The sequence below is a fragment of the Calypte anna genome, chromosome 1 (assembly GCF_003957555.1).
Source record: "Calypte anna isolate BGI_N300 chromosome 1, bCalAnn1_v1.p, whole genome shotgun sequence".
NCBI classification, from domain to species: domain Eukaryota; kingdom Metazoa; phylum Chordata; class Aves; order Apodiformes; family Trochilidae; genus Calypte; species Calypte anna.
This window is the reverse complement of record NC_044244.1, coordinates 99,435,412-99,506,877: the sequence shown is the minus strand read 5'-3', so window position 1 is coordinate 99,506,877 and position 71,466 is coordinate 99,435,412. Positions and strand designations below refer to the sequence as shown.

The window sequence follows — 71,466 nt, the reverse complement described above, 5'->3', positions numbered from 1 at the left end:
GAGTATTTGGAGATAACAAACTGTTGTGAGAGTTCAAAGCACTGCACTAAAGATACTCCTTGTCTCACAATTATATCCCCAGCAGCACAGGAGTGTAAAGCATCTACTCTATGGTTTCATATTCTGATGAAAAAATCTACAGAAAATAATTATGAAAGAGGCTATTTCTACAGTGTTGGTTTCCACAACTGTATTAATATGCTCTAGAAATTTAGCAAGCACTGTTAAACGCTCTCTCACCTGACATTTTGGGGGAGGAGTGAGGGAACAGACATTTAAAGCCTGTTTCAAAGCCTGCTTTAGTCTGGGAGAAGCAAGGCATCAGTTACAGCTGCATCAATTAAAATGCAGGAGAAATTAGACAGAACAGATCCATTTAATTTCAGGTCCCGCCAGGACACCGAGAGGTTTATATCCCTTCTTCTGCAAACACGCCCTGGGATTTTTCATCCTCCCAGCAAGACATCAGAGTTGCCTTTAGATGCTAGGCAAAAACCCACCACCCCCAGCTGCCCAGTGCCTGCTGCGCGGGTGCGGGGAGAAAGCCGGGCTGCCTGGGGACAGAGTGCCACCTACCGCAGCACCCAGCCCCGTCCTCCCCTCGGGGGCTCTGCAGAGCCTGGAACCGAATTACTCTGAAAACAAGGGTAAAAATCCCTCGGCTTTGACGGATTTTGGCTCAAGCCCGAAGGGCTGCATCACCCCATTCCCACTTGGCCAGCCGGAACTGCCGGGACTGCAGCAGGAGGTGGGAGAGCACATGGCTGGGGACCTGATGATCCCAAACCCACAGGGCTGGCACTGGAGGAGATTTAACTGCATGGACTAACCCAGCAACCTGTTTCTCCTAGTAGGATAGGTATTACTTCCTGCTCCTCGGGTAACCCACATATTGTACCAACATGAAATCTGCTCCTGGGCTGCTCTCTGCCATTATAATTTCAGATAGTGTAAAACACTTCTTTATTATATCAATTTAATATCTGATAGAGCCTCTGTCATGGTATTATCATGCATTTCCAGGATGATGGACTTCAGTCTAATATGGATTTTCCTTCTCTAACTACTGCAGTCCTCCATCCATTTTGCTATTCAGATGGAACAGAGTCTGCACTGGAAGAAAAGCAGAACTTTATACTCATGCAGAATACCTTAAATGTAATGGCAGACAGGACATGTATTCTGTATTTAAAAAATAAGAGCTGGAAAACAGATGTGGAAAGGTGCAACAGGGATGAGAGCAGGCTGAACCAGCCAGTTTGGCAGGTTAAAGCACTGTCCAATAAATGCAGCCTTTTTCTTTCACAATGAAAAGTTTTCTCCTTGATCCTGGCTTTCTCTATTTTGTTTAGCTCTCATTGATGGGTTTGCAATGGACTTTTTGGTTAACTGCTGAAAATGAACCATGAAGCCTGTGCTCCCAAATGGCACTATTGGACTGTGCACTCCTCCCAGAGGGGCAGCCCTGGGATTCACCATGTATCCCATGTAGGGCTCCCCCAGTGCTCCATGAGCACACAGTGTGGGTACAAGGGAGGTTACAAAGCACCCATTGGATTGAAGATAGGCAGCAGGAAGAGCAGAGAGGTGGATCAGGAGAAAAGAAATGGTTTGGGTTTTTTTGGGGTTTTTTTTGTTTGTTTGTTTGTTTGTTTGTTTTTTTGTGCTGTCCTTCAGTACAGGATAGACGAAGCTTTGTGTTTCTGTCAAAAGAGGAGGGAAAAAAAGATAGATAATATATGTTGTTTAAAAATGGCATAGAGGTGGTAAGCTGATTTTCCTGACAGGCCCTCATGAATTTTCTCATTAAGATTATCGCAGGCTGCAAACTAAACCACATTTTTCTTAGGAGTGCCTTTTACAGGAAGAGCTCTGCTCTTAGGTGTTTATCACACATTTGAACCAAAATCTGTCAATCTGCACTAAACAAAACAAAATAAACAAAAAAAATCAGAGAGGTTCTGAGAACCAGGGAAATGTTTAATCGAATCTTCTTGGGTAATGAACTTACCAAAAAAAAAAAAAATACACTTCACACTTGACCTGATCAGATTTTAGGGCCACACAATTCAAAAGTAAAATGTATAAACCAGTCACACAGAAAGAGGCTTATCCATAGCATCTTTACCCACACGCAGAAATCACAATGAAGAAACAGACTGGCAGTGAATTACTAGCCTTCTGTGGCTGCAGGTAACAGTCAACTCAATGTTATTTTATGGGAGATCTGCTATATGAAATCAAATTACCAAAGGGGCTTAATGATTTGGCTCCCAATCATACTCCCTTTGGAACTCTCCAGACATGCCATATTTTCCCTTTATTCAACCAGAATGTGTAATCCATCTTCAGAAAGTTGTGTATTAGTAACTCTATCCATACACAGCATGATATACGACTATTGTTTTGGTTTAAATGAATGTAATAGCAACAAGGATGCAGACACAGATATTTCAATTTCGATTATTTATTACCACTTAAATTGCAAAACCTGTCTTTACCATTTGTTTTTGTCTTATTTTGCTGATAAAGAGATTTTTTATTTTAGACATGTAGCAGCTGCCTAACTGTATTATTTTTAATAGCACATAATTATATTTCCATATCCATCCTACAGATCTTGTCCTACTTAACTGCTTCTGAAATGAAAGCACAGTAGATGGTTACTGCAGCATACAGCAGACAGAGGACAGACAGCATGTTGTACTGTTCCTTGGATCCTTTTCAGCAAAGTGAGAGAGAAGTATTGATGTTGCATGATACAAACTGAATCTACATCTCCCTTTGAGAGAAAGAACAGATACAGTGGGACTACATCGGTGAGGAAAAAATGAGGAATTAAGTTTGTTGTTCCTTCAGCTGAAGCTGTCAAGGTCCTCAGGAAAGGGAAAATCTGAAAGAATTGACATCTGTCAGCTCTGCTCAGTTTGGGATGACTGACAGCAAGGAAAGAGCTATTATGGGAAACATTTCCGTTCTCTAGAACACATGAAGAGATGTATTCTCTGTCTCAACGATTCAGCAGAAATTAATGTTCTTATATCATTCTGAGAATGCAAAATCCTTTCCTCACAGTGCTGCTTAATTGGAATTACTGGTACTGTGGGAGCCCCTCAGCACGTTGACATCCCCACCACCCTTCTTTGTGCTATGTGCTAAGAACAGGAAAAAAAAGGAAAAAAAAAAAGCAGTTGCTGCCCAATGAGATTGTTTGCACATAGTCAGAAATGTGTCTTAGAACCACGATGCAAACATACTGGTGCATTTTTATCAGTATGTTGTATTAGGTAGAAATATTCTGAAGCTTAAGGGCTCAGTGCCCAAAAATATGCTGGCACACAGATTTCACATTTCTTGTAAAGTCTACTACTGTGCTGGCATGTGCATATGCAGGAGCTGATTTTTCAAACAGGCAAAAGCATGCACTTGCATATCTGAGCAGCAGGACTGAGCCAAAAGCACGGCAGTGAATTATAGGCTGCAAGAAGGCACTGATGCAGTCCAGCAGACCAATACTGTCGTTCAAGAAAGAGAGAGAGAGCTGGCATGGGGCTTTTATTTTATTGTGATTGCACAGAAAGACTCATTCTGCTTCTGAGGATCGATCTTTTTCCGTATCAGTGCACACTTCTACAATGGCTCTAACTTTACAGTATCTGCTTCCAATAAACTTCTCTCCAGGCTACATAGACACTTGCTACTCACATGACAGTGAATGGGGGAGTGATGCTGAGAAAAGAAGACACACTGTGGCTGACATCTTTGCTTGTCTTGTTAGAGTAATCTGACTAATGTCAGAATGATTCCATCAGTACTGTCAGGAATAGACCTAAGAGCCCTCCAGGTACATTGCAAGCCTTGGCACAGTCAACAACTAATGTGAAGTGGATGCCAATTGACCAGAGGTCTGGGAAGGTATGAAGCAGTACTAAGGACCTTGACTTAGGCTGATGAGCCTGAGTTTTCTTCCTCAGTGTTCTCCACATTCCTTTCCCTATTTCAGACAGGCATTAGTATAGAAGAGGCATTGTGGGATATGCTGTCAAGTGCTATGGGCTTCACTTATCACACTCAGAATAAAAACCAAACTGAGTTTGTATAATGCTAGATGAGCTTGCTCACATCTTAGTGGTATTCAAACTATGTATCCTTTAAACTGAAGTATGATGGATATTCATAAAATAATGGCAACTGTGGCTCCTGCAGGACACATATGTGTTATTAAGATCACTAGGAAATGGCACCACCACTTTGCCAAACAGCAATTTTAAGGACACTTGTCTCCCATCAGACCTCTTTGCTGACCCTCCTCAATACAGATTTCTTTCCTTAAAAGAACGGAAGAAGGCTGGCATTGTTGTGAGCTCTCTGGAATGGTGTTTGTGACATCTTGCTTCAAACTGCATTTGGCCTCCAGGCTTCTTGTTTGTTCTTGAGATGTTGAGGTTCTGTGTCCCTCTGCCTCAGACAGAGTAAAGAGGATGTCACACCCCACAAGGTGGGTGCAACACCGGCACGTCTCACAAAGTGAGTACAGCTTACTACAGGTGGGGGCCCACCAAATATCACGTCCCGCAGAGTGGGTACAGTGTTATGTCCCACAGAGTGGGCATGGGTAGAATTCCCCAGCTGTAGGGGTCAACCCAGGGAGATTTGGACTGGATCCCTTGCTTTCTAAACTCCTTCAGAGTAGAGCCTCGGTGTGGCAGGGCCCAATCCTCCTCTATTAATTAATCTCTTTAACAGCCAATTCGGCAAGTGATGTTTGGGAATTCTCTACATGGTACTCACAGAGTAGGATTATTATCCCGGAGACTTGTACAAAACATAACTTCACTTAAAAAGTGAGAATATAAAGCATGTCAGATTGCAACTAGAAGAATTAGAAATGGTGGTATGTTCAAAACAATGGCTTACAAATACCAGAATTTAGCAAAACGGTGCTGTCAAGGCAATGGATTTCAACTCAGCAAAACTTAAGGAAAGCCTCAAAGCAACAGGTTAGAACTAACAAAACAAAGCAAGGGGCTGTAAAACTTAAGTTAGAAACTATGTTACCCTTATGTGCCAAGATAAGGTTAGAAACAGAAAAAGAGAGAGAGATAAACTAAAAAAAGGGAGATATGAAAGGTACCAGAATCCTTGCACCCACTGATGGACTTGGTAGACAGTTGTGGTCCTTGGATGGTGGGCGCACACCCAACGTTTTGAGCCTGCTTTTTATGCTACCTGGCCCAACCTTTTCAGGGAGGGCTTGGCATATATCCACAGCCAGATGTTCACTTGTGCCAAGATGGGATGACACAGCAATAACCCTTATTTCTGCACATGCTTCAGTGGCTTTACCTGGGGAATACACAAGACTCCCTCTGCAGGGTACAGGTTGCCTGCCTCTGTCCCTTACTGAATGAAGACAGTGTCCTGCCTGTTAGGGTGGCCAGAAAAGAGGGCTCCCCTTGCAAGGACAGTGTTCAGCTTATCAGGATGACCACTGAAGGAAGGGCTGCCCTTGAGAGACCAGGGCCCAGTTTATCAGGGTGGTTCCCCAAATGAGGGTCTCTCCATGCAATGGCTTATCATATGAGACCCTCACCTGAGCAGTGTTCATTTTGTCAGTGCAGCTGTTTTGAGACAATAATTCATTTTGCAATTCTACAGAGGAATAACACATTATCTTACCTATTATTTCTCCTGTATGCTTGGATTAGAAGTAATTTGGGTCAGGGACTAGCTCTTCTATGAAAATGGACATGGCATAGTTTCTCCTAGAGTAACATAACATTATTTATAAGGGATAATTGAAAGAGATTCTGTGTCAGTGGAACGGTTCACTGTAAAGGCCTGAAAGTTCTTACTCAGTGTACAAACCCACTGAGGTAGTCCAGGTGATACCCTCAGGAAAATAACTGTAAAATAGATATTCTCAGACTTAGCCTTAGTATCCTGAAAAAAAGAAAAATAGAATTTCTCTATTCACACATATTGCAAAGCCCCTTTTCCTTTGCCTGGGGAGCACACTGTTAAGGCAGTTTTATATAATTGCATTCCTCATTTATCCTTTTGTTGTCATTCCTAATAGATAAAATTGACAAGCCTGACTGACATCTGTATGGATTTCATATATAGAGCGACAATAGGAATGAGAAAATGGTCTCCTGGGAGACCGCTGGGACTCTTGTTCATTATCATTATCACTATCATGATTCATGCAGATGATGAGACTCCCAACCATATCCTCCTCCTTGGGCTCCAGGTTGCACTTTGCAGCACCCTGTTGTCACCAAATGGTTATAAAAGCAATCAGTCTCCCTGTCACTCTTGGAGTTTCTGCTACATTGTTCTCCCTGCTTCCACACAGGAGACCCAAGTTGAGCAGAAGGTGGATGATGTGCTTCAGACATCACCACGAAGTCAATACAATACACAATTCAGCCCCTCTGAGCCAGGCTGCTCGTGGCTGAGGAGAATTCAGCCAATCTCACAGCTGCCAGTCAGCTGTTGGCCTTGCAACACCTACCCAAAATGATACTTTGGTGAAGCAGGAAGAGAATCTATCTCTCAATTACCAGACCAGTAAGTGTCAGATCTGTTTTGTCTCTTCAATATAAGGTCTCAGCTTTCTTTCCTTTTTTTGCTTTTTTCTTTTTTCTTCTTTTTTCTTTTTTTCTTCTTTTTTTTTTTCTTTTTTTTACAACACAACAAACTGTATCACCATGTAGATCAACTTAAATTCAAGCTGAAAAGTAGAAAAGAGATGTGTGAAAACCTCATTTCTCTTCCAGACTGTTTTTCCTGGACATTTACTAGGTTACGTTACACTGTTATCACTGCACTTGTATTAATGAAAGGGGAAATAGTAATTTCATTGCTAACCTCAAAAGGGTTCAATGAAACTGCTATGTTAAAGCAATTAAACAAACTAATGAAAAATGAGACACCATTTTCATGACTTATGCCTTTACAAGAATTTGGATAATGACTGCAAAAGGGTAATACACTTTATATGAATCTGCAGGTATCTGTCAAACACTGAATGCTGTCCAAGGAAGCCACACTTGATGGCAGAGACATCTGCTGGAAGCTTCTCCTGTTTGTCTCCTGCTTCATGGTCCAGCTCTCGGGGGCCAGAAATCCTCTGACCAGCCCCAGGCTGCTCCTGTTGCCCCTGGCTGGGGAACATGGTTCTGGCTAATAAAGAATTCAGTGCATGCCTGGCAGTGGACAGTCAGCCACTCAGTGGGAGCCAGAAATCTTTAAGCTATATGCTGGAATTTAAATGAAAACTTTTGCAACTAAATTGAAGGTTATACTTCTCTTCCAGCTGTCTGACATTGGACTGCCTGTCAGAGGAAGACTGGGCACTGGTGAAGTCCTTGCCTTTCCCAACCATATACAGCAGAAGATCAATGTTTTAATTATGGAAAGGAACTGTCAGTGAAGTTCTCTGCATTGCCATAATTTTGACACTGGGGTTGCACTAAGGCTAAGAACCTACTTTTATGTATGGTAAAAACTGAAAATGGGGTTACAGAATTTAGCAGCTAGATAAATTGCCTTTCTTCTCACAGAGATAGAAAACATAATTTCCACTTAAAAAGTACATCCAAATACTTTTCTCCCTTCCTCCTTCACAGAAAGAAACATGGTTTGACCATACTGGGTTGCTGGGATTAAACTGAATTGACCATGTCCCAGCCAGTGTGAAAAGTACTCCATGAAAAGGATTTGTTTGATCTGTTTTGTGTGATGGCAGAAAAGAGGATGCCTCACGAACTCAATTCCCTTTTCTCCAAGTGCAGGGATACAGCTGACACAAAACATCCTACAAAAGAAAATGAGTTGCATTTGATTGCACACACACTGAATGCTTGAACTGTGTTTAGCACATCACAGCCCTATGGTATGAGCTCCCCAGTGTAGCAGGTTTTCTTCCTGCAGACACCAGTTCACATCTGATGTGAGATGGTTTTAAAACCAGCCTCTGCGCTTACATTGTAAGAACAACTCTCTCCCTCAAGCTACTTGCAGACAAAAACATGTTTACCTCCACCTCTCAAAGCAGCAGGGGAAAACAACAGCCCCTTGAAGGAAATTAATCTCCAAACACCTTTTGAAATTATATAAACAGCTTACTATAAGAGTGAATAGATGTACTAATAAGGATAAACAAGCACTTGGCCCAGACCCTCAGAAGCATGTTGTTTCAGGAAAAAAAAAAAGCCTGTCTTCCAAGTGTCAGGCCCTAATCATGTTTATATATCCCTCACAACGTAGTGGATGGGGCAGATAAGGACTATCCATAGCTTTCCCCTCTCAGTCAAACAAGCTTCTCTTTCTATTGACCAAGGAATATTTTATTATTCTTCACAAAATCAATACATTTTCTCCAGAAACACTGAATCTTCACTTCTGCTCCTGAACCTGCTCCTAGCTGTAGCACTCCCTCGGAAAAAGGAAGAAAATGGAAATGGGCCTCACCCTTCTGGACAAGAGCTCTGCAAGTCAACATAAAAGAAACTGATAGAGAACACACCCTGGTAATACAACAAGAAACAAAGGCAAGCTCACTAGTTCTGACCGTTCTGCAGATGCAAGAGGTGTCAGGCATCTCTGTGCAGAGTTCAGAAGTATCCATAAGATATGGATATCCTAAGCAGGTCCTCACAGGTCATGGAGAAGACATGGGGAAAAAATTAGGCCACTCCTGGACTTCACCTGAGCATGGGTGCTGAAGATCAAAAGTTGCTTTCAAGGGACTCAGGAATATGTAGGATAGATCCAGCCTTCAAACTACACAAAGGCCAAAAAGAGCTACAAGGAGGAGGGTGGCTTCTGAAATTTTTTGGCATGATACAAATTTGCTGCAGGACAGGAAGCCTGCTAAGATGCTCTCTTTGATTTGATTCCCAGGCAGGTGTTCTGTGCTGTGTAATTCTGCAGGGAACAGCCAGGCCTCCAGGGAGTCAGAGGCAGGAGGGGATGTCTTGACAGATACTCTGAATTCATTAAGCAACTTCGTTTTGAAGAAACAGAATGGAAGCTATAAAGGAAAGGACATCTGAATTCTGTCCTTCAGCAGGTACCTTACCAAGTGAACCAAGTATCTTCCAGAGTTTTAACCTCAAGGACAAAAAAACAGCCTAGCCTATGCTTTGGAAAGGGAAGGAACATCTGAAATGAGGTTTTGTATCGGTATTTTTAAAAGATCCCTATACATCTGCAAATTGTCTGACATTGGTCCCTATGTATTAATGCACCAGGTTACTACTGAACATAAAAATTATAGGCAAAATCCATTGATATGGATTGTTTGTATGTCCTGTTTACCCTACTTTTTTTTTTTCTGCTCAGCATCCATTGACAGTTGCATAAAATACAAAGTGCCTGCACTTGAGTTATACAAGTGAAGAAATACTGTAAACAATTACTACAAAATTTCCTTCACTTTAATAACTTCAGAACGAGCACAATTACATTGGTCCCACTTCAAGAAACATGATTAAAGTATCCAACTCTTAGGCATGGAAAAGAAATTAGTTAGATATATAGTTAGAAAACAATCAGATCATAAGTCATTAAGAAAGCTGAATGGCTTAACCTTCTCTTCCCTGACCAAGGAGTTTCCATCTTCTCATGCAGAGAATGAACTAAGTTAACCATAAAAGGAGGGAACACACATTTTTTAATATTAAATGCTGCTTTTTTGCCTATAGAAGAAGCTTGTAAGAAGTAAGCTCCTGGGAATTACATTTGCATTATGTGTCTATCACAGAGAAACAGAGATGCTATACATGTTAAATGCAATAGAACTTAGCCTGTCTGGTCTTCCATTGTGCTATTTGTTACCAGCTACGAGCTATGAGCTTCTGAATGTTTTCTATTTAAAAACATCTAATTGTATGCCATTAAGGAAACACCAGATTCCCACAATTATTGTCTGCCTGGAACAGAAACCCCATCTGTAAGAACATGCAAACTGATTACTCTTTAAGAGGGCAGAGATTAGCAAAGGGACAGCTGACAAGAAGCAAACCCACACTGTACTTCATGTTGTATTCCTTGGATTAATTTCTACTTTTTAGATAGGAGGAAAGGAGACTGAGGGGAGACCTTATCTTTCACTACAGCTACCTAGAAGGAGGTTGTAGTGAGGTAGGTAGGTGTTGGTCTCTTCTCCCAAGCAACAAGCGATAGATCAAGAGGAAATGGCCCCATTTCCCAGGGGAGGTTTAGATTGGGTATCATGAAAAATTTCTTCATTGAAAGGTTTATTAGGTACTGGAACAGACTGCCCAGGGAAATTAGGTAGAGTCCCCATCCCTGGAGGTGTTTAGAATATGTGTAGATGTGGTGCTTAGAGACATGAGCTTGGCACAGCTACATTAACAGCTGCACTCCATTATCTTAGAATTTTTTACAACCTAAATTACTATGAGTTTGAGGGGCAGGTTTCATCCATAGGGATGATTTTTTTACTTGCCTAAATGTCAGGTGGGCAAGATGTAAACCTCCACTGACACAAAGAGTCAAAAGCTTCAATGCTTGTACCACTGTTGAACCACTACCTTCCAAGAACACTGTTAGGTTCCCAAAAAGCCTGTGAGAAGTTCAGGGAGACAAGAGAACATCTTTTCAAAAGGAAAAGTGTAACCTCTGCACCGGAGATCCCGGTGTTGGCTTTCAGTGATCACACGAACAAGAAACAGAATACCACAAATACCCTGAACTCGATTAAGTTATTGGACCAAAACCCCTTCCCAGGTCCTGGGTGGTCTTTATCTGCCGCCACAATAGGCACCAGTACCAGGTCCCTTAGGAGGGGGTTCCCCCATCCATGGTCTGGGCCATTCCCGCACAGCACCCGCCGCCTTGGCAAGAAGTATCCCAGCCGTGGCTAGCTGGGCCCACCACTTAGTGGCCAGCATCCACGCCAGGGCTGAGGGCAGCTGCCCACCCCGCCTTCGCCAAAGGCTCTGAAACGCGAACGCCAGGAATAACAATAAAACCAGAAATAATAATAGTTATAATTAAGTTTAAAGGCCTAGGAGTTTTAACGCGCGCTGATGCGGCACTGCCGAACCTGCGGTCTCTAACGCCTCACGGCGGCAGCAGTGAGCTCACACAACAGCGACGCCAGCACTGCCTGCCCGGGCCGGGCCCCACGCTACGTTCCTGCCCGGCACCGCACCGTGCTTCCCGCCGGTGCCACAGGGCATGAGGGCGTTGGTGGCGGGCGGGAAGCTGAGCATCGCAGCGGCCCCAGGCTCCGAGCCGCTGCCACGGCGCCACCGAACCCCACACAGAGATAGCCGCCGCGCCGCCACAAACCGAACTACCACTCCCAGCATGCACCGCGACATATCCAGTGCCGCTCTGCGTATGAGCCAGGGTGCGCATCATCTCTCCTGAATGACACTTCTCTCAGCCCATTCGTTGGCTCCCGCCGGAAACAGCCTCGCCCCCGTGCCTCCTGGGAGTTGTAGTTTTATTGCTCCCGCTGTACACAAACGTCAGTAAGGGGGGGTGGGAGGCTCGTACTCCCAGTCCCAGCGTGCCCCGCGGCGCTGCCCGGAAAGAGCCGTCAGCAGTGGACGTTGGCGGGCGGTGCTGGAGCCGGCGGCAGCGATGAGCGGGCAGATGGCGGTGCTGGGTGAGCGCTGGTGGGGGCCCGGGGGCCCAGTCCACCCCGCGGAATGATGAAGGGACGGTGTCTGGGTGGGGGAGAGCGGCGGTGGGGCCGGTGGAGTGCTGGGGTGCCCTCTCCCCGCCTATGGTGGCCTCTGCCTGGCAGGGCCCAGGCGGGGCTCGTCAGCTGCCTCAGGCGGTGGTCGCTGCCCTCGAGTGCCGCCTCTGATGGGGCTCTCGCAGTCTTCCTGACGGTGTTGTCGCCCCGGTTTGGCTTTTCGGCGTGGCACGGTTACCTGTGGCGTGTTCGGTGTGTTTCTCTGTTTGGAAAGGGGAAGTGCGCACTGAGGTATTGCTGAGAATTGCCGTGGAAGATTCACGGCCTGTTTCAAGCACAGCCATGGTGCCTCACGAGCATAAGACCTTAGCCACTTTTTGAAATTTAAGTTATTTATATTTCTTGTGATTTTCTTTGTGGCCGGTGCGCTCCTCTGAGGCGTTGTTTTTTATTAGATATCTTGATTTCTTGATGAAAAAACCAAGCCATCCTACTCTGCACTTGAGCTAGACTAGAAAAGATTCAGAGATGTGGTGAAATGCTTTTTGGGAGCTATGACTGAAATAGGAGGAGTTAGCTTGGTTTTGCATCTCCTTAGTTTTAGACTTCCAGTGAAGCTGGAGGAAATGCTGGAATTGGGAGTTTGACATCTCACTGTGATTTTGTGCAGTCTCATTAACTAGATGCCCCTTAGGGGTCATTCACAGGCAGTTCTCCCTGGAGTGTTAATTAACCTATATTTTTGAAGTGCCTTGCAGAGAAAATTTATTACAGGCTTGTCATATTTCTAGCTTTGCTGTGCTTTTTTGCCTTTTTTTACCAGTTTAGTATTTCATGCCTAAGATTTTTGACTCTTCTAACCACTTTTTGTTGATTTAAGGACCTGAACTTGCTGGTCACCTTTGTAGAAATTGAAAACTAATTAGGTAGCTGAGAGCTAAGCTGAGAGAGAGCTGAACTCTAAGCTGTGGCCTCAGGGCATAAAATAATATTTTATGAGGTGAAATGAAAAATGCTGCATATTTTGCATTGACTTCTAAGCTTACAGCAGTAGGTTCTCTAACCCTGTTTTTAAAAAAATCTGTTTCAGGTTCAGCCATTCTGGCTCTCTTGTTAGCTGGCTATCTAGCACAGCAATATTTACCAATGCCTACACCAAAAGTGATTGGAATTGACCTTGGCACAACTTACTGCTCTGTTGGTGTCTTTCTGCCTGGAACAGGGCAGGTGAAAGTTATTGCAGATGAAAATGGGCACAACAGCATACCAAGTATAGTCTCCTTCACAGACAAAGATGTGTATGTAGGATATGATGGCCTAGAACTGGCCGACTCAAATCCTCAGAACACCATCTATGATGCAAAAAGATTCATTGGGAAAATCTTCACTTCAGAGGAACTGAAAAGTGAAAGTAGCAGGTATCCCTTTAAGGTAAGGAGCCACCTTCTTCAGGTCTCTACAAGCAGTTATTTATAGGAAGTTTGAAAGGTGTAGTACATGACCAAACTTTCTGACCTTGAGTCATCTGGATATATCTGAAATGCCTGCAAACCAGAAGAGGTTATCCAGGGAGGGGGGGGGGGGAAACAGAAGTTGTGTACCTCTACATGAGAGCTAATAATGATTTTCCAGAAGACCAGGTCCTCTACTGTGAAATATGTTTCTGGGTAACCTTACAGCCCCTTCCCTTAAAGAATAAACTTTGCTTTGCTGGAACGTTTTCCCAGACGTTATAGAAAAAAGACAAGTGTATAAATTGCATCTTCTCTGTCCTGGAATAGTTTTTCCCTAGCACATCTCTAGTGCTTGACCAGGAGCAGATCTTGAAAGCTGCTTTTTTAAAGAAAGTATTGCATTTATTTAATATGGTGCATTATTTGCCATAAAGAGACAACTTTTCAGGTACTTCAGTCTTTGGATCCTTTACTTGTTAAGAGAAGCTGTGCCAGTACCAGCCTATTTACTTCCTTTCAGAAACTGAAGCTTTATCAGTAGGGTAAACCCAGGGATTAAAACCCTTTACTTTTATCTTTGAATGTGGTGTTGAAGTTGATTACACAGTTGCTGTTGCAACTTCTGGTTGCAGTGGGTGTTACTACTTTGGATATACTTGTATGTTTTGCATAATGCTTGTAGTTAGGGCATAAAAGTGATTCAAGCAGTGGCAAAAGCATATTCATATTTTTCCAGAATAAACTGACTATACACAAGAGAATGACAAGGCACAAGCATGAGTGGGAGAGCATAACATAAAGACTTCTCACCTGTTGGTTGTGTTCTTTCTCCTCCCAGATTTTCAATAACAATGGATCAGCTGAGTTTTCTTTGACAACTAATGAAACCTTTCACATAACTCCAGAGCATATTGGCTCTCAGCTCTTGTTGAAATTGAAGAGAATGGCTGAAAACTCTCTTGGCATGCCCATTTCCAAGGCAGTCATCTCTGTGCCAGCTGAGTTTGATGAAAGGCAACGGAATTCTACCATTAAGGCAGCCAACCTTGCAGGTGATGTCTCTTTACCCCAATGTTTCTTTGTGAAACCTTTAGATCTGTTTCACTAACAGTAAAGTCTTTGAGGAGGATATAGAAACAGTGAATCAGCAATAGAAAACTTCAGAATGTTGTGGGGTTTTTTTCTTCTTTTTTCACTGACCACTAACAGTTTTGAGGAACAACAGCAAGTTCTTGGATACTGACAGGTGCAGCTGACTAATGCAGACATGCTTAGCTAGTATTAGTAACTATTATTTCAGAGAAAATGGTCCTTTTGGTAATCTTTTTATAGAGAGCACCCTTGGACAATAATTTGAACAGAACTAGAACATGTGAAATACGTCTTCTTAGCAAGGTTTCTTTGGAAGAAATGTGTTTCAGAAAATCATAGTTCTTGATTTCACCCTGGTGCTGAAGTAGTACTTCTCAGTCTAAAATAATAGACTTCATTGGGTATTACTTCTTAGAAAAATACTTACTTTAGATTTGACTTTTTACTTAAGGTAAACTTGGTTAAAAAACAAAATCACAAAAAATAATGGTAAATGTCATTACAATGTGAGAACAGCTGTTTTCTCAAGTGTACCTAACTGTTGCTTTGCTCTTTGTAGGGCTAGAAATTTTACGAGTAATCAATGAGCCCACAGCTGCAGCTATGGCTTATGGACTTCACAAAGCTGATGTGTTTAATGTTCTGGTGGTGGATTTGGGTGGAGGAACTTTGGATGTGTCTCTGCTGAACAAGCAGGGAGGGATGTTCCTCACACGAGCCATGGCAGGTGAGAAAAGTACTTCACTTTCCCAAGGGATGAGGGAGAGAAAGGAAAGGTGCAACTAAAGTCATTGTTAAAGGAGCTTTTAAAAACATGAATTCTTGTTTTCAGTCAAAACAAAACAGTGGAAACTTGTAGAGAATTTTTCAACACAGATGAAAATTTGCAGGCTTTTTTTCTTAACTCAGTTTAACAGAAAGCATAACAGTTGTTTGAGAGGTCGTGGTACGAGAATAATCTTTCAGTAGAAATTGTTTATATAATTTTTTGCCTCTCTCTCAAGGGTAATATAAGATATATGCATTAATAAAGCTTGAAATTTACTGCTTGCATTTTCTCACTTGCTTCCCCTTCCAGCAGGGTATATACATACACTAAAGCAGCATGTAGTTTTTTGTGTAAGTGCATGAAGACACTGAATAACTTGAAACTGTTAAAGCAGTGATCCCTATAAAGCTGTGCTGTGAAAGCACTTAGAGAAAAAAACCCTCTGGGCAGAAGTAGAAATTTGAAACTGGGAATTTTAGCTGGAAAAACAATTTGCTGTGAGACATTGCCTCGGGTTACAGAGTTCCAGCTAGAAATCTGTTATATATTTTCATATTTTCTTCAACGGAGAATATCTCTGAGTTAACAACCAATGTTTTTTTTTGTTTTTTTTTTAATTACAGTGAAACAGCAGTTCTAGGGTAAAAACACTAAAGGGGATAAATCTAAAATAGTTACTAAATAGGTATCTGGAAATTGTTATTCCTGGATTTGTCATTGGACAATTATAGGATGTCAGGTTGGAGGGAACCTCAAAGATCATCTGGTTCAACCCTTCAAGTATTATTGTTTGTATGATGTGTCTCAGCTCCCTGTTGAGTTGAGACTTGAAACTTTCCAAAGTTTTTGAACTTGATGATCTCAGAGGGCCTTTCCAACCCGGATGATTCTGTGATTCTGTTGGGATAGCTCTGTGAGCTCCTGTGTTATGCTAATGGTCCTAGTATCACCTCTTCTGGCCCTTGTACACCATCTCTATAAAAGAGAAGATGTGTGCTGCTTTCTGAAGTTTTGAAGGTGCTGTGTCTGATGTCTGTCTTTCTTTTGGATGTTTCAGGGAACAACAAACTTGGAGGCCAGGATTTTAATCAGAGGTTGATGCTGTATTTATATGATCAGCTCCATCAAACGTATGGTTCTCTGCCAACAAGAAAAGAAGAAATACATCGCCTCAGACAGGCTGTGGAAGCAGTTAAATTAAATTTGACTGTTAATGAGACAGCTATGCTGAGGGTATTGTTGACTATGCCAGAAAGGAAACTTACAAAAGAACTTCCAGAAAGTGAAGTAAAAACAAACACTCTGCTAAAAGGCAAGCCTTCAGAAACAGTGAAATATCTGCAAAATCTTGCAGACACTTCAGAAGTAGAGAATAATTCTGGCAGTGTGGTGTTTGAAACAGAAATCTCCAGGAAGCTGTTTGAGATGTTAAATGAGGACCTTTTTGAGAAGATTCTTGTGCCCATTGAACAGGTGTTGAAGGAAGGCCACCTACACAAAGCAGAAGTGGATGAAATTGTGTTAGTTGGAGGCTCCACCCGGATTCCTCAAATACGCAAAGTTATTCAGGATTTCTTTGGAAAGGAACCTAACACCTCTGTAGATCCTGATCTGGCTGTTGTAATGGGCGTAGCTATCCAAGCAGGAATTGTTGGTGGGTCCTGGCCTCTCCAAGTCAGCGCTGTAGAGATTCCTAATAAGCATTTACGGAAGACTAATTTTAACTGATCATAAACTCCTTCCCATTGCATTCCATCTCTCCAAAAGCATACTATGATGGTGCAGAATTGCCTGACTGGCAGGGGAGCCTAATCTTAGCCATATTATATTAATTCTTATCTATTCCAGTTCAGTGTCACTGGACCCCTAACTGTGTTGAATCTAGATGTTACTATAAAGGTACAAGTCATTTTTGGAAGTTCTGAAGTATCCTGTGTTTGCTGGTGGACTGGATATTGGATGAAAATGCCAGTGATGACTCGCTCACGTTTTCTTGCTAAATTTTATTAGCAAATCCAGAAGAGGTGTATGTTTAAAATGTAAAGGGAGTGTAACCAAAGTTTAGAGGTAATGTGCTATGGCACTGTAGTTGTTCCTGGGGCCATCATATTTACTTGGAAAGAATATGAAGCAGTGTCAATGCACATAGCCCTAGCAGTGTTGAGCTTAGATTTATTTATTAAATTGAGTCATTTGGGCATTTAAGCACATTTCTAAAGGGTATGTTGTAGCTTGAATGAGACTTATGCATTCACTTGATTCTGCTATTCATAACAGCACAACAGTATTGGTGAGGTTATGTGACAAACTGTTTCATGTTTCAGCCAAATGGTATTAAGAGACATGGCTCTTGCTAATGTGGAGTACCACAGTGCCTCCTAGGGCTGCTTTCCTGAGCTGGTTGTGGTGGTTGACATACAGGTGTTCTGATATACATACCACTGATCTTCTCCACAGTAAACAAGGGCATTGGCCAGCTAGTTATACCCCCCCATCATTTTGAAAACAGTAATTTTGTGTATCCTAAAGTCACACCTGTGTGTCTTCCTTTGAATTTGACCAATATTAATTTAATTGTTGTGTATCTACAACTTTGTGACATTTTTCTCCTGGAGTACCCCAAGCTGCACTGTTTTCGGGGAGAAATTGTGGGACAGAAGGATCCTAGATGACATCTAGTTCCTGTAGTCCTAGTAAAAGAAAATTCACCCAAGTGTTGCATACTTTTTATGTTGTATCTCTGGTTTAAGTTGTTTCGTATCCTCACTCTAAGCTCAACATAGATCAGAGATTGTAGATGTTCTTTTGGGAGAGGAAGCAGTGTGTGTGTAACTCAAGTGGAGGTCACACTTTGTAAAACTTTAGTTTAGACAAATAATATTCTGCCCAGCTATCTAACAAATGAACAGGAAGAAAAAAAGTTAGAAGATCTGAAAAAAAAAAAAACCCCAAACCAAAAACCAGTGACAGTTCTGCCTTCTTTAGATGGTTAAATCAGTAATTAAAGGCCAGATGAGTTCTTATGTCTGTGTAGAATTTTACACAATGAAAGCACTTCATTCAGCTCAGACTGGCTTCGACATGTATCAACCCAATCTTACTACTGTAACTTCCAGTATCAGGTGGTTCTAAGCATTTGCTTATATTCTCCAGAATAATTTTGCTGCTTTTGCAAGCTTTTGTATTAAGCTTGCAAAAAAAAAAAAAGTGTGTGGGACTTAGATTTATTGTTTAACTTATGACCATATTAAAATAGGCTTCTTATTCTCCTGGCAGTAGGCCTGATTTATGGCACTGCTTTAAATCAGTTGTGCTGATTCAGCTGTTTGCATAACTATTGTCTAAACATTTCTTTGGAGCAATCTAATTAAAATCCTCTTAAATGGAATCATAGTTGCACACAAGCATTCCATCAGCATTGCTTAACTTCAAAGAAGTTTCACAAAGTATTACTAACATCTGTTTTAATTTCCCCAAGTTGAAAGAGTGGTGTTTTTGGGTTTTTTTAATTTGAGGATTTTTTTCTTTTATAGCTCTTTTTTGCTAATTCTGTATGGAACTTGTAGTAACACATGATGATGTGCTCAAAAGGTGTTGCACAGTTACAGGCAGTGAATGGTAAGGCCCAAAAAAACTGCAACCCCTGAGTTGATAGAAGTGCCTCTCCAGTGGAATAATGGGTGAATGCCAATACACAGCACAGTTCCTATATGCAGTTGCTATTTGGGACCTTGCCTTCCAGATACATGTGGATGTATTTAACTCAACATGGATTCCAATGTGTTCGGAGTCATTGTGGCCTTTTCTTCTGTCCTGCTGTAAATTCATCTCAAAGTCTACTGGAATTGCAGTAGGTTTTTAGTCCTCATTTTACTCATGCACTGTGTAAAATGAGGAGGCCTGTAGAAAACCAGAACTGCATCGCAGTGAAGTTAATCTTTTGAAAGCTTTTTGCAATTCTGGGACAAGCTAGCTGGGAGTGTGGGAGTAATTCAACTGTTAAACTCTCAATGCAAATAAGTGAAGTACTTTGTTCTTTTTCTTGCACATACTCCTTCACTCTGGAGGAGTTAAATCTCCTTCAGTGTTCATCTAGGAATTGTAAGGGATGGGTAGGTTGTTTACATGTGAAAATAATTTGCAAAGGGTATTTATTCAGATTTCTATCAGATATTTTCTGTTAGTAGAAAAGATACTGTACATTGGGTATCTCACAACATGTCCTTATTTATTAAATAACGGATTTCTGCAGTCAAGTTACTTATTTTGTGTCGTGATTTTTAGTACTGTATTTTGGCACAAACCATTGAATTTTAAAGATGCATCCTCTCTCTTTTAATTGTACGTTTTGGGATATGCACATGTACTGTTTACAAAAAGTCTCTCTTTAAATAAATAGATATTTTAAAGATAAAATCTGAGAAAGGCTGCCTGTGGTGTTTGCTGTGTAACAAACTTATATAGCTAAAACTTGTTCTGCGAGTTGAAATTCTGAAAGTATTAAGATGCCTCACCAAATCTATGTTGCTGAATTCAGTGCCATTGACATGCATTTTATAAATAACCCTTCAGAATGGTTTTAATAAAAGCAAATTCTGCCCCTTGGGCATGCCTTGTTTCAGCTTCTCTGGGAAGTACTGCTACAGCTCTGTGTGCCTGTATCTTCCTTGAATTCCTTTGGAGGTTTGCAGGTGATGTTGTAATCCCTTAACTTACTGAGGAGTTGCTACACCTGAGCAACAGATCTTCTCTGGAAAGTGGTACAGGAGGAGCATTAGGAACTGTGGTGTCAGGGGGAAAAACCCCTTCTTAAGCTGCAGCTTCGTTTCCCCACACTTGCCTTTCTGTGGCCTGTTTTTTGCATTTTTATTGAAGAACTTCAAGAACCGTAACAAAAAATGGAAATCAGCGTTTCTGTGGCCTATAGAAGAACTTGCACGCCCTGCAATGAGTGCTGAGGTTTGCATTAAAATCTGCTATCAAAGAGAGTTGCATCTGACTCCGTTTTTTCTGGGATACTTTCACAATGTGATTTTGTCATGCTCATCTAGATCTATAAGAAGTGGTTTTCAGTTATTTGAAATCCTTTCTCAATTACTCAAATTGCAAGATCAAAAGGAAAATTACATGAATGGGTCAAGTTTATTGCCTCAAAAATTACCTAAGTATACATGCAGATACATAATTCCTAAAATATAGCACCAAATTACATCTGCCTGTATGCTCACAAAAATAAGGGGGTTTTTTTATGAATCTGTAGTCATAATAAGAATGTATTAACTAAATGGGCATGTCAGGGCACTTAATATAAGTGCTATTTTGTTTTGGAACCTGAGATTTTCACTACTTTCTGAAATCTTAGGAAGGCTCTTTGGGAGTGACTGAACAAAATCTTTTAAGTCACACAGATCCAACACCTCCCACAGTTCAAGAGAAGAATGTTTTCCAAGTGGATCTAAATTTGCCTGCAGTGTCCCAGAAAACAAGATGTGGTTCTAAATTACAGAATGTGAGTGCACAAGTCCAATACAACACAAAAATTACGAGGCTACAATTATGTCAAATATTCTTAATTTCCTACAGAAAAGGTGATATATTTAACAATTATTGCAAAAACAAGCATCCCTAGCTTCTGTGCACTGGATACAGAAGGGAATGTCTGGAAAAAGTACATGTAGACTAGTATATGACAAGGTGCATATGTGTGACATCCAGCACTTACAACTATAGAAGCAAGTGTTCAATAGTTAAGCCTAAACCCTTTTTAAGATGCTCAAAAAAGCCTTTTCTTAAAAAGGCAAATTTAAGAAGTCAGTACTTGAATACTTGCAGGTTTAGAAACAAAACTGATGTTTTTAGAGGCAGTGAACAGACATCTTGGCCTAGTGCAGTCACAGTGGTTGTGACCCAATAGATAGATTGTGAAAGTTACATGCAAGGAGAACAGTGACCATTTTGAGGGAGGCAGGTGACCAAAAAGGTTTGTTCAAATGGTATAATGTGTATTCTTCAATTTAATTTCAAGTTACTTGCTCTAGAACCTCATTGAATTTGCAAATCTGTACTTGCATGATTGTTAAAACTGTATGAGATATATTTGGCTGATCTGAAAAAGTATGTGCACACTGAAAGCTTTATTATCTTGCCATGCCTTTTTCTATCCCCAGACTTTTATCTTCATCCAGTTCCTCCTCTTCATCTTATCTTCTTCACCTATGCACTTCAACTCTCCAGACTCTACCTCTTCTCCACAATATCCAGTCTCCACTTTTCCACCCCTCCAATTCTAGTTTGCTTGTCTGATCCCAACTTTTTCGTTCACTGAACTTTCCTGTACCTCCCTCAATCAGTTGTCTTGATGTGGATCCAATATACTCCAGCATATTGGAAAGCAGTAAATCAGACCTGCAAGTGCCATTTAAGAAAATACCATGTAATTTACAGCTGTCAGACAATTTCCAGATCTGTGGAGTATTAGCTGCTTAAAACAAGAAAAATATTACAGCTGACCATGTATGAATTGCTGTGTTTTGAGGTCTGGCAGGAAAATCGAATTTGGGTTAGTGTTTGTTATTCTTGATGCAAAAATTCTACCAGAAACTGTAAATTTACCGATCCCCTGGGCCAATATATTTCTCAAAAAAATAGCAGCCAAGGATTTGAAGGAACGTATATATGTTTTGGTTTTTTTTTTTCCTATTTAGGTCATTCTTGGAAAGGCCCAGGCTATTTTGGTTTAAATATTAGCCTCATCTCTATGCACAGTCTGCAGTAGAGACACACAGGAAATATTACCAGGGGTAAAGCTCTAGAAAAACTAGGAAAAAGAATAGACCTTCCTTTGGTAAATGCCAGATAAATCTGTTCAAACTGGTGTTAACATCACCCATGCATAAAAATAGTTTTATGAATGGCACTCAAGGAACATGCAAAAAGTCTTCAGGTGATCATTAAATTTGTGTTTTGGGTTTTACTTTATACTAGAGCATTTCAGCATAAATCAGTTTACCAGCAACATAATCCTAATGATATATGCACTTGAGTTTCCTGCCCTGTTCTGGAGTAAGCAGGGACAGCTTTACATGATAGACCAGAGAAGATCAATTTAAATACATATTATAAGATTCATGTATACAACACTTTACTACCTACTTTATACAGACATATTTAAGAGTTATTTAAAATTATTTTAGCCTTCAGGCAGACTTGACAACAGCACATGTAGCTATACATGCACAGATACCAGAGAATATAAATTGTTCTTGCTAAGACTGTTAAACAAAGTCTGGCATAATAAAACCTAATGTCATACTTGTGGTCTCCCTGTTTTGAGGCTTCTCACATGTAACTGCCAACAGGCAGTTGTGACATTTTTCCAGATAGCATTATGCTAACAGTGTTTATTGTTAGTTAATGATTGCTCTCTAATCAAATAGCTAAGGTTCTCAAAAATTCAATTCTAAAACCTGATAGGCCATAACAGAGCCTGTTTTCTAAGTGAAATTCTGTTGGAGTTTTATGCCCCCATCTTTTGGCATTCTGTGGACTTGGGTTATAATTTCTTGGGGGAAAAAAATAGTGTCTTGTGCTGCTTAGGGAAAAAAAAAAAAGTTATCTCTAAAACATATCCCACCTGTGAAATAAATCCAAGATTTCCACATAGGTCATGGAGTCCAACAGTTGATATATCAATTCCATCAATAATTATTTTGTCTTTAGATCTCTCTACGTAAGTAATTTGTGAATGTTGATTTACCAGCTCCTGTTCTTCCAAGAATTCCAACCTGAAACAGAAAGTTCTGTGATAAAGACTAGAAATTTCCATGCCAAATGCTCCACATGAAAAATGATTAGAGAATATTAGATATTTAAAAAGAGACTGGATGTGGCACTCAGTGCCATGGTCTGGTAACCGCAGCGGTGGTTCAGGGGTTGGACTTGATGATCTCTGAGGTCCCTTCCAACCCAGCCAATTCTATGATTCTATGATTCTATTTTTCCTCCATCTGGCATAATAATTTACATAATAATTAAGATCTATTTTAAAAAGCAACGTAGCAATACAGTTCACCTTACTTCAAGACAAGTTTCAAATGTGGCCATCACATTTACTTTTACAAGGACAAGGTCAAAGTAAATCTTTTCATTAAACCTATAAGTAAGCATTCCAACATAACATTCAGTAAGGGAACGTGAGCAAGAAGTATATACATGAAGTAAAGTTACTACACGACTGGGATTATCTGGATTAACAAAATACTAAAAAATACCTTAAAAATAAACCACACATTCTCATATGCAATGTGGTAGCAGGAAAATGTTTACACAGGTACTTACATTCAAAGCACAGGATATTAATAAACCCATTGGAGCAGAATTTATTGTATTTCCAGCCAGTGCTATGAATAGTGGATCAAAGAACACCCTTAAATTTCCCAGAAATTCAAGCCTGACTGATAGCCACCTGTTATAAAACAAGGCAAAGAAAAAAGTGAATTACTTATAAAATTTTTCATAGTATAGTGAACATATAGCTAACATAATGACTCTTTGAGATAATTGTATTAGCAATTTACCCACTTTACAAAAAAGATAAGTACTATCATTCCCATTTTACAGATGGACTGGGAAGGTTATATGATGTTACCTAGAACTGGTAGCATGGCAAAAAATAAAATAGAGGTCCTAAGTCCTGGTTAATGTTCTCTCCACTTCTGGTTAATGTTCTCTTCACTTCTCATACTGCTTTCCTGCTCTTCCCGTCTGTAAAAGACTCAGGTATATGACCAAAAACAAGAACTGAAAATCTTCTTCCTGCTAATCTCTGCTTGTGACAGAACTGAATCACATGGGAAGGACAGGAAAATATGCTATTTCATAAACAAGCTTGTTTATTATTATCACCCACTTACTATTGTGATCTGGAATGAAATACCTTTCCTATCTGTCACGGTTTAATAGTGGCCTGGCAATTAAACCAAATGACAGATGCTCTCTATAAATTCCCCTCCCCTCCCAGATAAAGGAGAGAGAATAAGGGAGAGAGACTTATGGGTTGGAAACTAAACTACACAGCTTTAATGAAACAGTAATGATAAATAGGAAAAATTACTAAATATATACAAATATACAGGAAAATTGATACCACATTCCTCCCCCTCCTCCCCTAGTAACTCTCACGTCACCACCAATACAGGACACTATGGCAGGACTGCATTATCATAGAATCATTTAGGTTGGAAAAGACCCTTAAGATCATCAGGTAAACCTAATACTGCCAAGTCTACCACTAAACCACATCCCTAAGCACCGTGTTGACACATCCCTCCAGAGATGATGACTCAATATATTGTGACTCATCCTTAGCCAAGGCAACATTGAACTGCTGGGGTTCAGGACAATTACAAAGGAAGGGTTTTGTCTTAACAGTGTTTTTTACCCTCTTAAGTGTCAACAAAAGCTGGTCTTAAAAATGGCAAAATAGGGCTGATGAATACCATGAACCTGCACGAACTCTGAATGAAAAATAGATTCTTCAGAATTGGGAATGCCATACCATTTCTGAAGTGGAAAAAACCCAAGAGGACTGCTATTGACAATGTTCTCAAAGGAAGTCCTAAATATCTGTGAATCAAAGAGAGACACAAGCATAGACACTGGAGTGTACCTCCTGTCAGTGGCAGCTCTCAGGCTTTCAAGCTGGCAAGTATTTCCCTCCCTGAGGGCTGCAAAAAAAGCCAGTGTCTACCTTAACTACAGCGAACTTCCAGCATCCCATTCCTGTACAGTTCTGTCTCAGTACTAGAGTTGGGGTTAATGTGGATGCCATTGTGTTTATCACATTTTTTGGAGGTCATAAAATTCTGATAAGGGTTGACCTCATTATCCCCTAGGGTCACTCAAACCTCTACTGAAGTTTTAACTAATACAAAGTTGAATTTGCCACACTCTTGATAAATTAAAGAAAAAATAACACAGCTTCTCAATAAGAGAGCCAGCATTTGAGACAGATGAGGTAAGTGGATCAATTGGTTCCTGAGTGGGAACTGTTTAAGAATTCTGCATAACTAATCTCAATGCTAAAACTCCTTCCCTGCTGCCAGAGGATAAATACATCTACCAAATGCCCTCCTCAGCATAATCTCCAGATTGCCTGAATTCTAAAGAATTGTAACACAGCTTTATGGGTTTATTAAACAACAATTAATTTGACACTTCCCCATTTAGACTGTCAGAACTTAAGATGAGTATATGTTAGCCATTACTGTGTTTCCTTATGATCGGAAAGAGGGAACCTACCTAATATTCACAATATTAAGTTTTTTGCATTTAGCTATTTCATTGCTAAATAAGCTCTCACTGAGCACAACTGAAATCCTGGGGTTTTTTTCTCCCTCTATTCTTTGGTTAAAAAACACAAAGGATAACCTGGCTTGAACATTTGGGTGAACACTGTGACATAATGAACACATAAATATCATAAAGAAGCACTGCATTCAATACACTACGTAACTTCCTAGAAAACCTGAAAAATTGTTATTCGTGGTGTAGAATGTAAGGACTGGTAAAAACTAAAGCTACTCTGAAACTGATGGTAAACACCTTAACTAACTTCAGCAGAGCCAGGGTTTAACCAAATACTCTTAATCCTTGAAACAACCTGATTGTTTTGTCTAGGTATACCATATTCAGTTTTTCCTTAAAATTAATAATACTGACTCGAGCAAGTAATAGCTATAATCCTCTTAAAATGTTTTTTGTTAAGTTTAGTTTTTTAAAATGTAAGTGTCCAACTCTAATGATTTTTAAAGAAGAAAAAAATTAAAAGCTAAAAATGAGTAACATTACATTTTTTGAAAAAACATCCAAAGTGTGTGACAGGAAGCTGAATGACTTGATACAGCCTTCAGTTCCTGTTTTTTAGTGCAACATTTCCCAAGAAGGACTTGATAGATGTTTATGACAAAGTGAACTACAGCAGTAACATTCAACCTGACAGAAAAGACTGAGGAAAATGAGCACAGAATTGGCTATTTAGAAAATACGTCAAATGTACTACGAAGTTTTTGTTCCTAGAGATCTAGCAAACCAAAGCTACATAGAGTATAAAGGAAGCCTTATTTTAATATTTGTCTACTGCAAAACTTTACACAGAGAGTAAAAGGATAGCCCAATTTGTCCTTTTATATCTTGTTGTCTAAAATACTATCATGACAAGAATATTGTGCTTAGTTATCAAAACACTAATGTTTCAAATAATGCCATAACATAAAATTACTGTTACTATGTGTAAACAATACCGTCTCAAGCATTTAAATATGACCTCTAGAAACTGGAAACTTTATCTTTTGAGATAGTTATAATGGAGGCAGCAAATTTAATCTTTTCCATCCTTCTTTAGGAATGTGTAACCACACTCAGGAATAACTTCAGCACACCTGGGAAGTAAATTCTGCCCCTCCACAGCTGCAGCTTTAGCATAACTTCTAACCAGAGATGCAATTACAGTTTTTTTCAGTGTGGTGTCAAAAACCCACGGATGAAAAATGTCTGCTGTGGATTGTCTGAGCTCCCGTAAATTTTCCACATTTTTGTTTTTTCGAGCGCTTTCAGTGAAAAAGCCACATGATTAAATTACAGTCTCAGAAACCACAGTCCCTGCTTAAATCCTGCTCCTCTTCCCATCTATGTCAAAGTTCCAATCAATGTTAAAGCGAAGGCGCTCCCGGAGCGCTCGGGGACCCCCGGCAGCCGCCGTCTCACTCCCGGGGGGAGCCAGCAGTCCCTGGAGGGCAGGTACCAGGCCCTCAGCCCCGTCAGTAACTCCTCCTCTACAAAATAAATAAATAAAAAAAACAACTCCCCACGCTGTTTCACCTTCTTGCCGGGTGGGACTCGCCCACTTGTGCTTCCCTCGGTGGCCGTGGAATGTGTTTTGTACCCTAAAACCCGACCCGCAGCCACCGAGCGCGCCGTCTGCCCGTGATTTGTGACTCCTTGGTGTTAGGTAATACCAGATCCAGCTCCTATGTTGGCTGTACAGCACCCACTGAGCCAGGAAAATCGAGATAGCAGGAGAGAGAATAGCGTGTTGTGATGTGTGTCCATCCTACCTTGTCACTAAACATGTAAAGCCTTTTCTTTTTTATTTTTTTTATTTTAATTTTTATTTTTTTATTATTTACTTGTTATTATTATCTCTTAGCTGGATGTGCGGTACCCGCAGTTTCTTAGTCCATCAGAAAATGACAAATGACAACAGCACTTTCCTCTTAGAGCTGGACCCACAGAGGGAATTGCTTCATGACACCAGCTGTGTCTCCCACTTACATCAGAGCACTTCAGTGCAGTGTTAAGTAGCTGAAAATTGTTTTGCTTCCTCCTATAATAGAATCTTAAAAGTGTTTCACCTGTACTTGCTATTGTATAAGACAATACCTCTGTGTCTGTCTATAGGCTGGTTGTGGCAGATGAGAAAGACAGCCAATAGCTCACTGGACTACTTTGGTTCAACAGAACATGAGATGGCTCATTCTTTCTTTGCTCAATTCAATATTATTAATTTTAAGGAAAAACTTATGTGGTATACCTAGACAAAACAATCAGATTGTTTCAAGGATTAAGAGTATTTGGTTAAACCCTGGCTGTGCTGAAGAACTGTGTTTACCATCAGTTTCAGAGTAGCTTTAGTTTTTACCAGTCCTTACATTCTACACCATGAATAACAAATTTTCAGGTTTTCTAGGAAGTTACATAGTGTATTCTTTGCTAAGGGAGGGGAAAACTTTTCTTCTTAAGAGGTAGTACTAACTCTACTGACTCATGCTTTTGTGCTATCAGTTTGGTGAGATACTCATTGATTTTTTCATCCATTTGTAACAATGAACATTCAGATTCTCAAATAAGCAAATAAAACACTAGCTTTATAGAAAGGTGCTTATATATGCATGTCATTCCAGTCAGTACATAACTGCAGCCATAAAGCATGTACATTCCATTGGAGTATTGATACATTTAAGTCCTGTATCTAGTGCAAATGCTCATATTTTACCTCAGAGTAACTACTGGAAAAAATAGATCCCATAACCATACGAGGTGATCCAAAGGTGAAAGTAACAACAGAGCTAAATCAGGAAAGACAGAAAGTTCCAAGTGTTGATACTTCAGTGACAAGCACTGATGTGACGCTTAGAATTCCCAGACTGCTCACTCCTTCAATGGCTCCAGAAAATTCTTACATCATTCACAAAATACATTCCATAAAGTGACAGAAGTCATAATATGCTTCACAAGTAGCTGAAATTAACCTGTTTTCATTAAATTTCAATATTAGTGGAATATCAGGCTTCCACGACTTGGGAAACCAACTAGGCTTTTTCCTTTATTAGGAAAACTTTATCTTCTTAAATGTTTCCTATATTTTAAATAGTAGTTTCCTCTTTTAATGGGTTGAGATTAAATAAAGTATCAGTATACTGTATGCATCACACATATCAAGAATATGAATCTTGAACATTCCTTTTTTAATAAAGTGCAAAGATTAAAGAACAAATTTTTCTAAAAGAAAACAGACAAAAGAAACAATTTCCACAGTATTAATGTGTCTTTTTCTTGACTTTACATTTCTTGTATTTTTGGTCGTGCTCTCTTTGTCTCATTTTGTCATCCTCAATACTAGTGTCACTGTCACAACTTTGCTGCTCTCTCTTTCTTTTAGAGGCACTTTCATCCACCTGGTGCACTTCACAGTCACTTGAATGTGGCAGGGCCAATTCAAAAGAACTCTGTACAGACTTAAAAGTTGCAGCTTGATTCTGATAGGGAGAAAAGGGTAAATTTGAAGGCAGTGTCGGAGTCATCTGAAAGTAAGGCAACTGTTGACCCATTGGACTCTGTACTGTGTACTGCTGTGCTAAAAAATGGTTCATCTAGAGAAATAGAAACTTGAGTTAACATTGTAAAGAAGTTCTGAAGAGTTTAGAATAAAGTGTTTTTTTCCATGCATTATGGCTTATATAATTAAAATACCGATAAATTGGAAAATAACATTTTGAGAATAAAGCTTATATACTTTATTATATCAACTAACATAGCTGGGAAAAGTAGACAATTTTTTCATGGCAAAGTTAGAACAGATATAAGCTGATTTAAGATTAAACAGCCACTTAGTCCTTGTGTAAAGTAATCCAACATGACATTCCTTTCATTTCTTAATTTATGTATTTGATAAACACTTAACTGCAGTGACTGTCGTTAATGTAAAGACATGCACATCTACATTGTTTCTAAACGGGTTCTAAAAACTAATTTTAAGGCTAATATGCAACAAAGCATTTCATCAAAGTATAGTGAATCCAAAGATCAAAGCACTTGGAACAAAGCAGGAAGTGCCCAGCTTATTGCTACTGTATCCCTAAAGTAAAGAGTCCCTTTCATGCAAAAAGTACAGAAATAAAATTACAAATGCCAAAGAAGAGCAGCTTCCTTCTGAATGATAGTAATGAGGAAAATGATGGGGAGCATGTCTTGAGTATGCCCTATGTAGAGGCAGACTCCAAGAGAGTCACCTGTCTGGCTCACCCAAATAGAGGTGAGGTATATATGTAAAGGCTTGGATGTGACAAGACTGCTTCCTGCTGAAGCTGCAGGGAACTGCAACACCACCCCTTCTAGTCAGCAAAAAAAGAGTTGAAGTTGGCCGTGTGTGCAGGTCTGCCAAGTTTGGTCTCTCAGTGTCTATGTACTACATTGTTACTGAGGTGTGAGTTCACCAGTGAGCACCACAGGGGAGATAGTACAGTCCTGTGCCTTCCATGAAGAGTAGAGGGGGTGGAAATGTTTGTGCAAGCACCAGCACTTCTGAGGGCACAGCCTGGGAAGAGGGGACACAGGCCACCACCACATCTGTGCAACAGATCCACCACATCCCTGTGCAACAGGGAACAGATGCTCTCCCTTTTTCTGCTCAGACTGCTGCTAGGAAGAGTAACCTGTTCAGACTTTGCCCATCTGCAGTTACAAAGGGCTGGCCATTCCCCAGTCAGGCTGCTTGGCAGCAGTCCTCTCCACAGGTGATACCTCACATAAAATGCTGAATTCTTTGGTTCTACCAATCCATTCTCATCAGATTGAGAAGCTCCATTATGTGTTTGGTAGTGAGGTCTCTGGCCCACAGGTTGCTATCTGGAGAGACATTTCTCTTTGCCCTGTGGAGTATCTCGGACAAAAGAGAATCAGAGAAGAATGGCCTGGTGCTCCAAAGTATGCTAGTGGGGAAGTGGAATACAGGATCTCACTGTCGACTGCTGAGAAACTGCATTATGAATGTAAGAACTGCAGGGATATGAAAAGCTTTAAGTAACAGTTGTTGCCCTAACTTAGGCAGTGATTTTGTTGGACAAGTTTTAGGTTTGGTTTTAGAACATGTCAAACCTCTGCCAGGCATCTCTGAATTGAGATAGGAGAACCAAGAGTTTCCCTGACTGAATTAGGTGTATATGAAGAAGCTACTGCTTGCACGATGGTAATTTCACTAGGTTCACTTGTCTCACCAAGGGAATTTGGTCTGGAACACAGCACAGGAGACCTCCGTCTGTAGACTTTGGCATTTTTAGACCCCCTAAGCTATGTTTCTTTTAAGAGAGTCCTGCAGTTAGAGAACAGTTTGATTTAGCAGACACTCTATTACAGAACCCTCAAATGCTAAAATAGACCTAACGACATAAAAACTAGCAACCTAAACCATATTAGATAAGGACTGCTGTTTGCAGAAATGCAGAATACATTCAACTTCATGAGAAAAGCTCCCAAATTTTTAGCTTTTAACATAAACTCACCATCTTTTGAAAGCCTAAATATTCATGAGGTAAACTATTGTTCGCTGGAAAAGGAGTAACAGGAAGTGGAGGACTTCCATAGGGTTCTTGATACCTAGGAAACAAGCAAATGTACAAAGACTAGACAGCCATTGCATACTGCTAACCAAACTAACTTAACTCTTGGGGTGTAATTACAATATCCAAGAGGAGAACTGAGATATTAACAACTGGACTTCCATGGGAAAAAAAATTATAAAAGAAGGAAAATACATCCAAATGCTCAATTAATGAGTAATCCTCACAGATACTTAAGTGCAGACAAAAAGGATTTCTGCATTTCCCCAGTGGGAGTTTAGCTTCCACAGAGAGTTGAAACACTGAAAAATACTGAATCTGTGGTGTTCAGACTTCCATTACATGATACCTATGCATTCATATATTCATGACAGCTGCTTATACATATATAAACAAAAAATACAGATATCAACTCAGCAGGGCTTAAAAATATTATCTCTATTGCCAGATTCTTTCCCCTAAAAACTGCAAACATTGTTAGTACAAACACTGTACTTCAATATTGTCTCACGGTTTTGTATCTTGCAGGAAAAAAAAGAAAAAAAAATAGAAAATTCAAACTAATTGAAATTCTGGCAAGGTAACAAACATTAAAATAAAGTGCAGTCCATTGCAAGTCATCAGTAAGAATGCAATTAACACATGCAACAGCTGTTCTAATTAAATGCCTAAACATTGCTCTGACACATCAGTTGGTTTTCTTAGTAAGATTTTTTTAAAAATTGTAATAATACGGGTGACCTTTGTTACCTATATGAAGGTGAATATAAGTCAATAAAGTTCTCAAAACCATGCGTAGGGCTGTTAAGTTCTGAAGAGTAAGAACTCCCTGTAAATAAGACAAGAGCATAATGACTATTCAGTTACAACTATTCAATTAGCAAGTTAAAAACACAGTAAGTGTTGTGTCATCTGTAGTGTGCTTGTGTATCTAAGGCATTGTATTAAAAGTAATGTGCTATTTTATGGCAGATAATCTATAGCATTGTTTTATTGTTTAAAAAGGTCTGTTTATCATTTATTAACTTACAAAACCACTAATCAGGGCTACTGAAGAAATAATTCACATTCAGTTGCAGACATGGGAGTTGCTTCAGATTTTAAGAACCTTTTAAAGTATTCTACTTAAACCCTAGAACCATTCTGTACAGCCTCTGAAGCAAGGAGTGGCACAGTACACAGTACATAGTGGGAACAGGAGTCCTTAACATTTGGGTTGCAGACCATTTGCTTTATAGAAGGTTTACTTTCACGAATATAAAATGAAGAATGCAATTCTGATTTGACTATATTCTACAAGCTACAAGCCCTTCTATTTAAAACAAATTTTTATACTAAAGCCACTCTTATCAAACAGCTTGATTGCTGCTGTGCTTACTGAGCCAATTTTTCCTGCAGACAGCAGGTTCAAGTTACAACCTGATTCCTAAATCTAATCTCCTATGAAAGCCTCTGTTGCTATGTTTTTCCATACAATGTGATCTGAACTGGGTTGCAAGTTATGCTGTTCTGAACCAACTTATTGTATTCTCTTAGCAAACAAAAATTACAAAGACTGGATTCTCCCCTATGCAAAGGCCACAAGATTTTGTTTCTTAGAGAATATTCACACTAATTTTGTTCCGACTATCAATCAGCATCTTTGTGAAAGACTGTAGGATTCAAAAATAGTTATTAAAAAGGGAAAAAATCATAAAGCCTTAATTATTGAGTTTACTAAACGTACCAAACCGATACTGCACTTTAATTGGTCTTCCATATAAACGGATTCCATTCAGCAAAGCTATTGCATAAGGCACTGATACTTTGTGCTTAAAGCAGACAAATCCAAAAGACTTAGGTTTGCCTTCTTTGTCCTTACAAATCGTCACTTTGGTTAATGGTCCAGCCTGAAAGAAATTTGTATTATTTTTTCACAGAAATTAACAGATTGATACTTCATTCTGAGTATTTCATAATGATATTTTGCCATAGTAAGTGTAAATTTTTCAGTCCAAGAGTCTCTTACTAAATTCTGAAATGTCTCTCTACATTCCACAGGCTCCAATCCTGTCCTATTTGACAAATAAAACAGATTCACAAATGTTAAAAGAGAACCAAGCATCAGACCATGGGTGATGTTTAGTCATTAATGATCATATTTTAAAATTATTTTTTAAATATCATGATAGCTGCTGCAAGGGGGAAGACTTACTTACCAACTCCACAGCAAAAAGTTGTGTGTACAGCTACCAGTACAATTATTACAGAGGATTTTTGCACACCTGACATAACTAAGCAATTAGAAGCAGCTTTGTAAAAGTGACCAACTCCATTGACACACTTTTATTTAACTCTTGCCTAAATTCCTAAATGTTGCAGAAACAACACTGTGGGAAAGTAATCCAGAAGCAGTGCTTCTGGAACCACCACCTCATCACAAGTGCATGGCAAGGCATCAAGAGCTCTATGACCTCATCAGAGAAACTACACTGTTTCTGCACCCCCAGAAAATATCCCAAAACCTGACCAACACCAAGAAACTCCCATCTTCTGGCTGAAATACTTTAATTGAAGAGCTCCACCTCTACCAACACATACTTTTTCAATCTTTGCATAGAACTTCTTCTAGGACCAAATTAAAGCAGTGATTTTCCATAAATACTGGCTCCATTTTCAACATTGTCATTTTCATAACAGATACCAAGGATTATGACTTTTCTCTACATAAGATGAAATCAGTGTATTAGTCAGCAAAGTTTCTTCTCAAAACAAACTGTGCCTCTGTACAGCTGATTTTACATAGTAAAAGAGTGGCTAAGAGCAGTCTCCTACCACACAGATCAGGCGTTTTAAGGGTGTAGAGGCTTAACTTCAGGATATAATCTCCAGGTGAGCAATGAAATTAATTAAAAAAAAAATCAGTAAAAAATCTCAAACAAATAAAAAAAGCTATGTCTAAATTACTGCCGTAGATGGAGAATTCATTGTTCTGAATCAAAAAATAGCACTCTTTGATAGAACTGACTTGCACTGTTACTACTGAGACAATAACGTGCTTTCCAGTAAAAGTCACTTAGAAGTCATCTACAGCTTCAGGCAAACACAAGTTAGCCTGTAACAGCTTTACTGCAATTGAACTGCATAAACAGTTTAACATAAAAGATAAACACACAGCCCATGCTCAGATGAGGAAAATAAACCATAGAAAGTGATCTACTTTATTGTTCTGCATTTTCAACAAATGGCTGTCAGACAAGAAATCTGCAATTTGTCTGCTGCCAGCACCCAGGTATGATGGGGGGACTGTCATATTATACCCTGCATGTTGTCAGACTAAAGATGTTAAGGATTCTTACCTGTGATGATACTGTCTGATTACCATAAGCTTTTGCCAGCTGTGTACAAACTAATCCTCAATTAAGTAAGATGCTTTTACTGAAAAATTAAACAATTCCACCCCCCAATCCTGGTAAAAGTAAGAAACCCATGTAGACAAACACGAAGCAGCAAAAATAATGTATCATTTTTTATTATTGGTGCAGAAGGTGATCAGGATATACAGCAATGGATACTACCTAGGTTGTCTTGTGCAGGGAATCTTCAAAATGTTGGTCTTGTCTTTCTAAATATCTTCATATTTGCTGTTTTGTTTTTATTTTTTTGTTTGTTTGTTTGGTTTGGGGTTTTTTTGTGCTTTGGGTTTTTTGTTTATTTTGTGGGGCACGGGGTTGGTTTGTTGTTTTTAAAGAAGGGATTTCAGTAAGATTTTGAATGTGTTTATTTTTCCTTGGCTCCTTACTGCATTTTTGTTGTTCTGCACTGCACTGAAGATTTTTTTTTAAAATTACATATACTCAGTCTTCTGATTATATATTGCCTAATGAAGAGGATCTGGTTCTTCAAGAACTAGAAGCAAAAAAGTCAAGTCCTTTGCAGATCAGCCTTTTAAGTATGTAGTCTTCCTGTTCATAAATAAAAATATTAAGAGATTAGAAGTAACAAGATACTTGCTCATAATTTGATGGGAGCGCATCCTTGGGATTGTCACAGCAGAAATATTCGACTGTGTACATTCCAAGAAAGGACAATACTGCAATGAGAAGCATAAGCTGTTGCAGCAAAAGACAGAGAAACCTGAGTGAGAACAAGATGAAGGAAAGAGGTAAGTAGGTGTTACTGGTATGACCTAAAGACCCAGATAAAAGTCAGCAATCAGACTGTTGCCAATTATGCAGAAGAGGCATGCAAAATGGCACTCTGAGAACATCTACTTGTTCTTATCATTTTGGTACCAAAATTTGTATGGTTTTGCTTATGTCCTGGAATGATAAGCTTTTTTGACCTAACATTTCCAGTTAAACATCAGACTACTATTGTTTAGTACTGGAAACAGATAGGAATACTGCATAGAAAATGAGGGGGATGAAAACTGAATTGTTTCGTAGCTAATTTCAGGGAAAAGTTTAAAAAGCATCAAAGGTAGGAAGAAATGGGAACGGTTAAAAGCCCAAAGTGCTCGAATACACCAAACAAAAAGGCTTTACTGCAAATGGGGTAGCATGCAGAGGTGTCACCTAGTTAACAAGACTATTATTAGTAAAATAAAACTGGTGAGTGGAAACAGCAACTGAAATAGCAAGGAAATAGATGATCCACCTCTGTCTTTTTTTGCACACTTTATTTTCCAAACTCACCAGAAGGAAGCAAGGTTCATTCTGAGACAGGGGGAAATTAGTGGATTGGCAGAAGCACATTTATCACTGTGGTGTCAGCTAAACTGCGCGGTCAGTCTGGGACGTTTTAGCTTGACAGAGGCTGACTGGGTTAGGACAGGTCGAACAACAATAAAAAAAAAAAAGGCAAAAACACAAAACAGGCACACCATAAACACATTCAGAAAAAGCCCATAATCAGCAATTATTGTCGATCCATCTTGAAATTAATGCTAGCATTAGTGATACAATGCTACCTCCTCACCATATCCTCCCCCCTCTTTTCTGTAATGCTTTCAAGTTAATAAGCCTGGCTTAGCCAGAAATGCTGTCAACGTGATAAAAAAACCAAAGTCGAGTCAGCATCTTAACATTTTTGTGTCTTTGCCATTTTCTTTCCTCCATGGCATACCTTATGGCCAAAGACAAAGAATTAAGCTCAGGTTTGAAGCAGGTCCAGCTGCTTGGTATTTTCCCATCACCTCCCTGATCCCTCCCCCTGTCCCCGAATAGAATTTTACTATCTTCCCAAGCAGTCGAACATAAAACGTTTTCATATAAAGGGCATTTATAAGTTGAAGCCCAGAGACCCCACCTGCAGATCCTCTTGCACTCCGGTAATAGTTTCAGCCTGACTCAGCACATTATTAGGTGTCACCCTCGTTTTACTAACCCAAGGTTACCGATAAAAAGCCCCGCCTTGCTCCTCATAGATATTAACTATTTAAAACTGTATTTCCTCTTGGGGATTTTAAAAGCACTCGTAAATTTATTAACTTCCTCACTAACTTGGGGCCCAATTGCGGCACAGCCGAGAGGAGACCACACCGCGTCTGGGGGGGTGGGGGTGAGGGTGACGGGCGGGACAGGGGCGCTTCGAGCCGCGGCACCGGTGCCGAGCAGGCGGAACATGGACAGTGCTGCCGATCCCCCCGGGCCGCTCTCCGAGGGGCAAGGCCCTGGGCCACCTGACCCCGCGGGGCACCGCGGCGGCTTTGTGTCTGCCGGGCGCTCGCCACAGCCTGATGCTTCGCCTCGCCCCCGACCGGCCCCGGGGACAACACGGCCGCCGCCCCCGGCGGGAGCTCGCCGAGGCCCCGTCCCGCCCCGAGGGCCCTCCCTCCACCTGCAGGAAGAGCTCGTAGAGGATCTCCTCCCGCACGCGGCTCTCCAGGTTCCCCACGAAGAGCGTCCGGTCCGCTTCCTCGGACCGCCCCGGCGAGGACATGGCAGCACCGCCGCCGCCACCGAGTCCCACTGAGGGAAGGGACGGGAGGGAGCGCCCCGGCTGCCGTAAAGCGGCGTTGCTAGGGAGCGGGCTCGGTGTCCTAGCAACGCGGGAGCGCGGCGGGAGGGCCTGAGGGTGAGGGGAGAGGGGGCCCGGGACTGCTCTGCGGGGCTGGGTCCCGGTGGAAGGTTGGGTTGTAGGGGGTTGGTTTTAGGGTAGTAGGGTTTATTGTTTTTATAAATGATTGAATTTACAAATAATTTATTGTTTTGTTTTTTTTTGTTGAAAAAGCGATGTCAGCATGACCAACGGGAGAGGGTGTTCACCTCAGTATGTCTGGGGTTGAAGAAGAGTTGAAGCGAAGATGCTAACCACTAGTGCCTTTAGCCTTCAGCAGTAAGTAAAGCACTATTGAAAACGATGTCTAATTAAACCTACTGGGAACATACTAAAGTTATCATACTCGTTTTCATACTAAAATACCTCCTCTTAGACTGGAAGGACCCCCTACTCACAGTCTCCCTACCTTGTGAGTATGCGTGGTGGAAAATAGAAGCATCACCGCTTTAACTGGAAGTGGATAGAATTAGTTGAGCAGTCATGCAAGCAAATGTGATTGGCATACTCAGAGGTGAGGTAATGGTGAATTTTTTGGTGTGTGAAAGATTGGTTTATTATACATCAGCAAAAAGAACCCAGTTCTGGGACAACAGGTACAGGTGTTGCAGGTTGGTGCCAGGAGGGGCAGGCACTCACTAGTGCTGTTTTTCTGTAGGCAGCTTCAGCTTTTCAAGATGCTTATTAAATGTTTTCCTTCCCTAGGCTTTCCCTGCTGAGGAAAAGATGATGATGATGATGATTATTATTATTGTCAGGCCTGCTTTAGAATGGGAGACGATTCTCATCTGCACAGATGCGTGACCTCGGGAGAAGGTGTGTGTGCCCCAGGAGTGTTTCCTGCAGGTAGGTAAGGGAGGGGAATGGCCTCCCCCTGGCAGTCCGGGCTGCCAGGCAGTGTCCTCCCCTTGTCACCTCCTGGGGCTGACAGGGGCCACAGCCTTAGCAGCAAGGCTGGGTGACAGATGCTTTGAATGCCTCTGAATCCCTCAAGTGCCTTTGTCACCAGTATAATAAAGTGTTGTGGTAGCTGCTGACAAAATACACATGTAAAGTGTCAGATGTTGTACATGTCTCAAAATTTAAAAAGAGCTGGCATATGAATGTTGTCTTCAAAGCAGAACTTCAACCTGCCACATAACCCAGTGTTGCATGGTTCCTAAAAGCAGATTTCAAGCCACATACAGACATATAACATCCCGTATATATTTTTAAAGTGTTTTTTTTCAAAGGAGCACATTGTTTTAGAAGTTATCCTGCTGACAACATTGAGGAAATACTACTCAAAAATTTTTTTTCCCAAGCATAGATGGTGTGCTTTACCTCAGTGCCCCTTATGTTCTCATGGAGGCTTAATTACAGACTTGTTAAGTCTATTTAGAAAGAGATTATCAATTTCCAGGAATTACAAGCCTCACTGTAGAATACATAATGAGTCTTCAGTTTCTTTTAGCTAGCTGGGGTGTTTCTCTATGTAATCTCTAGACAGCTTATTTTCCTAGTTAAACATACTCCATTGCAAAAGCCAGGTGTGATTTCATTTTGCCTAAAAGGGGGCAGCACTCTTAAGCTAGTGGTTAGAGATGAGTTTTTCCAAAGAAATGGCTTGATTCATAAGAGAAATGAGAACTGTTATGAGAGTTGTTCTGAGAGTGAGATTTCCCCAGATTACAAAATCCTTGTGGGCAGAGACAAGATTAGAAGAGGAAACTCATTTGCATGTGACCACAAATGCAGATATCAAGGCTTGTGTATGAATTTGATACCGGTTCTTCACTGGTTTGCATAAGGCACTTTTGGAGCAGGAAACTGAATTTTAGTGGAAGAAGAAAGTATCCTTGAGAGAAAAGCAATGGGCATAGAAATCTGCAGTGAAGCAGAGTGGAGAGTGCCTGAATTTCAAGGGTCTTACAATTTGTGACAGTGTTCCTGAAACCCTGAGTCACCTTGAAGGGTTTATGTGACAGTGGGATGTCAATAGAAACTACAGTTTAAACAGTGACAGTAGTTAAGGTTTATGAATTTCCAAGTGGCATTAGTGCCACTGGTGGTGAAAAAAGTCCCCTTGTCATAGGACAGAGGTGAGTACTTACATGTGAGCTGGGCTTGTTGTTTTTCGGTTCAAGAGGGAACTTAAAATTTCCTTGCTTTCCCCCATTCCTGTGTAAAAGAACAAGTGTATATTCACAGCTAGTGGCATTAGGTGTATGTAAAGACACATATGTAAGATTTTCTTCTAAGATCAGGTGACTGGCTCTTGAATAAGCATGGCAGTAGTTTACTAGGGCTATTACCAGTTGGTTTCCACTGGTGTTGAGCTGAAATACAGTCTTTAACTTGTATATGAACATGTACTGCACACCAAGTGCATGCTGAGGCTGCCTAATTGGTGGTTGCTTGGATGCAGTGAGTTTTTGTTGTAACCATCATCAGGATTAAAAACTAGAGAGGTAAAGGGCCAAATTGACTCTATATCATTACTTGTTCTAAATAATATGCAATGTCAGTAGGGCTGTGTTTTTATAATAAAAGTTGGACGAAGTGTCAAAGATGTGAGATGAAGAGGGAATGAAAAGGAGTAAGAGCTGCCTTAGTGAAGTTTACTGAGAACAGGGTTACAAATCTCAGAAATGGAAGCAAAAAAGTAACAAAAGGTTAAACTGAGTCAATTTTAATATGAGTGGACATGCTGCATCTTTTTCTTGTTGCTGCATTCAAAAGGAAAAAGTCTCTGAAAAAATTTCCTAAACATTGTCTGCTGCAGGAGCTTGTTGAGGCTGCTCAGTCATAAAGCCAGCTGAAGGGATAGAACACGTAAAAGTAAATATGGATACACACACACACACACACCCTTAACTGTTGTGGGTGGAAAGAAGACATATGCCTTATGTTAAGAAGCCCTGTGAAGGATATGCTATGCAAAAAACCCCCCACATTTCCAGGGTGTGTCTCTGTGATTTGTTTTTATTTCTCCTTCAGTGCGAATAATTGGCAGCCAGATACAGGAAAACTGAGCATCCAGACACCTCACCTCTAAAAGACAGAGTTTATCTGCTTCTTTGCCTCACTGTAAACTCCAAGAAAATGATGTTTGTCTTCTTCTATTTACCCACTGAATTGGTTTGTAAATAAATGAGCTTAATAAAAATAAATGTTTCTTCATTTGTTGTGTGGTTGAGCACACAGAGGGAATGAATTTAAGATATATACACAGTCCAGCCAGCACAGTGTCTGGGTGAGATTTGTATGTCTCTAAACTCCATCTTTCTCCCATATAAGCATTTTCACGGTCATTCTCTGGATTTGAATTCGAGAGTGAGTCCTTGGAAAAATCTCAGAAGATAATTTTGCATAAAAATCATGCATGGAGATATAGTTCTCAGAATGACTTTTGTTCTAAGTTTCTTCTGCCCACCTAATTAACTCTAAGTGCAGTTGAGCAACACACTTAAAAAAGACACACAGTGGGTCTCTAATGAGATGTACCTGTTGCCACCCTGCCTCCTAATGTCCATGCATGTAGCAGAATTGTCTGTAACATGTAACAACAATTGCTTAAGTGTAAATCTTCTGATCGCAAAAGAGAGAGGGAAATAGATTAAAAAACAGTCCCAACCCTTAAACTCCATAATCCACCCTACCTAATGAAGTCATTCAATAGGAGGAGCCATGAATTGCAGAAGCTTGAACTCAGCTTTGCTTTCTGCTTCCTACTCTACGTCACTTACTTCACTAGTGGCATTCGGTTTAGCTGGAAATCTAGAATATTATAAGGAAACACGAGATTTGCCACTTGTCTGAGGACTGTACGTATTTTTTTTTTCTCCGTTTCCACATGCTGAAGTTGTTTTTCTTCATCTTCTTGATAAACTGCGTGAAAGCAGGTAAGAACCATTAGCTTATTCCTTGCAATGTACTCTCTTGGCTTTTTTCAAGCATAAAAAAAAAGAATATTTCTTCATGTAAATGGGCCAAAAGATTAAATCTTGTGAATTATGCCTAATGGAGCAGATGATTAGTAAAGAGAATTTGATCACCTTGAAGCTGAGGCATAGGTTTTCATTTTAAAGTAAACAGAACAAAGCCTGATATTTTATCACTGGCTGTACTTTGCACAGAACACACTCAGGTATTTGCACTTTGTACGAAGAGGTAATTGTGAAATAGTTTAACATATTAACATACATTTATTTTTTATTGCTGATTTGATAGGCTGACAGGTTTTCCTGTTATACATTGCGCTTTAAATAGTAAAATTTTGTTATAAAAAGGTCAGTGTCTTACAACAGTGTCTTACAAAAGTCAGATTTACAAATTTTCCCTTATCAACCACAGAAAAAACTTACAATACATACAAACATATACAGGAAAGATAAAATAGTATAGTAACTACTATACTGCTCAACATATATAACTACTCAACACCTACCTCTATGTTTGGACTGCACAGAAAAGTGTTTGTGGATACTTCCCAAAGCATGGACAAAGAGCAGCTGGGTATTCCTTCCAGTAATCAATCAGAAATAGGGGTTTGAAAAACCTTCCCTCAATGACTGCTTGCTAAACAACTCAAAGCATTTGATTGATAAATCTTTTTATAGTACTTACCTAGACCCTATTTTTTTTTCTGTATTTAACTTTCAAACAATAACTGCTGTCATTTCACAGCCGTAAGTAAACTGGTTGTTTTCTTTTGACTTTTCTCATCTAGTAAAAAAGCTTTGCCAGTTAAAATTATTTCCTTGTGATAGATTTCCCACCACTATGGACCAGACTGTGCCTCTCTTTTATGTCACTATCATTCCACTGGCTTCAGAAGAATTAATTCTTATTTCTACAAACCAAATTGTAAGAACTAGAAGTATCTACATGAATATGGAGGAACATGTCAACAATTTCCTAGCATGAATCTTTTAAGTGCTGAATATGTAGGAGTCAGTTATAAGGATTAGTGATTAAACTTGGATTTAAGAAAAATATTAGGCAAAAAAAGAAAATGTAATGTCGTAGCTTTGAATCTAAATAGCAAAAATGTAATCAAGTTGCTGTATATTATCATTTAGCTTTCTATATGACATTTGTGTAATAGAACTTCTATTCCAGTTTTATTGACGTAAATGGTTATATGAAAACTAGAGATTAAACGTGACACATTATATTAATATCTTAGTATCTCACACGTCTGACATTTTACCAGTTTCTTGAGTACTATTTTCATCAAATTCAAGGCACCTGCAGCTTAGCAGGTCTCAATTTCAGAACTTCTTGGATAGGTGTCAGCAATGAAACTGAGTTGCCTTAATAACCGGTCCACTAATCACAGTAAGATTCATTCAAATCATTCAAAGTCTAAATAAGGAGAAATATGAAATTTATTTTGAAATATAGGTATGTCTAATTTTTCCCATATGTAATAACTGTAGCTATTGTCTTAAGGTGATGGTAGGCATGAAACTTTTGCCTGGTTGATTTGAGGCAGGAAGTTTCAGGCCATTTCTAACAACCTGTAACTTCAACCCTGTTCCTGTTTGCAAATACTCATTTTTTATGACAGTCCAGAGGTGTCTGGTCTATTGCTGGTTTGGCCTAGAGGTGATTTGTCTAGTTTCCTATCTGAATTACTGCCTTTGCTATATATTAATTAGTGCTGTAATTCACCTTATTTAGCTCTGTTTGGATCTGCTCTACAGCATCAAGTACTTTTTCCAGATAACTTGTAAATACCCAACACCTGCCCTTCCCATCTCTATAAACTGGAGAGTTCTCGCTGTGTGACTCAGATGTGCAGATGTGGTGGGTTCAGTTCTGCCAGCTGGGTGCTTGCTGGGAAAAGGAGAAGAGCTAGAATTTCCTCTCCCATAACTCAAAAAATTCTGAGAAATTCAGGTTTCTTTTAAATTCTTTTTTGAGGAACTGAGTAGGTAGTATTTCTCATCCTACTTTTGTTTTATAAAAGTATGCTGACTCTTGTTTTGCAAAGTTGCCAGGGAGATAGAGGAGTTTCCATTGGATATCAAATTCAAGCCTTTTGTGAAGTAACATAGCCCACTAGAAGTCTAAAGACTGACCCAAAGTTCTTATACCACACACTGTCTCACCCCATAGTGGAGGTGAACAGGCCATACAGAATAGCCTGTATTCTGTATGTCATCAGCATTATGCCCAAAATCTTGAAGTGATTTATCCATACAATGTGACCTCAGCAGCCAAAGGGTACTTTTAAAAAATCATTAACTTTTGGTGTTGATAAGTATACAGGGGAAAAACTAAGACTTTTTAGACTCTTCTGAAAATCTCCGTCTTCTTGCTAATCCTGACTGATCTACCTTGTTTACATAACTCTGCGTTATGTAAACATGTAAACTGCGTTTCTGAGTCCAGAAATGCCAAATATTACTGTTTTTATTGTGCCATTATGTAGAGGTTCTTTTTTTTTTCAAACTCAGAACATGATCCTTTGTTTCTTCTTTCTTTGTTTCTTGGTAGTGGTTTCCTTACCGTGATCCAAAACTAGGTAAGAGTTCTGGATCATCCCTGTACCATCAGGCAACTATTTCTTATTGCTAGGTTGAACAAGAAGTCCTAAGGATTGGTGACTTTGAAGATATGACCAAAAGAGGAAGAAACAACCACAACAGTTTTCCTGTTAATACACCACACACTTATTGTGAAAAAATTCTGAGAACTTAAGTTTGATGGTTAGGCCAAGGATCTTATCAACACTGACTACTATTTTTTATTTATTATGGAGAAAATGGATTGTTCAGGAGTTACAAAAGGTCAAATTTGTATTTGAGGGTTTTGGAGGAGCATTAGAGATTTCTGCAGAGATACCAGTTTGCTCTTTTTGTTCAGTACACATTCTGGCACCTAATTTCAAAGGTAAAGTAAAGAAGATGGAAGTCCTTCACTTAGTGGAAAAAAAGTGGAAAGAAAAGCCAAGAGATAGTATTGCATGTGGTCTAACTCATCAAATGTGGTTTAATATGTTATTCTTTTTCAGATGAGACAGAAAAATGTCCTGAATTTACAGACCTTAATATTGGCAATGCTTTGTCTGGAACAGAACTCCAAGTCCAGCTACTGCTGTACACAAGAAAAAATCCAAATTGTTCTGAGAGACTCATTGAACACAATGCTACTGCATCCAAGTACCTTAATATGTCCAAGAAAATTGTCTTTGTTATTCATGGCTTCAGACCAACAGGATCTCCACCAGGATGGCTAGGTGACATCAAGGAGCTTTTACTGTTTTCAGATGATATTAATCTTATCATAGTTGATTGGAATCGTGGTGCTACGACTGTGAATTATATAACTGCTGTTGAAAACTGCAGAAAAGTTGCAGAAATACTGAAGAACTATGTTGATCAGATGCTGGTAAGGCAGAGATATCTGTCTGTTCTGTTAGAATAAGTCTAAGTGGCATAGTTTGGGTGGGAATGGATATCCAAAGGAGAATTAATATTTAAAGAGGATATTTAAGATGGCTGTTTGAACAGAAGCCCAGTGTACAATATCAAATGACTTTGCTTGAAGTTATTACTGTATATCTTGAACTACAACTAAGTTCTTTTCCCTTTTCACTGAACTAGGTCTAATAATGCATATGTTTTCTTTAGTCATCTAGAAGTCTTAGGTCTTCTGACAAGAGTGAATGCACCAGTGGGGAAGTGAAGTAAAACATGTTCAAAGCGTATGCATCATAAAAGTCTTACAAAAATGTTTCACTACTCATTTTACTATTAAAGTATTATAATGAAGAATTCAAATGAAGAAGAAATCACTGACAAAGATAAAACTGTTTTTTTCAAAATGATATAAACTTGATTCCAGAGGTGAATCTTCTTGATGCCAGTAGTCTTAACTGGGCTCTAGATTTATTGCTTAAAAAATGAACACAAAATGGTATAATCTCATTTTGTCATTGTTACACTCACCACTTGATTTTCACTCTTTTCTCATGACTTGTTTTCTCAGCCATCCTCAGAAATCTTGAATGCTGGGCAGTAAGAAAATACTCATTTAGAATATTAGTGAAAACCACAGCATATTGATAAAGGATGAGGTGAAAGGAGAGCTTACCAGAATCTGCTCTCTGATATACTGACAACAGTTTTTAACTATGAGAGTAAATTTAATGTTATGGAATAGAAAAACAAAAAAGAACTATCAGAACAGACCAATCCAGAGTGGGTTACAAAGGTGCAATTTTGTTGATGCAGATTTTTGCTTAATTGCTGTTTACACATCTGCCTGACAAAGCAATGACTGTGAGTCACACCTGGCCCAACCATGTTGTGAAGTTTATTAAAATTGTGGTGGTGGAGTATGATGTGTCCCACAGCCATCAGTTTCATACTTGTGAGCTGTTGTGAGGCTTTTTTATATATTCAAGACACATTGGTATGTCAGATCCACACCTCATCTCATCACGTTGCAGTGATTCTGACCATTTTGCTGACACTGTTTCAGAGTTCTTCAGTAGATTTATTTTTAAATACCACCTGCTTTGTAGAATGGGCATCTTAAGGCTTTCCTACAGGTGCTAATTTGGCAGCATTACTCAGCAGTTGTGTGGCATAGTTTCTTAATGGTGTTATATTTTCAATTTACTTTATTGGAAGGATAAGACAGAAGTTTGGATTGGGTTTTTTTTTTCCTAGCTCACAGTTTTGGTTCATCTTTCATGTATCTAGTAAATGTCTTCCTCTTCCCTCCTTGCTCCCCTTCTAACAAGTGTGACAGTTTGGAAGAAATGTGACTCAAGGTTCCTTTTTACATTTTTCTAGTGAAAGTATTGCATAATTTTTGTACTACTACGGAATGGCAAACTGAAAAGAACTTTTCAATTTCCGTTTGTTTCTAAAGCTAGAGAGTACTGACAAAAAGTGAAAACTAAATCAGCTTACTGATTCTGATCAGATAGCCCTGTGGGTGACTGTGGCTTTGGTGTTTTCTGTTTTTTTCCCTGTGATAGGTAAATGGAGCTTCTCTCAACACTATTCATATGATCGGTGTCAGTCTCGGGGCTCATATAGCTGGGTTTGTTGGGCAGCAATATAATGGCAAAATTGGCAGAATTACAGGTAAGGCTTTTAATCTCCATGCATTCATTCTAATGTAGCTTGTAGTGTTTTCATAGCTTTGAATCACATAGGTGACACTGAAAATTTGACAAATATGAATTGATTAATTAGTAAGATACAAGGGGAAAAATGTATCCATGGTAGAAGTTCAGATAATTGTGAAAGTCTGCCTTCAGGACACAAATGTCAGCTGAATTTTCCCAACGAGTTTACCTCTAATCTCTCAAATGAAAATTGCACACAACATCCAAATGCCACTTAAGTTAAATGACATGCTATATAACTTTCTGTCTAGCTGGTGGAACAAGTTGGGTCCGTCCAAAGGGAAGGGTTAAAAGCTCTTGGCCAGACCACAGGAATCAGGAACATGGATTTAGTTTCAATTTGAGGTGTCTGAACACAGTGTAGGCTTTGCTATATTGAGATATTTGCTACAAGGTACTTAGATCAGGTGTGCAGCCTGTATATGGGTACTGCAAATGTCAGAGCACGTTTGTTTGCTTTGTCAGCTTTTTCATCTGTGGGAGTAGTGCATACAGTGAAAACCAGAGTACCCTAATTTGGGTACATCTTTCAGGACCAGGGTCTCATGAGGTTTAGGATTAACTTTTAGATACTGGCTCCTGGGGCAGAATCCACAGTGCTAACATGGGTGCAGAGGCTGCAGGTACTTCATGTGGTGAAAGAGCAAAACTCAGTGCATCTAGGATGTTGAGAAGGGAGCTGACTCAGCTATCAGAAAAGATGATAAGGGGATCCTGATAGTGCTCAGGATTTCACAGAGCAGATACTTTCAGTCTGAAAGGATACAGTTACCTCCTCTTGCTACTCATAGCTACAAACTTCAGAGTACTTAATTGTTTTTTCCTTGTTTGTTTGTTTTTCCTCTCCAAAATATAAGAGGAGACAGTAGCCAGACTTAAGAAAGGTATTTACAGACTTCTCACCTTTTTGCACAGTTATCTGAAAGTCAGAGCATTTTCTAAGAGTCTGGTAGGCTCCAGCTATATTCCTTTGGTTAAGAATACTCATTTCCACTTAACAAAATTCCCTACAGTGTATTAGCATCACAATTTGGGGACAGTCTTAATTTCAATCCTATTCAAGTATGTCTGTGTTCTTTCTATAAAATGGGAGCAGATGCACGTGATTTCTGAACTTAGATGTTCACAGTGAAATGCAGTTACATTAAATGTTTCAATCACTGTCTTATAATTACAAATAGGGATGAATAAAGGCAAAGATTGAGTTTTCCAAACACACAAGGCTCAAAAGCTTTTAAGTGATTCTTTGATACTCTCAAACAAGCGGAGACAGGGGTGAAAAGTGATGTTGGGAAAATGAGTTTAAGAAGAAAAAGAAAAATATTTTTTCTTTTTCACTGTCTGTATGTTTCTGCAATATAGAACTAATTAGTGAACGAGAACAATGACCTTCATCACCTGGGTTTCTGTGAATGTGTAGTCCTGGCTTCCCACCATCCTCTGTGGTACTTTGAGTCTTTGTTGTCTTGATCTTGAGAGAGAATCTGCCTGGGGTTGTTCTTAAAGCACATCTGCCACTTAATTCAGAACACAAATTTGGATAAGCTAAGGTCATACACTAGCTTTGTCTCTCAGTCAGTGAGAATGCACTTAGGAATCACTGAAAGTGAAGGAATATGTTTTGCCTTGAAAGTTTTATTATCAGTCTGCTGCTTTTTCTTTTACCCTCCCAGTGTTTTTGTTGTCAAGAAAATAGGAGCAGAAACAACCTCAGCTGGCAATATAATTATCCTACGAAGGACAGCAATTGCCATCTTGAAAATGATCAGATTTCAGGGCTGCACAACAATAATTCTTTATCCCCAAAATAATGAGAATACACAGTGTTTATGCTTCAAATACCTTGTCACCCATAATCCCCTCCTCCTTGATATAAAGTGGCTTTGTGGATCTCAGTTGGAATGTCTTGTGTCATAACTGAGCTTTTCTTAAAGTATAAGATTTCCAAAATTCCTAAAGGTGAAAATGTGGTAAAAAATTGGTGTTTCATTAAGGTGCATGTAACAATTATTTTTCTTCAAGCAATTTCAACAACAACAGATATAATGATTGAGGCACATTTGAAATTGTCTCCATCCAAGATGTCTCCATCTTGTATTCTGTTGGTACGAGTAGTTACATGGTGTAGGTTTTTTTATGACGAACTTAATAGTTATAGTATTTCTGTGGGAAAAGGACAAAATTAATTCTCCTGATTTGGCCTCTAATGCTCTTGTGTTATGATTCATCCCTGGGAGATAAGCAAAATGCATTAGGAAGAGAACAAAATTCAGAGATATGGGTTGATCAGTCTTGTGGCAGTAACCCTTACGTTCTTTAGCAAGTTGAAGAATGGAAACTTGAGTAGAATTGTGCCGGGTTTTATTTTTATTCTATTTATCAATGACGTGTCATGGGTGAATAAACAGATGTTACTCTTGTATGTATCTGTGGAAACAGACTCCAGGATTTGTAATGCTAATGTTGCTTTTATTTAGGTCTTGACCCAGCAGGCCCTACGTTCACTGGAGTACCACCAGACAGGAGACTGGATCGCACTGATGCACAATTTGTTGATGTAATCCATTCGGATACTGATGGTGATGACATAGCCTTAACTTTCCTATTTCACCTTGAGGAAAGGAAGAAAAGTGGAAGAGAAGGGATGAGCTCTCTCAGTCATTTCCAAATAGTCTTGCAGAAGTATATTTTAAGTTATTAGGTGGATTTCTGTGCTGTTGCTTTCTGACAGTATCTATACTTCTGAAATCATATCGTACATTAATATTCCCGATATGCCAAATTGAAACTCAACTTTGCTATCAACTTAAGCAATGATGGGCTGTTTTGTTCAGTTCTAACAGGAGTAGCCAGGTTACTGAATGCCTGAAGTTTCCTGACAGAGCCTGAAAATATTTTATTCAGTTTTATGTCCAACACGTAACTGAAGGCACATGAAGACAACTGTAAAGTCATCAATTTACTGCTGTTCAAAAGTAGAGATAACAACGTCACACATCTTTTTTGTTATAGTACATTACATTATTCCATATTACAATTAATTTATTGCTTTATTGCAAAAAATTATTGCATTAATTTATGATACTGCTAATTGCAATATGGTTCAGCATGAACAGGGTTTTGCTGTGCTAGTGTGTATGAACAGAGGTTGCAAGCATGTGTTTATTGCTGAATTAAAGTCCCTTCTGGGACAGAAATTCTCATCTGTACCCCACTATTACACTATACAGATCCACTGCTTAAAATTCTAAATGATAAAAGGTTAAAATGAAGATCATTGTGAAGTCTGCTTCATTATGTTATCATCTGTTTATTTGGGTTTTTTTTCAAAACCATACATAAGACTTTCAAAACTACCACATGTATCCCATTAATTGTATGGTTAATGTAAGTTTTTAAAAATAATATTAAAAATTAAGCATTTTATTATTCAACTTTATATATGAAGCTGCAAAATGCCAGTTTTTCTAATGTTTGAATTATGTGAGCAAAGATAATCTAGTAAAAAGAAAGATAGGTCAGACTGAGCAAAATGTTACTGATGTTCCTTTATTGGATAGATTCTGCTTTACTAGACTGCATATATTATTGTAGCTCAGAATCCCTCGTCATGCAAAAAAATGGAAAATCTTACCCTAGTGTAAATTAGACTGGGAATGAATTTTGGTATCTGGAGAGAACATATGAGAGAAATTCATAAATTTCTTTGTGAAAACAGTGTCTCAGATACAGCACTAAATTGTTGCTTCTGTTCTATCCATTTTCTTTTGTGGTAGAAGGAATCTTACACAAATGTGTATACATTTCTGCATGGCATTTTACTTGTGTATTACTCTTAAAAAGGAAAAGAAATGTATGTATTTTAACTTATGAGTTCCATTTACAAAACCAAAAATAGTATATTTGGAAAAAAATTTCTTTAAGCCCATACTACTATATTGTAATGCAATGTAATGATAAATAATTCACTTTGTAATTCTTTTTATGCTTTTTTAATTAAAAATATTTTTACTTTAGCACTAGGTTTCAAGAAACCTTTAGGAACCATTGATTTCTATCCAAATGGAGGAATGGATCAGCCTGGTTGTCCACAAACACTATTCAGTGGTAAATACAAATGTGTTCAGTTAATGACAAAAGAGTCTGCAATCAAATAACTAAAAAAATAATTTAAAAATTAATTAAAAAAAGATAAAATTGAATAAAATGTACACTGCACATAATCTGTAATGTGGGGGCTGAAGGCATTGTATTTATTTTCCCTCCCCACTAAGCAAATGAGAAACAGCAAAGGTGTTGTACACCTTTTCTTAAGTAAGGATCATCCTGTAAGCATTCATTTTCAGTCATACCATTGTGACTGGTATAAGAGAATTATACATATATATACTTTATATATATAATTTCCATATAGATCATAGTTTTTTGGCTAGACATGGGGAAAGTCTTTGTGTCCAAGGGGTTTGGAGAGCTCTTGCATATAACATCAAAGACAAGATTTTCAGCTCTTCACTGTGTCTTAGGTTCCTCATGGCTGGCTCATGACACCCTGAGCTAAGTTTTGGTCAGGTCTTTCAGTCTCTAGGATGAAAATACTTTTATGACATACTCTTTGGCTGCAGAATTTTACTTATTTTAACCTCCATAAATCTTAGGCAAGGTTGCTGCCCATCGTTTTTGTTTAGTCCTTTTGGATATGTTTATGACTGTCTACATTTCTTTTACTAATCTGCACGGAGGAGCTGCTGCAAAAGCATAGGCAGGGTTTCCACTTGTGTCTCTGTGAGTATGGTAAAATCCCTCAAGGCTTGGGATCAGCTTCATCTGTACAATTCTAATTGTTTTGCTAGGAAAATAAGGACTTTATTACCCAAAGAAACTAGAGTGAAGGATCTCTAAAGTATTCCTCATGCTAGTTTTTCTGCCAATATGTTCTGCACAAGATGCAGCATAACTCAGACTCACATTTTATAGCAACTTTGATAGGACATAGACTATTTCTTGAATATACAGTCCTGTAGACTTTTCTCTGTTATACTCAAAACAGTCTTCAATTTCTTCTTGTGTGTGTGCATCCACTTTTTGTACTCGGTGGTCAACTAATTAGAGAATAGAGCATGGTTAACAAAGGGTAACTCAGGTAAAAAGGATTACTTTGATAACATATTTTCTTACACGAAAAACATAGTTACATTTTCTTGGTATATTTCTTTTTTTTTTTTTTTTTTCCTGAAGGACTTCAGTATTTTAAATGTGACCATCAAAGATCTGTCTTCCTCTTCTTATCATCTTTGAAAGGAAGGTGCAACATAATAACATATCCTTGTGACTCTTACTTGGATTATAAGAGAGGAAAATGTGCTGATTGTGAAGCTTTCCAGCCTATGTCCTGTCCAGTACTGGGTAAGAGTTACAATTCCTGCCCTGGGCTCAGTGAGTTTTGCCAGGAAATCCAGCCTAGCTTCAGGGTTATTATAGAGTTCTGTAGCATGATGTTAAAGTGATCTGTTGAGACTGATCATGTGCAGAGCTGCATACTGTTTGAAGTAGTTTAAAGTTTATGGCTTTTTCTGACTTACAGCAGTCTGTGAGACACAGGTGCTGAATGTTCCTAATCCTTAATCATTGTGCTTTCTAGTCTGAAAGGGATTCACAGTGTATTTCCTTCCTGCAGAGAAACTATTTAGTCTACTTAGTTCATCATTTTAGGTTTTCATGGTATCTTACCATCCCTAGAGTACCTGTGATTTTCACTTCGGTGTAATAATGTTTATAGCAACTTCATGGTTTCCCTGGCTCTTCTTTTGGAATCAATCTTTTATTTGGAGGGGCTTTTTTAGGGAGGATCTCAGGACAATATGAAAAGAACTACAAAAGTGTGAGCATATCCTAGTTGCCAGGGGTTTTGTAAGAATCACATTTAAAATATTTTATTATAATTTAACTTTTAATTCATACCTTATTTTTTTACACCCTTATATTGGGATGTACACCCTATATTAGTTAAATCAGGTTTGAAGAATATGCATATAAAGACAGAACTTGTATGTTATTTTATTAAAAAACCCAGACATAATGGGACCTTATAATAAGCAGAAAGACTCCAGGACTTCCCTAGCATGGTTATTAGCCATGCTTGACACACTTCAAAAGAATGCCCAAGCTAGAGGTGGAGAAATATTTTATTTATTTTATTTTATTTTATTTTACTAATAACCATAAAACCTATGAAAAAAATGTCAGATAGCTGAAGCTGTGAACTGAGAGAAGTAGCCTCCTTCTATTGCAAGCTTTCCTGCTTGTCCCCTTGAAGTGACAGCTCTGCAGCCTGGAACTAGATCTCATTTTCCAGTCTAGTTAAAGAAACCAAGAGGGAGAGAATAGTATCAGCCATTTTAGAAACAAAGACTGTTTTTAAGCCCCAAAGACAATAAGCACAGAATTGTATAAACCGTAAGTTCTTTTTACATTACACCCATAACCTTAGAAGGCTTGCAGAATATCTAATATTTTAGTAAAGAATATCTATAATTACAGTCTAAAGGGTTTATTTTTTTTTTAATAGTTCAAAGAAGAAAGGAAGGAATTTTACCTAATGTGAAGATGTTCTGCAAATATGTGGGATGTTTTTTGGGTTTGCTTTTATTAACTCTGCAGGATTTTATAAACTCTATATTTTTTGTGTTAATACTCTAGAATAAATAGATTCCAATTATTACATTATGACAATTTTAGAGATACTAATATATTAGAAGAATGGAATACTTGCATACTACATTCTATTATACTCAGGGGATTCCTGCATTTTCCAACTCAGCTTACTTTCTCAGAGAGTATTTAAGAAAATTAAAGCCAAATTTGTCACTTTGAGTGACTTTCATGTAATTATATGTGTATCATGATTTTGCTAAATGTCTAAAATGAAATATTTAAATATTGGATTTCAGGTTATTTTGCTGATGGATGGAAAAATCTGTTAATCCCAAAGAGTTCACCAACGAAAGCTTATTTTGATACCTCAGACCAAGACCCATTCTGCAGTGAGTGACTGAACCCATACATAACAAACTGTTTATGAAATGTTATGGGTGTTATTTGTTATCTGATCTGGAGTGAAAAGAGAGATGAAAGTAGAAAGTTATTGTTAGGTTTTGTGTAAAAGGGTGTAATAAACCATGAGATAAGTGTCAGTTTGCAGACTGGAGGAAGGAGAGTGATTGTGGCAGAAGAGGAAGCAATACATATACCAAAAAGGAACTGTCTTTAAAAGCAATGAGATTGACTGCCAAGAGGAAGAAGGAAGCCAGAAAATGAGAATCGAGTGATAGGGAAAAAGCTGGACTGAGAGAACCTGCTTAGGTAGGATTATTGCTGCCATTTTCAGAGAGCAAAAATTGGAAGTGAGACTGCCCTGGGGGGGGGGGGGGAAACAAAAAGAAACACTTCCAAGTTCCACCCCTGGATGACAGCACCCCACAGTCAGTTTGTACAAGTCCATGTCTCTCTAGGAATAAGATACTGGAGGGAAAACTTTGCTCACTGTTTCAGTCTTATGCTATATGGGAGTTAACTCCCATGGCATAGGCTTTAGCCTCAACAGTTTAGATACCTACTATCTATGTAGAGGTCCAGTTTAGATTTTCATCCAATTTCTGCTTTTGTTAACAGACCATAAGCAAATCTTAGCATGCTGTTCTAATTGCTTATGTTTATTTTTAAGGTATTTGATTTTGGATATGAAGATAGATTTATTGGGAATTCAAGTGAAATTAAGTTTTTACATCATTTTTTTTCATCACTCTGGAAAATTTTGTGGACAGGACCTGAATATCTTAGTTTATATTGTTAATCATACGTACTTACATCACTGTTTATTCCAAAGGGCCAAGGAGAGGTTTCAATAACCTCTATTGCATCTTCAACAGATGCAATAGATTTTACAGAAAAGAACTCCTATTCCCATTGGTCTTTCAGCTCGACCCAAGCTGCTACCACTGTTCTCCCTTGCTCCTGTCTCCTTGGGCTTTGCTCTTCCATTCTCTCAAGGCTGATTAGACCACCAGGTCTGTCCCCTCAGTCACTCTTCCGGCAGCTAAATGGCCATTTTGCCTACAGATAAAGCTTGTGCTGATGCTGTTCTTCCTCTCTCCCTGCCAATGTCCCTCAGCTAATTTTCTGGATGTGTCATTTTCGTAGGTGATGAGATGATGTTGCTTCACTCATAGCTCATATATCCCCTCTTCTCCAAGCTTGCCAAAACTTGAAGGTGATAGTTAGGGCTTGATTTTTTTTTCTTAGACAGGTCAGATATTTCATGCTAATTCTGATAGTAGCTTTCTGATGCAAATCCTTTCCATCTGAGAACTGGAAGAAATTACAGTAATTATGCAGAGCTCCAAGTAGCCATTTGATAGAAGCTACATTTTGTCAATAGCCTTCTTGTTCCTTTGAGCCAATGAATATTTTTAAAAGGGTGATAATAAAACTGTATCCTGTTGAGGTCATTTTTTGAATCTCTCTCTTTTTTTTTTTTTTTCCTCCAGTGTATAACTATTTGCTGGATATTACTACCTGGAATAAAAGCATTAGGAGAGGTTTCATTAAGGTTAAAATAACAGATTATGCTGGAAACACAGTAGAATCAGAGATGAATAGGTATGTGCTGATTTGTGTCTTCATTTTTTCTATTGTTTTTTCTCTATTTTTCTGAGTTTCCTAAACCATTTAACCTGCTAACGTTCAAGTAAAAAAAAAGCATCATGAGGATGGTCTTGATCCTTTCTCCATTTATGAACTAGCCCAAGTCCTTTCATGATACTGGTTTGAATTTTACAAGATTTCTGGTCTTTATAATAACTCTTAGTAATAATAATTCTAAGCTAACAAAACCCTGACTAGAAATAATATTTTTCTGTAGAGAAGCTTCAACATTTCAGCAATATAAAAGAGTCAAAATACTAACTGGATTTTATCAAGATGTTGACAAAATAGCGAAGATTTCCTTGACCTTTTCTACGAAGACCCTAATAGGCCCAAAGCATAAGCTTAGGATTCTCCAGATGAGGCTGAAATCTCTCAATAATCCAGAAAGGTAAGCATTTTGCAGGTATCTAAGTTGTGTTTTGACTTAACTACTCAGGCTATTTCCTCAGAAATGTGTATTTCCCTCCATTGATTTTTAAAATCACATATTCCCAAATAAAAGAATATCTTTCTCATCCTACCTAGGATCATATTTATCATGTGGAACAGCTGCTTTGTACATTGTCATTTAGTGCACAGCAACCTTCTGCCTGTAGGCATCATGCATGCTGCTTGTTACAGCAGGAGGAGGAGGAAGAAGAGGAGGAGGAGGAGAAGGGGGAGGAGGATGCTCTCTGGTCACAATGACTTTTCAAAGACCATTTATATAGGGCAGCCTGTCTTACACTCTCATAGTTGAGTTCTCTTAAAGGAGTCAGTTTTATTAAGCACTTTTCTGATTTTAATAATGTGTATGTACACAGCTTTTCACACTCAGGAAATGGAGCTCTTCAGCTACTTGTGTGGCTGGAATAGGCTTTTGGTCTGCTTGCTGATGGCAAAGACCTTCCAAGAACAAAACACAATGCTTGCCTACACTTAAAATGAAATAGTCTGCATTTCATTTATTTTTAAGTGTTATTACTAAGCTCTTATTAACAATTTATATTGTAAAATACTTTGGCAGTATTGCTGTATGCTCAGTTTTTAGATTTCCAAAGTTACTTATTGTACAATAGTATTAGTAATTAAATTTTAAAAATGCATCTTGTAAAAATAACATATTACATGTAATAAGCAAGAAGTACCCAGGGTAATAAGAGTATTTTAGAGTTATGATGTTAATTTGCTTCATAGGAATGACAGATTCCACAAAGTCAGAATTTAAAATAAAGTCTAATAATGGTTATAAAATAAGTGGTGAGTGGGAATAATGTTACAATATGAGTAAGTCTGAAGTCAGAAGTCTGAAGTCTCAGTTACCCTGAGAAATAACAGCTAAGGCTTTCTAACTTGCTATCCCAAAATAGTCTAGTAGCAATTGACTATGTGTAAAAAATGTGAAACCTTTTTAAGTTAATCTGCTATTTCCTATTTATTGAGAAAGAGGAGGAAGCTAGTGAGAGATTTAGAAAGATCAGTAATCAAAATTGTACCCCAAGAAGTGTATACATTATACTTTATTAGCTTGCTGAAGGTATAATTTTCATACTCTCAGGTGATCTGACATGATTTTACTGAAACCATTTGGTGATGAGGTAGTAAAAATTCTAAATAATATTGCAGTTTTTTTCTTCAATCTAGTGATGATGAATCAGAAGATAAATTTCATGAAAGCTTAAAAGCATTCAGGGCTTTTTCAGATAACAATCTAGGAAATAAGAAACTTTTTCAGTGAACAGCTCTTATTGGTTTTGAGTTTTCATTCCTGTTACTTTGACTCTTGTTGGTTTTAAAGTAAGAAGTACTTGATTTGCTCTAATGTAGGATCCACTAAAGTCCTTTGTATGGAACCTCATCAGATTACAGTCATATAGACACATTAATACTTTTAGATAGAAATGGAAAATAGCATGTTGAATCAGCATATGAAGGCAATTTAAATGCAGATGTTAGAACACTATCAGTTGGTGAAATTACATAATTGCACGTTGTAATTATAATTACCTATATTTACCTTATTTAGTTACATATAATTACAACAATTACTTGTATACAGGATAATCAGCTAGAAACTACAGTAAAAAAATATTTAAATTATTCATATTACAATGTAGTAGGTAAAAACCAGGAGACAGGTGCAGAGATAAAGACAACAGGAGTCTCAGTTTCCCCAGCTCTGGGTTAATAGCAGGCAGTGGGAGTTTGGGGAATATCACTGACAATTGTCTGCCCATCATTCACACAGATGGTGTGTGAAGGTGGCAGTGCTAAGAGGTACATACAATTTTCAGGCTCTTCTTCTGGGCTCTGACATAAACCATTCCTGCTCACCCATAAAACCAGAAAGCTTTCCTGTATGTACCCAGGTGTCAGGTCTCCCAAAAGGCTTTTGAACCTGTCAAGCAATTCGTATTCAACTGATGGGGAAGGTGAATGTCTCAAAGATACTTAGCCCAGCCACCTTTGCTTTTTTTGAAACAAAACAAGAACAGAAGTAGTAGGAAAGAAGACATTATTAAAACCTCTGATGAACAAGAGTGTGCTCTTGCATTTTAGTAGACAATGGAGAAGCTAAAATACAGCATTCGTTGTTATGTGAGATATTGAAATTCAACTCAGGAAATGGATGCATGTAATAACCTTGCATGGGTCTATTTGGAAATTTGCCCTGTGAAATCTTTCATGGTTTTGTGGAAGGACTTTAAAAATGCTAGCAATTTCTGTGCCTTTATGTCTTTTTTTTCTCCCTCTACAAAATAATATTATAGCAAACCATTAAAATCAAATCAAAACAAATTGTGGGTGAAGGACTGGATTAAAATCTCTGCTTTGCATTATACAGAGCACCAGAAATTATCTCTGTCTTCTTAGTCATAAAATCTACTATCTTAGCTTTGTGAGGAGTTTAGGAGACCTCAAATTCTTATCTGGAAATCCTATAACCTTGTCACATGCAGACAGGTGGAGCCTTGACTGGCAGAAATCTCACACTAGCAGCTGACAACAGAAGTGCCTGCTAGAATATTCTTCAAATATTTTTTTTTTTTAGATGTTTCACTGTATGCTACATCCCAGCCTAAGGTGGATTGTGTTGGGTAGCCCCATCTATGAGTTCAGAGCAATGTAGAAGATAATTTTAAATAAAATAAGTATCAGAGCTTTTGTGCCCTAAGACGTGCCATCAGAGGCTATGCTAGTCACTTGCCAGTTCAAACTAGCTCTCTTCATCATAGTAGTGCATGAAGGGCTGTGCAGGGCATGTGTGTTGACCTCAAAAGTAAGGTTTTGTGTGACTGTCACTTCCTTTGTGACCTCTGTAGGTGTTCATGCAGTATTATGCAGCTCTGAGTTCTCAGGATGTTTAGATGCCAAATTACTCCCTTGCAGGAAATTTCCTTACACGTGCTGTAATTGGTACTGGAAGAGTAAGAAGATATTATGATGCAGTTTTTCACTTTCCTCTGTGGAATGAAAGCAAAGAAACTTTCATGCCAAGGGAACTCAATAAATTATTCAGGCCCACTGTTAACAGGAATCAGACCGTTCTTGGACTGTTGTTCTAAAGAATTAATTTGAATGCAGATTAATAGCTTTAATGGATGAAGTACTGCATCTCTGTATTTCAGACTTGTGATACATGTACTGCTCAGGCTACTTTGGACCATCCAGCTGATGTCCTGGTTGTTCTTCACAGTGTGGAAAACTACTCTAGTGATGTGTCAAATAGGGTGCAACAGCCAAGACTTATTTTCTTGTCCTCAGTGCAGTCACTGAGAGGGGGTAAATACTAGAGGTTCAGTAATTCAAATACTGAAATATTTTTTCTGGTTTTGTATGTTGCACACATTGTTTTCTTTGTTTCCTTTTTAGGCTGCCACTGTGCAGATATGATTTTATACTGATGGAGAACACTGAACTGACCTTCAAACCTATCCCTTGCCCAGAGAAGGCTATATGAAGATTGAGCTACTAACTTAATTTCTCTTAGAGCCATTTCTCTAATGTCTCTTAGAAAGCTAATGTCTCTTAGAGACATTTTGATTCTTCCTCAGGATAAAAACTGCAATGAGAAGGGAAATGAAAAAAGCTGGATTTATTTGCAAGAGTCTACCTGGTAATATGCATTACTTGTTTTGAATGACATAGGTGGAAAGAACTGAAAAATTCGTATATATATTTATATATATGTATTTGGGAAATGTGAATAAAGTAAATGTATCATGGTGGAGAACAGGAGAACATGCACTGGTCTGTTCGTTATTACTTGTTAGCAGTGACACAACTACTGAATAAAATATGAATTCGCTGCATAACCCTGGCATATTATTTGTCAAGTCATACATATATTAAATTATTTATTATTTGTAATGGATTTTACATGGAAACATAATTATCTGTCTACTAAGTGAATTTAATATACTGTTCATATGATGTACAGGTCTAATACACAGCAGTTTTGCTGTGTTATATTCACTGGATAAAAAAATTCTTATTTTCTCATTTTGAGAACCGGAACAATAAGATTTGTGAGCCCATATGTAAACTTGATATTTAAATAAACTACCTTTGTGCTCAATTTAGATTACAATGATTGTAACCATTCAGATTTTTTCATATTAAAGATATGGACAGGCCAGCAATATTTCAGATATGAAGCAATTCTAAGGTCTGTTGTGAAGACAGTAACATAAAGGTGGAATAAATCCATTTTTATTCTGTTTCTATTTGGGCTTCTTCTCATGTTGAGAGTGATGACAGCTTCTCGCCTATTGAAATGTAAGCAGGAATAAACCCTACATGAAGATTTCCTCCTCCATTTCAGGAAAAGGTTTTCCAGTGCCAGATTGCCTTTCCTGATGGTACTGATTGAAGAACAGTAATATGTGCTGTGTATTTTATTTCTTCAAGGTTATTTTGCGTATTTAACCATGGTTTCTCATGTAAATGCATCTTATGCAAATGATGCTTTTCCTTTCTTGCCCATGCCCCTGCTCGTGACAGCAATATTTGGTTGAATCTATCAACCAGTTTTATCTTAATATCAGTGGAACGGGATGCCCTAAACCTATGAATTTTTATTTCTATTGAAAGTCAACAGCTGGGTTCGAAGGGAGATGGGAAAGCAAGTTATAACTTTGTCCTTTTCATTGCAAGAGGCAGCTCCAGTGTGGTCAGTATATGTAAGGCTTGGAACCAGCCATCACACATGCTTTTACTTGACTGGACAAAAAAATATCTGGACACACAAAAAAAGATACAGAACTGTGAGCAGACTTGCTGTTGGACTGACTTGAAAAAATATATTTATTCTACAGAAATTGTAATAACATTACTGTAGGTTTTCTCTGGCGGTGTCTTACTCAGCTTTATAATTTTGTTTTATGCTGTGTTCATCCTTTCCTCTGAGGCAGTCATTAGGAGATACCCAGGAAAAGACCTTTCTGTCTGCTGTCTTAGGTTAGCAATGTCTGCTTATATGCACAGGTGTGGCAGTGTAAGCTTTTTGTATTTATCTTTCTTATTTAAAAAAAACCAGAAAATCTGGTGTTATTCTGCTTGTTTTCATTGTGAAGCCTATTCTCATCACCCCTAGTCTCCCCTTTACAGATCTCTGAGTCTCCTTTTTTTCATCACTTTGCCTCCAAATATCTGTTTCTTGAATAACTTTAGAAAAGAAGCGACTTGAGAGTAAATTTCAGATGTCTTGAACTAGAATCTTTCAGTTAGTGTCACAGATGTTTGAGCATAAAAGTGCATCAAATGGTCTCTGAAGTTTCTTTTTAATGTTGGTTTCCTCAAATTCTTTGAAGTTTTATACTTTTCTATATTTTAGTTAAAAAAAAAATCATGTTTTATATTATCACTTTTTTCATTGATTTCATGTCCTGCTGAGAAGACGTACAGAGGTACAAATATGACTTTTGACTATAACCTTTTACTTTGGTTGATATATTCAATTGCAAGTAAATATTTAGAAAAATTAATGACATTGTATTTTCTCTCAATTGGAAGCAAGAATGGTAAATAAACTGCTCTTTCCAGTAATGGAACTGAGTGCTTGTATCGATGCAGCTTTTATTGATGTAGTTATCGAACAAGTGGGGTTTTTTCCCTGTTTTGTGGACTGTTTACCCAGATGAGCCTGATTTTCAACAGCTTATTCTTTCTAAAGACAGAGACACATGAAGGTCTACCTTTCCAGCATTTTCTGGGATTGGCATTCTCACTGAGAACAATATCCTTTGCCTTTTACTTGCTTCCCAAATTAGGGCAGAACTCTGGTGTTGCAGCCTTGGAAAGGAGAGCTTATAAATGCTTTTCTTGTGGCAGTTGTAACTCATATGCAAGACTCCCAAAGGAGGTCAGCTAGGCTAGTGAAGGGACTCGAGCACAGATCCTATGAGGAGAGGCTGAGGGAGCTGGGGCTGTTCAGCCTGGAGAAGAGGAGGCTCAGGGGAGACCTCATCGCTGTCTACAACTCCCTGAAAGGAGGTTGTAGCCAGGGGGGGGTTGGTCTCTTTTCCCAGGCAACTCTCAGCAAGACAAGAGGGCACTGTCTCAAGTTGTGCCAGGGGAGGTTTAGGTTGGACATTAGAAAGAATTTCTTTACGCAGAGGGTGATCAAGCATTGGAATGGGCTGCCCAGGGAAGTAGTGGATTCTCCGTCCCTGGAGATATTTAAACAGAGACTGGATGTGGCACTCAGTGCCATGGTCTGGTAACTGCAGCAGTAGTGGTTAAAGGGTTGGACTTGATGATCTCTGAGGTCCCTTCCAACCCAGCCAATTCTATGATTCTATGATTCTATGACTTCTACCCTCATGCATCCTTTATGCACCATGAAAACATACAGGCAAAATGGTGACTACAGAGGCAATCATGATATACTGAGTTGTGAGGGTAGAGCATAAGACATGAGCAAGAAAATGTGACAATTAGAGGACTAAGGTACAGTCGCAGTTTGGTTTTTCTTTCTGTTACAAATGCATGGAATAAATGTGTGATAAGGTGCTGTTGAAAAGATACCAGGAGACATACAGACACAAGTAATGGTGGTGCAGTATAAAGGCAATGACAATGTTTTCACACCTTTTAAACATACCTGTAAAAAGTGTAGAACAGGAATAGCCACGTGTCTTCAATTTGGGTAAAGTTTGGGTAAAAAAGAAAGAAGCAACAAGGTTGATAAGGAGTTTCTAACGAACAATACGAGACAGAAAGAAACTCCTTTCTTTTTTTTCTAAGTTCCCATTTTATCTGATAATTTCCATTTTCTAAGAGGGATGATTCCAAGCAGTGCATTTCCAGCACATAATTGCACTTCACAAGTGGCTGAGCACTTGGACTGCAGCCTTGTGTCTCCCAGAACCAAAAAAAGTTTGCTGTAATTGTTTGGAAATGCATTGATTTTTATGGCTCACTGCCACATGCTACTTTGTTCTAATTCTGTCAGCTCAGAAGAGGATGCCATGGTCAGGCAGAAAATTAAAATCTTCTAAGGAGTCCCCTGTTCTGAAGGAAGTGCTGATGGTAGTTCAGTGGAACATACTTCTGCATAACAGCTGAAGAAGGGCTGGAGTCACTGCAGTACTGTTTTGCATTCTCTATCAAAGTACAAAGTATCCAGTAACATTTCCTGTTATACTGCAACAGGGTTCTCATTTGGAAAAAATCAGAGTGAGCTGAAAAACCCTAAATCAATTTCCAATGAAAAAATCTAAAGTGTAGAAAAAGGCAATTTCAGACTTGATTGACTTGAAATGAAATGCTCTGATTTTCTTCTGGTTCAGTATTGGCAATAAGCTCTGGCCTGCTGAGTGGCCTGGTGATAGCATCACGCTTTGGTTTTCTCACTTGTAAAATGGAAATTATCCAGTCAAGAAACACTTCCCAATTTACAATGAAAAATTTCATTAACTTGTTTATAGAAGTTTGCTTGTATCTAGAGTGTTTAACCATAAGGAAAAATATCTGTGTTTGAAGAAAGAGATATCCCATGAGGAAATGCAGGTTCTGTAATTAATCAGTATATTTTAGTAAAGCCAAAGGGATATCATTAGTAAATATTCATAGTAGTGAACGCTAAATTATTTCTATTAAGTGAAACAATCCTGGGAGATTTAATGTAGTATTTCTATTTAGTGCTTAGACACAGGGAGGTTAAATTTTTAAATTTGTATGTAAAATTGCTATAAGATTTTTTTGACTGTTTTTGTTTGGCCTGATTTGTATTTGATAATCTTATCTTTTCTTTTAATTATACTATTTCAAATGACATGAGAGTGAGGATATGTCACAAAACTCCATAATCCCTAGTAGCCTTTGGAGTAAGCAGTAGCTTACTTAGACAAAAGACAATGTAGAAATACAGAAGATCACTGCATCAGTCTGTTAATTCAAAATAGGTTGAAGTGGTCTAGATTAAAGAGATGTAAACAAGACCATTTTCCAGTTTGATTTAGTATGGCTTTATTAATTTCAGTGATGTTACATACAGTTAAGGATGTGGTTTATGATCTCTGCCTCAGGTAAGGATTGATTTCACATTGGAATAACTCATTTGTATAAGGTAAAGTGCAGATATATGTTGGTGAAATTAATCTCTAAGTTTGTGTACAGCTAAGTGGGAAGTAATTTAATAATGAGACGCTGAAAGCAGGTCAGGTATCTTTTTAGAAAGAGGTAAAAATGTCTGCTCTTTTTATGGGAATATTGTGGAGTTATCGTTTACTTCTAAAGGAGTGTTTTAGGGAAATCAATAATCACAGAGTATTAGTGTCTGGATGGCAAGTGATAGACCAACATAGCACAGCTGATATCATAGAATCATAGCAAGTTAGGAGTTGAAAGGGACCTCGAAAGATCATAGAGTCCAACCCCCTTCCACAGCAGGGTCACCTACAGGAGGTCACACAAGAACACATCCAGGTGGGCTTTGAATGTCTCCAGGGAAGGAGACTACACAGCCTCCCTGGGCAGCTGTTCCAGGGCTCTGCCACCCTCACAGTGAAAAAATTCTTCTAATATTTATACAGGACCACCTATGCTCCAGTTTATACCCATTTCCCCTTGTACTAATGTTATTCACCCCTGAGAAAAGCTTGACTCCATTCTCCTGGCACTCACCCCTTACATATTTATAAATATTGATGAGGCTACCTCTCATTGTCCTCTTCTCCAAGCTGAAGAGCCCCAGCTCCCTCAGCCTTTCCTCAGAAGGGAGATGTTCCAATGAGTGAAGAAGGAAGGATTCAGACATGGGGACCTGAAGAGGTACTAAATCAGGACCTTATGCTAAGTCCAGATTCACCTACTGCATTTGACAGCTGCCACTCTCAAATGGATGGGTACCTTTCAACTTACCTTACCTTACCAAAGAGGGTATTTCAACTTGAAGTTTCAAGGTTTATTTTGAGTGTATTCAGATGTGTGCAGCAGTCTTAGTGCTGAACAGGTTTCCACTGCCTCGTACTTTATCAATATCCCAGGTCTAAACATGCTTACACCTCCCCCCTCAGCCTGGTGGACAAACCCAGTTCACTTCTATTGCTTTTAACTGAAGTCCATACAAAAAGTTGAGACAGACTCTGCCTTCTGTTAAAAAAAGTGTAAGGAAAATTATGTGCTTCTGCTCTTCAGCAGACGTGATTTAGAGTTAAGAGACCCTGTTTGAGTAAAAGTTATTTGTCCGTAGCATCAGAGATGTTGAGGTTTACATCTATGGATTCCCAAGGGCTGGGAATCATATCCTAGTGCCCTCAGAGTCTAAGCTCTCCTGAGCAGGACACTTTTCCCCCTTATCTTGAAGGTGTGCCAGTGTGGAGAAGGGAACTGAGACTGACTGGGCTAGAGGAAGCAGAGGTGAGCCTAGTGAGGGAAATGTGATGGAAGAGTGAGTCTCGGGTGACAGGCCTTACTTCAGGGGCTATTAAATGTTCATTGTGTAAAAGGGGCTAACTCTTAAAAGTCTGCATTCAGTTGGTCTCAGTTCCAGCTGAACTGTATGTCCTTTCTCACAAGGTGAAGAAGCAGCCTATATGCCATCTGCCACGGATCCCTGGGCTCACTGCAGCTGCCAAAGAGGTTGTGCACTGTGTCATCAAAATCCAGTTTTAGTTTCAGCCCTTGCATCCTTCTGTGTACTGTAGGGGTGTAGAAGAGAACCACTTTATGACCTAAAAAAATACAAGTGGTAGCTTTTCAGTCAGCTCAGCTCTTACATCTCTGACCTGCTCTGACTTCAGTGCAGCTGGGTACAGTGCTCATAGCCATCAAGTAGGATGGCCCAGGAGGAGAGAACTGGCAGCCTTAATTGTTGATGTGAGAATTGCTCACTTACCATATTCTCTAGCTCTAGTGAGTCCTCAGACAAGCTCTGTTCTGGTCCCACTGACTGTCTCCACCATGCTGATTAGAGTGCATAAGGTGTGCTCCTGGAAAGCATCTATCAGTTTAATTTGAAAGCAACCTGCTTGTTATGCTTGGAGGTTGCTCTGCAATGCAAACTAGGATGTGGTAAGTTGTGATGGTTGTTTCAGAAGCACAGTCCTGATCCAAACTAAAAGGCTTATCCAGGTACTGCCAAAATTCTGCAGATAAAGGTGGCAATACAGGGTATATCTGAAAATGGGAAGATGACACCGGTTTAAAAAGTGGAAATGCAATGCCTGTGGCAGCTAATATTTCTACCATACCATGGAACACCAAAATACCAGCTTGACTGTCTGAATAACTGGAGAGTAGTGATTTTTGTCATGTTTGTCAACTGTATGCAGCTGACATACTAATTGTGTAATGTATTTAATCTTCTTTTATGTAGATTTCTTATACTGTTCTGAATATGAGTGTAAGGAAGAGGGATAATGATACTAACAATACGAACAATGGAGAAAGAAAGGATAAACTATAAATGATGAGAAAAATGTGTGAAGATTTTAGAAAAGAAATGCAGTCAGAAGAGGGCAGTGTTTTCATATATACTACAAACCACCAACAATACAGAAAACATCATAAATTAGTCCTCTCACTATAGTTAAGTGTGGCAGTGTGGGGGTTAACCTTGTTAAGGAAACCGCAATATGTACAAAACCTGATCACAACAAGAATGCTTCTCCTTTGTGCTACCTTCAAAGCCTGGCTTTGTATTAGTAGGTTTTTTCCTGTTATATTCAAACAGGAGAGTTAGAAATGATTCTGAAATTGAGTGGACAAAAGGAAATGTGATCATCTTTTTTGTTTGTTTTTAATAGTGCAAGGCAAATAAACTTGGAATACTTTGGGTATTAAGGGCAAAATACACTTTATGATATATTACTGCAGAGAGGTAAGTCAGTGTTTAGATAAGGACTCACAAAGCACGAGCAAATTAAATGAATGATGCTTTATTAATGGATTCTTAATCATATAAATCTGTCACAGTATTTATTAGAGTACAATATGTAGTCATGAAGATGGTTTCAAATAATGAAATTTATATCATGAGCTATTGGCAGACTACACTGGTTTTATACAGAATTTGTTGCAGTCAGTAGACTCCAGCTACAGCTAGTTTGTACCTATTCCAGTGAATATATCACTGTACTGGAAAAAGAAAAACCCTAGAATTTGAATAAGCATCATTTGTTAACTAATACAAGAGATTATGAAGATGTGTCTGTTTCAACTTCTGACTCCTGAGTGGAAGGATTAGCTTTGTGGCTGTCTCTCTCTAAGACTAATTTTTCCTGGAGTAGGTCAGGGCAACAGAGCAGAAACTCCCAGACTGTCTATGTAAGGCTTTATGAAGATCACAACCAATGAAAATAGGCCTGCTTCATAAAAATTTAACACAAACATGACAGTTACATGCATTATCTATCCGTATCTGTCAGATCATTTCCACACTGAGACAGTTCCTCAAATCTCAATTTAAAGTATCCAGCATCCCAGCAAAGTTTATTAACTCAGCCATTGTCACCAAGTGGCCTCCAAGACCAGCAGCATCTCATGGCTAACAACGCAGAGCAGGAGCAGAGGGAGCTCTTATCTCATCTGCCTGTCAATACTTAACCTATTGGATGAGGAAATGGGTAAACTGTAAAAGTTGCAGTCCAAAGAGAAAGGCTGTAGTCAGCTTTTCAGCTATGCCTGGAATCAAGAGAGTTCATTGAACATACCAGGAGATACAGCAGTAGAAACTAACCCATGTGGTATTTTAGATTTGCAGTTCCAACTGGTGTATGCAGAGTATATATCTGGTGGGTTCCATGAATGGGGAACCCACCTGCTAACCATGCAATGCAATTCAATTTGAACATATTTCATCCATTCAGAAAAGGAGAGGAGAGGAGAGGAGAGGAGAGGAGAGGAGAGGAGAGGAGAGGAGAGGAGAGGAGAGGAGAGGAGAGGAGAGGAGAGGAGAGGAGAGGAGAGGAGAGGAGAGGAGAGGAGAGGAGAGGAGAGGAGAGGAGAGGAAGAGAGGAGAGGAGAGGAGAGGAGAGGAAAAGAGGAGAGGAGAGGAGAGGAGAGGAGAGGAGAGGAAAGGAAAAAGGAAAGAAAGGAAAGGAACTGGTGGATTAGGAGTCTTGACTTTCCAGACTTAATATGCTTACGTATATTTAAGATGGGAACTTTGCTTGTTTTAAAGTGCTTCTAAAGCAGATTGTTATTTCTTTTTAAGCTGATAAGAAGCCTTGTCAAATGTTAGATAACACAGCCACTTCTATAAAAAATTTTAGTGAATTAGATTCTGTGGCAAAAAAAAACCAGCTAGAAATTAGAAGGATTAGGTTATAGTGATTTTTCAACATTTTTTAAGAACTCACTAGTAATATCTCCTACATATAGTCCTATAAGGTTTTCCCTGTGTTCAAGAGGAATCTATTGCACTTACCACAGAAATAATATCTAAAAATGCGTTTTTAAGTTGCACAGTCAAGGAGTATAATTTAAATGGCTTGATGATAAAACTTTCTTTTTACTTCAGCATGCTTTCTTTGTCAATTAAGGGAAAGTTTAATGAATCAAAGTAAAATCCTGTGTCCTTCTGATAAGCAAGTAATTTCTCATAATGAATTAAAAAACCTTAGGAAGCTGAAATGAAGAAATGTGTGATACCAAAGCAATGGTGGTTTGGCTTTCTCAGCATGCAAAATGAAGTCAGATGTGAGTGACCTTGCACCTCTCACTTTTAAAAAGATAAATCAGAAATATCTCCAGTGGAACAAATTATAACCCTAGAATTATGTTGCTAAAAAGGCAGTGTGAATGAAGGAAGTGAAATCAGAAGAATAAAAAACCTTGAATCTGTAGATTTATTCATGCAATTTTGTAGCTCCAAGTTTATTTTAATACGTGCCAAATGTCATAGAAGTCCACACATTTCCCTCGGGCTTGTAAATTTGGAGTGGAAATTTGGGTCTAAGCACTAAGAACTCAATTTCAAGTAAAGAAGTCTTCAGATCTTGATTCACTAAAGCACTAAAACTCCAGGTGACTGGATAAGTTGAGAATTAAATAAGCACTTAGAGAGGAGTCTATCTACTTGCAGTCTCAAGTAATTATGTTTTGCCTAAAGATCAAAGATTTTCTTAGTGCTCCTAACTGTTGTAAAATCGGTTGTTCGTGTATAATATGTATATTATGCTTTTGTTCCAGTTAAGGAACAAATACACAGCACAAGAAAGGAGCAAAAGGCATCTAGAAGAGCTACCAATCTCCCTCCTGCACACCCCTGTTCCTATAATATATATCAATACATCTTCACTGTGGATGCAGAGCAGATGGGGCTTTTGCTTTTCTCTTATTCAAAAGAATTCTTTCACTTTAACATGTTTTACTTCCAGCTAATTTTCCTTAAAGGAACAGAGGGCTGTATGAAAGGCGTCAGGAATAGTGCTCATGATTTCAAGGTGTTGTGGTATATATGATGCACATTATTTATTTTTAATTAGATGAACTTTGGATAGTTCCCAATGTTTTGACTAGAAAAACACATGGGATCCTGGTAGGTCCTTGTAATTGAAGAAACACATATAGTCTGGAAATTTCCCAGAAACCATATGACTGTCTGATAAGATCTGTCTCCTTCTGAGGCTGGTGGAATTAGAGATAGCAGACTTGTATTCTTGTCTGTATATATATGAATGTAAAAAAAAAAAAGCTTCAGCCATCATAAAGGTTATTGTTAATTTGCCAATAGGATCCATACACCACCCTTGATTATTGATAGCTGGAACTAATTTTAAAGACTGGGCTTTTTTCCCCTTTCTCATTTTTTTGCATTCCTTTCTTAAATAAAAAAGAAGAAAAACTGGTTTTGTCAGCAAAATTGCCAGTTTTACTTTGAAGTCAAATGTCCTTATTGTAGAAAGAATACTTTAAAAAATGTCTTAAACTAGAGCCACTTTAAAAACAATTATAATAATCATATAATGAATATAGGTATAGTGTATAGCTTTATCAAGTGCTGATTTAAATTTCATCTGGTCTATCTGTCCTAACTTTTGAAATCAAAATGTCTCTGAATCAAATGTGGGTTTTTTTGTCCTGTGGTATTACTGTCTTTCTGGTTCTTCTTTGAAGTACCTACCTATATTTGCTCAAATATGATAAATGAAGGAGAGAAAAGAAGTATCATTGGACAAACTAAGACCAAGAGTTTTACCAACTGTTCAGAAGCCCACGAAAAAAGATTGTGGGCTCTTGGGGTTTGTTTTGAGTAGGGAGCCTCAAAGAAGTCAATCCAATGTGCCAGTAGATGTTGAGATTTGAACAGAAGTTGACCTTAGGTGCTTCCTTGAGGACAGGTAGACAACAGCCAGTGATGGAGACAAAGTGCAATCATTCATAGGGAGAGCCGGCACAGCCCTGCTGTTAACTCTTCAGGCTTCTTGCAAATGTAATTGCAGCCCAATCTACCTATTTTGACTGGTAGCAAAGACCTCCTGTTTAAATTTCCAGCTGAATTTAAATTTCCCAACCTTTGTTGGGAAAGGCTAGGACATGGCAACTATCAGGAGAGTGTTGACAAGTCTCAAAGAATGAAGCTACAAAATAAATAAATAAATAAATAAATAAATTAAACTCTTCAACCTAGAATCATAGAATAGAATCATAGAATTAGCCGGGTTGGAAGGGACCTCAGAGATCATCTAGTCCAACCCTTGACCCACCGGAGCAGTTGCTAGACCATGGCACTGAGTGCCACATCCAGTCTTTTTTTAAATGTCTCCAGGGACGGAGAATCTACCACCTCACCGGGCAGTCCATTCCATAGCCTAATCACCCGCTCCGTGAAGAAATTCTTTCTAATATCTAACCTAAACCTCCCCTGGCACAACTTAAGACTGTGTCCTCTTGTCTTGTTGATGGTCGTCTGTGAAAAGAGTCCAGTTCCCACCTCGCTACACCCTCCTTTCAGGTAGTTGTAGACAGCAATGAGGTCTCCCCTGAGCCTCCTCTTCTTCAGGCTGAACAGCCCCAGCTCTCTCAGCCTCTCCTCATAGGGCCTGTGCTCGAGTCCCTTCACCAGCCTGGTTGCCCTCCTTTGGACCTGTTCCAGGACCTCTACATCCTTCTTAAACTGAGGGGCCCAGAACTGGACACAGTACTCGAGGTGTGGCCTAACCAGCGCTGAGTACAGGGGCAGAATCACCTCCCTGGACCTGCTGGTGACGCTGTTTCTGATACATGCCAGGATGCCATTGGCCTTCTTGGCCACCTGGGCACACTGCTGGCTCATGTTCAGTTTCTTGTCGATGCAGACTCCCAGGTCCCTCTCTGTCTGGCTGCTCTCCAGCCACTCTGTCCCCAGCCTGTAGCGCTGCATGGGGTTGTTGTGGCCAAAGTGCAGGACCCGGCACTTGGCCTTGTTGAACCTCATCCCATTGGAATCGGCCCAGCTCTCCAGTCTGTCCAGGTCCCTCTGCAGAGCCCTCCTGCCTTCGAGTTGGTCCACACTTCCTTCCAGCTTGGTGTCATCTTTGAATTTGCTGATGATGGACTCAATCCCTTCGTCTAAGTCGTCGATAAAGATATTAAACAGAACTGGGCCCAACACTGATCCCTGGGGGACACCACTAGTGACCGGCTGCCAACTGGATGCAGCCCCGTTCACCACCACTCTCTGGGCCCGGCCCTCCAGCCAGTTCCTAACCCAGCACAGGGTGCTCCTGTCCAAGCTGTGGGCTGACAGCTTTTTCAGGAGAATGCTATGGGGGACGGTGTCAAAGGCTTTGCTGAAATCCAGGTAGACCACATCCACCGCCTTCCCCTCATCCACCAGACGGGTCGCCTGATCATAAAAGGAGATCAGGTTGGTCAGGCAGGACCTGCCCTTTCTAAACCCATGCTGGCTGGGTCTGATCCCTTGCCCATCCTGCAGGTGCTGTGTGATTGCCCCCAGGATGATCTGCTCCATAACCCTGCCAGGCACTGAGGTCAGGCTGACGGGCCTGTAGTTTCCCGGGTCCTCCTTCCGGCCCTTTTTGTGGATTAGCGTGACATTCGCCAACTTCCAATCGTCTGGGATGTCCCCCGTGAGCCAGGACTGTTGGTAGATGATAGAGAGAGGCTTGGCGAGCTCTTCTGCCAGCTCCCTCATCACTCTTGGGTGGATCCCATCCGGTCCCATAGACTTGTGGGGGTCCAAGCAGCTCAAGAGGTCACTGACTGTGTCCTTCAATATTACAGGGGGGCTGTTTAGATTTTTATCACCTTCTATAGGCTCCAGAAGCCTG

General features: G+C 39.1%; 3 protein-coding genes and 1 long non-coding RNA gene across 5 annotated transcripts; 3 read left to right on the top strand and 1 right to left on the bottom strand.

Moving 5' to 3' along the window:
* Positions 1-11,549: 11,549 nt before the first annotated feature.
* Positions 11,550-19,603, top strand: HSPA13 (heat shock protein family A (Hsp70) member 13). The gene is made up of 5 exons (XM_008502941.2): positions 11,550-11,650; positions 12,774-13,114; positions 13,976-14,189; positions 14,789-14,956; positions 16,056-19,603. The coding sequence occupies exons 1-5, from the start codon at positions 11,626-11,628 to the stop codon at positions 16,724-16,726; spliced, it is 1,419 nt and encodes a 472-aa protein (XP_008501163.1). The 5' UTR covers positions 11,550-11,625; the 3' UTR covers positions 16,727-19,603.
* An 8,990-nt stretch (positions 19,604-28,593) lies between these two features.
* On the bottom strand, positions 28,594-36,908 carry RBM11 (RNA binding motif protein 11). Its single transcript, XM_030462902.1, has 5 exons — positions 36,712-36,908; positions 32,618-32,780; positions 31,642-31,720; positions 30,835-30,928; positions 28,594-28,926 (listed from the first exon to the last, which is right to left on the bottom strand). Exons 1-5 carry the CDS (start codon positions 36,811-36,813, stop codon positions 28,594-28,596), a joined length of 771 nt encoding a protein of 256 aa, XP_030318762.1. The 5' UTR covers positions 36,814-36,908.
* On the top strand, positions 36,517-40,037 carry LOC115599420. Its single transcript, XR_003988403.1, has 4 exons — positions 36,517-36,759; positions 37,105-37,209; positions 37,636-37,776; positions 39,910-40,037. It is a non-coding gene; the product is annotated as an uncharacterized LOC115599420 (long non-coding RNA).
* A 574-nt stretch (positions 40,038-40,611) lies between these two features.
* LIPI (lipase I) lies at positions 40,612-58,976 on the top strand. 2 transcript variants are annotated; one of them, XM_008503266.2, is made up of 10 exons: positions 40,612-40,814; positions 43,934-44,310; positions 45,911-46,019; positions 48,541-48,642; positions 50,081-50,170; positions 51,299-51,466; positions 53,011-53,103; positions 54,607-54,718; positions 54,981-55,154; positions 58,619-58,976. In XM_008503266.2, exons 1-10 carry the CDS (start codon positions 40,766-40,768, stop codon positions 58,704-58,706), a joined length of 1,362 nt encoding a protein of 453 aa, XP_008501488.1. In that variant the 5' UTR covers positions 40,612-40,765; the 3' UTR covers positions 58,707-58,976. The 2 variants fall into 2 exon arrangements, with proteins under 2 accessions (XP_008501488.1, XP_030325198.1); XM_030469338.1 differs by lacking the exon at positions 51,299-51,466.
* The last annotated feature ends 12,490 nt before the right edge of the window (positions 58,977-71,466 follow it).

What these genes read in the sequence shown, in the direction of transcription:
- HSPA13 (XM_008502941.2), top strand. Translation starts at nt 11,626, where the DNA reads ATGAGCGGGCAGATGGCGGTGCTGG. An exon ending in CGGGCAGATGGCGGTGCTGG is followed by an intron (nt 11,651 to 12,773) that starts GTGAGCGCTGGT and finishes AATCTGTTTCAG; the next exon opens with GTTCAGCCATTCTGGCTCTC. An exon ending in CCTCACACGAGCCATGGCAG is followed by an intron (nt 14,957 to 16,055) that starts GTGAGAAAAGTA and finishes TGGATGTTTCAG; the next exon opens with GGAACAACAAACTTGGAGGC.
- RBM11 (XM_030462902.1), bottom strand. Translation starts at nt 36,813, where the DNA reads ATGTCCTCGCCGGGGCGGTCCGAGGAAGCGGACCGGACGCTCTTCGTG. An exon ending in TAAAGTGCAGTATCGGTTTG is followed by an intron (nt 31,721 to 32,617) that starts GTACGTTTAGTA and finishes TCTTATTTACAG; the next exon opens with GGAGTTCTTACTCTTCAGAA. An exon ending in TTATATTCACCTTCATATAG is followed by an intron (nt 30,929 to 31,641) that starts GTAACAAAGGTC and finishes CTTGTTTCCTAG; the next exon opens with GTATCAAGAACCCTATGGAA.
- LIPI (XM_008503266.2), top strand. Translation starts at nt 40,766, where the DNA reads ATGCTGAAGTTGTTTTTCTTCATCTTCTTGATAAACTGCGTGAAAGCA. An exon ending in ACTATGTTGATCAGATGCTG is followed by an intron (nt 44,311 to 45,910) that starts GTAAGGCAGAGA and finishes TCCCTGTGATAG; the next exon opens with GTAAATGGAGCTTCTCTCAA. An exon ending in TCCACAAACACTATTCAGTG is followed by an intron (nt 50,171 to 51,298) that starts GTAAATACAAAT and finishes TTTTTCCTGAAG; the next exon opens with GACTTCAGTATTTTAAATGT.